Raw genomic sequence first — 72089 nt, forward strand, 5'->3', positions numbered from 1 at the left:
GATTTCACCTTCAATCCTTTGCCCATCTTGCCCATTGAGACTGTCAGCTCTGAGACAGGGATTGTCTCTTACTGTGTGATTATACAGCACCTAGTAGCTAGTGTTCATCATGGCTCTTGTCTATACTGTGCTAAAATTATAAATAAAACTTAGAATATTTTTCATGCTATGGGATAAATATGTAGTTCGCCACTCTCAAAACCCCTTCAAAATATATCAGAGGGGTAACCATGTTAGTACGTAGCTTCACAAAATCTGAAGTGGGTCTGACCCATGAAAGCTCATTGCCTAATAAATTTGTTAGTCTTTAAGGTTCTACAGAATTACTTTTTTTTTCCAGAATACATGACTCCCAAGTTGATCTGCATTACTTTTGTACTGTTTCTTTCTTCCTGCATTGTCCTCACATATAATGAGTTTAGTGTTAAACACTCAGATATTTTCATGCCAAAGAAACCCAAAGGAAGTCTTCTGAAAACAAAACAATCAGTCCATTAATGTGAAAAAAAAACCAAGCCACTAAACAAGAAAATGGCTACACTGTATTTTTCGCTAGCTAAGATGCAACTGAAGCACGTTTGTTACATCTGAGCTACCCGATGACACTGACTGGTGTTCCTGTGTTTAGTCACTTAACAATGAAATGCAGGATGAAGTGATGATGCTTATTTCCAGAACTAGGTTCATGTTAGAGAAAGAAGGGTCAGTGACAAGAAACAAAGCACGGTATCGCAATGTGGCCACTTTTCGTTACCACCATCCTCTCCTGTGTAAGCAATGCACTGGACTAACTATTATCTCTGGTCCTATTATATAGGCTACAGTGGGTGGTAGAACCAGGACATCAGGGAATCCCCCAGAAAAGCAGAGATCGACTATGCCATAGATGGAATCTCCTGACTCTTTAGCTACATTCCTGTCCCTCTCCTGCCACCCCTTTGCATGTAGCAAACTGTATTTGCTTCTCCCAGCTGTGACTGGCTGTTCTTTCTGTCATGGAATGGTTTCTGCATTTGATTTTTTTCCCCCAAACTTTTCTTTCATGAAATATTTCAGTATTTCAGCTCTTCAGTTCAGCTTGTGATCAAAACAGCCCCAGTTTCTGCAAAACACAAATGCCATTTTGATTAACTTTTCCCCCAAAATAAAAGCCAGGGTTTGCAAAGTGCCCAGCACTCACCAGCTCACATAGAGAACTAGGGGCAGCTGCTGGGGCCTGGCTCAGCCTTGCAGTTATTGCCCTAAAACTGCAGCCATGATCGCAGAATCAGAGAATCCTAGGGCTGGAAGAGACCTCAGGAAGTCTCGTCCAGAACCCTGCCTAAAGCAGGATCAACCCCAACTAAATCATCCCAGCCAGGGCTTTGTCAAGACAGGACTTAAAAACCTCTAGGGATGGAAAGTCCACCACCTCTCTAGTTAATGCATTCCAATACTTTACCACACTCCTGGTGAAATAGTTTTTCCTAATACCCATCCTATGCCTCTCCCTCTGTAATTTCAGACCATTGCTCCTTGTTTTTCCATCTCTCAATACTGCAATCTCTCTCCATCCTCTTTAAAGTTCCCCTTCAGGAAATTGAAGTCTGCTGTCAAATCACCCTTCACTCTTCTCCTCTGCAAACTAAATAAGCCCAAATCCCTCAGCCTCTCCTCATAGGTCATGTGCTCCAGCCCCTACTCATTTTTGTTGCCCTTCACTGGACACACTCCAATACCTCCACATCATTTCTGTACTGCAGGTGGGGTGTGTGTGCGCAGAACTGGACTTAATACTCCAGATGTGGCCTCATCAGAGCCGAACAGAGGGGAATAATAACTGCTGTAGATCTGCTGGAAATGCTTCTCCTAATGCACCCCAGTATGCTGTTCACCTTCTTGGCTACAATGGCACACTCTTGACTCATATTCAGCCTCTCATATGATGTAATCCCCAGATCCCTTTCTGAAGCACTGTTACTTATCCAGTTGTACCCCAGCCTATAGCAATGCTTGGGATTCTTCCATCCCAACTGCAGGACTCTTCATTTGTCCTTGTTGAACCTCAGCAATTACATTTGGGCCAATCCTCCAATTTATCTAGGTCACTCTGGACCCTATCCCTACCCCCCAATATATCCACCTCACCCCCTAACTTACCATCATCTGCAAATTTGCTGGGGGTGCAATCCATCTCCTTACCCAGGTCATTAATAGAGATGTCGAATAATACCAGCCCTAGAACTGCTGCTTGGGGCACTCTACTTGAAACTGACCACGAGCCAGACATTGAGCCATTGATCACTACCTGCCGGGGCTAACCTTCTACCCAGCTTTCTGTCCATCTGACAGTCCATTTATCCAATCCATACTTCATTAACTGATGGGCAAGAACGTTATGGGAGACTGTATCAAAAGCTTTGCTAAAGTCAAGGTCCACAGAGCCAGTTACCTCATCATAGAAGCTAATCAGATTAGTCAGGCATGATTTGCCCTTAGTGAATCCATTTTGACTACTCTTGATCTTAATCTTCCAAGTGCTTCAAAATGGATTCCTTAAGGACCCCCTCCATGATTTTTCTGAGAACTGAAATAAGGTTGATTAGTCAGTAGTTCCCTAAAATTGTCTTTTTTTTCCTTTTTAAAAGATGTGCACCATGTTTACCTTTTTCCAACCATCCAGGACCTCTCCCGATCTCCATGAGCTTTCAAGGATAATGGCCAAAGGCTCTGCCATGACATTTGCCAATTCCCTCAGTACCATTGAATGCATTAAATCTGAACCCATGGATTTGTGTATGTCTAGCTTCTCTAAATAATTCTTAACAATCTTATGCTACCATTTACATTGAATAGTTCCTTGGGTGCTTAAGTGGGAACTGAGGATTTTTGAAAATATGACCAGGGCATAATCCTTTCAGGATTAGGCACTTTCTGATAATAAATATATACCTATTGAGTAGGTGAAGCTCACCCTATGACTGTTTGCACCTCTCAGTCATTACATCAGGAAGGGAGCTGAGAGGATACGTTAGAAACTGTGAAGAGGACAGCGTTGGTGGCTTCCTCACTAAGGCTACGTCTACACGTGCACCCAACTTCGAAATAGCTTATTTCGATGTTGCGACATCGAAATAGGCTATTTCGATGAATAACGTCTACACGTCCTCCAGGGCTGGCAACGTCGATGTTCAACTTCGACGTTGCTCAGCCCAACATCGAAATAGGCACAGCGAGGGAACGTCTACACGGCAAAGTAGCACACATCGAAATAAGGGAGCCAGGCACAGCTGCAGACAGGGTCACGGGGCGGACTCAACAGCAAGTCGCTCCCTTAAAGGGCCCCTCCCAGACACACTTTCATTAAACAGTGCAAGATACACAGAGCCAACAACTAGTTGCAGACCCTGTATATGCAGCACGGACCCCCAGCTGCAGCAGCAGCAGCCAGAAGCCCTGGGCTAAGGGCTGCTGCCCACGGTGACCACAGAGCCCCGCAAGGGCTGGAGAGAGAGTATCTCTCAACCCCCCAGCTGATGGCCGCCATGGAGGACCCCGCTATTTCGATGTTGCGGGACGCGGATCGTCTACATGTCCCTACTTCGATGTTGAACGTCGAAGTAGGGCGCTATTCCCATCCCCTCATGGGGTTAGCGACTTCGACGTCTCGCCGCCTAACGTCGATTTCAACTTCGAAATAGCGCCCAACACGTGTAGACGTGACGGGCGCTATTTCGAAGTTACTGCCGCTACTTCGAAGCAGCGTGCACGTGTAGACGCAGCCTAAGTGTGTTGGTTTTTGTGAATCCCATTTTTTAGGACCCAACTCTCCCTTTGCATTGGATATCGAGTGTGGTCTCTTAACTTGGGATGGTGGATTCCTTTTGGTGACAGGGAGTTCAAAGTTAGGCATTTCTAGGATGAGCCTAAATGCCTTTTGCAAAGCTGCAGCAATCAATTTATTGTGTTTGCTTAGCTGCAATACATCAATCTCCAAGTGCTCTCCTGTCAATGCTGGTTCTCCACCAAGATGAGAAGAGTAGCCAACGTGGAGAGGAAAGCAGCTCCCACCAACATTATCACTCGCATGATGCTGTGGCAAGTGCATCCAATTTGCATAGTTGAGGTCACACAAATTAGATGGTGGGTGTTTGAGTAAACAAGGCCTAAATTATAATGGTTTGCTTAGACCTCAAGCGGGGGTATTGTTGTCTTTGTCACACTACCAGTTGTGCCTTTATTTAAAAGCTGAAAGATTACTTAGCAGAGTCTGTCACTGTTGGAAAAAAAATCATCACTTTATTGGACAAACCATTAAAGTCTACTCCAAATGCAGACCAGAAATACATGGAAAATTCACCTTTTTACATCACTGGGGCAATTTTATGATCAAAAGCACTTGAGCTGGTCACCAGTGGGCTGGAGTAGGAGACTGCAAGTTCCACAGCATTATTTGAAATGATTACTTTGTAATCTATGAGCAATTCAAGATAACAAAATTGAAGCAGTGATCAGGAACAAAGGTCAAGTCATTTGCCATTCAGAGGCCTCCCCACTACAATTAGAATTACAAAACTAAATGCATATTTACCAGTCCACCCCATTCACAGAGAGTGGTACATGTATGTATTGTCTATGAAAATGGTGTATCTTTACATGGTTCACACAAAATAACTCCTGGTGGACAATAGCCAGACAACACAAAATCCATGGAAGATGAAGCTATCTGCTAAAACATGCAGTGCCAAATGATCACCTTCCAGACTGGCAATGTATTTGGGGGAAAAATACAGCATTAAATTAATTATTATTATTATTATTATTATTATTATATGGCATAGTTTGAGTGTCATTTTCTGATGGCCTTCAGGGATAAAGCCAGCTCTGTCATGTATCACCACAACTAGAATCCCATGTGAAATTACTATTACAAAGATGTTGTTGATATTCCCTGGGCTAAAGTAGTGAAATTGCCTATAAAGCAAAATGAGCTGTTTAACTAGATCAGTTTGTTTCTTTGCGAAAGCTGTTTGCAGAGATACTGTTTCCAAGTCATGGTTCTATTTAAAGACCACACTAACTGCATTTTTTGTTGTTTTCATCAATTGTGAAGTGTTTTTATTATTATAAACAATATGCCAGCTGTATTTAGCGGCAATATTTTTATTAATTGTCCTTTAGGGAACTCATTTATTTGTGAAAGAACAGATGTTCTTCCACTAATGAAAACCACAGTCTCTCTTTTGAGGGAATAAATGATGTTTACTAACCCTGAGACATTATTTTTGTGAGAACATTTTGCCATTATGACTCCAACCAGTACCACAAGAAACTTCACTTAAATGCAGTTAAAGCAAGAAATATCACTGCATAGGTCAAAGGTTGGGAGCTTCCATTCTGCCGTCTTTCTTAATCACAATGACAGGCAAGAAAAGATTATCTTGTAGAATCAGTATGGTGATAGATAGTGTGGATCTTTCATGATGAGGAAGAGGAGCTGATTTTATTTTATTTGCATTGAAAAGAAGGACATTTGAATTAATTCAAAGAAGTAATTCCTGCATTTGTGTGCAGTTACATATTCAATTTAAAAATTCCCACAGGGAAATATTTGTTTAATTTCAAATGAATGGATGAGCGGTAGAATTGATACAGATGACTAGATTAAAGTATAGTAATCACAGTTTTGATTCTTTTGCCACCATTACCAGCAAGTAGAATCAGAGGCTGGACTGATGTAACCTGTGAACGTACAACATCTATATGCAACCATTTAAAGCTTCTGTGTGAATCATGTTCTAAGCTAAACCAGGGATTCTCTAACTTTGGAAGAGAAAGAGAGAGAATCTCATGGATCCCTTCGTGAGCCGTTCTCCATTACAGAGGCCAACTCCCCTTCCTGTTCACAAATCCCTGCATCTCTATAGCAACAACAATGATTTTAAACATAGGGGAAAATATCATTTTTAAGGCTGGTTATTTTTGTGATATTTCTTCCTTTAACTGCATTTCAGTGAAGTTTCTTTCGGTACTGGTAGATTCCCCAAGATAATGGAAAACTCTCATTTCATTTGAAGTTTTTCACATATTCTACTGATTTTAAAAGGTGAGCAGGGAAAAAGTGGAGAAAAATTAAACTTATAATTGAAAATAGATTCAAAAAGTATTTGTTTCTTTTGGTAGAAAGACTTAGGAAAGTTCAAAGGTGATGAAGTATTTTGAAAGAGTTTTTTTTGTTGGAATTTCTTTTAAAAAGTTGGCTGTCTAATATGTTGTATAAGCTGGAAAGAAGAGTAGGCTCAGAATCAGCAAGCTCAGTTCAAGTCCCTTGTAGTTAAAGGGGTCTCTGGAGTCCCCAGTGGCCCCAGACCTCACAGGGAGCACTGCAATTCTGGTTTGTTGCACTACAAACATAGTGGCATGATTTGCCTGTTCAGTGGTATCCATACACAGTTATTAGTTCCACTGCTGGTCTGAAAATGCAGCAGGAGATGGAATGTAAACCCTTCTACTTGGTTGGAGAGGGCTCGGTTGGACAGTGCTTCATCATGCAGGAAGCAATCATTTACTTCACAAGATGGGAATAGCCCTGATTCCTGCTCCATGATATGCTCCTTTCCTGGGTCTGTTTTGGGAAATACCAATTACAGCTGCTTGATGGAGCACTCTCAGACCAGACAAGGCCATTTTATTGTAAATACAATAAAAGCAATGTCCACAAAGCACCAGCATGAGAAGTTGCACTCACTGCTTGAATAACCTCATCATTTCCTCACAGGCCCTTGTCCCACTCCCTTCTGTGTGGGGTTTTCAGGCAGGGAGCTGAGCAGCTTTAGCCCTTGTTTGCTAGTTTGCCTAATAGCCAGCACCTGTTTTTCGCTTTCTGTGAGAGCTATTAACCGCGTATTGCCAGCAGGTGCAAGGCACCATCCAGCTTTTTCTCAGCCAACTTTATTCTCAAGGCAAAAGCAGTCCAGAGAAGTCATCATACAAAACCAAACAGATTTAAAACTGTACACTAAATACACTAGGGTTGTCATACCAGTCTTATGGGACCTGGTAGGCCAAATTCCTTCCAAACCTTCAGCAACAAGGAGGCTCCTTGGAAACTTGCTGAATCCAAGGATCTGGCATCAGTTTATAATTGACCTTTTTATACCAAAAGACTTTATCAGAAAACCTTCCCTGGAACCAGTATATGTAATCCTCTGTAGGGGGCAGTACCTCTCTGCAGTTAGAATTATAGGGGTAGAAAAGACCTAAAGGGGTCATTAAGTCAGACAGACTGTCAGGGGAATGTTGAGAAGAGCAAACGACATCCCTGAAATCATGGCTTTTGCATCCTCCCCTAACCCTCCCAAAATGGTACCCTTCTTCCCACCTCTTTCTGAACCTCAGGTGTCCAGGCAGTTAGCAACATGGGTCCAGCTGCTCATCCAGAGAAGCAGCTAATTAATTATGGAACAGGTGTAACACTTTTACCCTTTGGAAATCAGAGGTACCCAATGCCAACATTTTCAGAGTTGGGCTCCGAGAGCTAGTGCATGCCGTGGAAAGAACCGGAGCTGAAGCAAGAAGGCCTGGTAAGAAGGCAAGAACAGACTTGAGTACTTGGTGTATACAATGCTCTGATCACTGGGCTACCTGCACTCCAGAAAGCTGTGTCTGAGCAAGCAGAAAGTAGCCTATACCTGTCAGGAAAGGCTCCTTTAAATGAAACCCTAGTCACCTGTCTTTGTGGGTGACCTGCTGAAGCATAGAGTCTGGGCCATTACACAAAGGGTTTTAGGATGAATGAAGGCACAATTAAGAGACACTACTCAAATGCCAGATCTGTGGCTCGTAAACAAGTTGCTGTCCTGCTTGGGTGGTCTGACAAGGAAATATATTTCAGATGCATCACTGACAGATGTCCTGGAGGATGACATAGACCCTAGATTATAGGAACTGCTCCCCCCCTGCTCCCCCTTCACTTTTTTGGTAGTGACCATCTGTTTTAAATCTGATCTTGATGACAGAGTATTGCTCTGAGGTAAGCAACTTCCTCTGAGCAGCTGGCTCTCGTACCTGAGGCAGAACTAAGATTTAGATTTCTCTCTGGCTGGGGCTAGAAGAGTTATGCACAAAGCAGCAGTAGATCTTGGGACACCTGGAGAAACACTGGTCTCTTCAGTTTGAGCAACTCAGTCTTATTGTTGTTTGTCATTTGAGCTCACACAAGCTCCTACTTATGTCAGGGAACACTGAATCTGCAGCAAGGAGCTTTCCAAGCGCTAAGTGACACACACTGTAGTTAGCTGAAAGCTGGACAATTCAGGTTCCCTTTAGGTTTTTCATGAACCATTATGGCCTGCTCATCAGCAGTATCCCCTGCCTCTTAAAGGTAAAGGTTAGATCACCACTCTGTCCATCTCCTTCACGATTAAAGGTGAGGAGGGCATTTCCCCCCTCAAACAAGCCAAGTAATTCTGGCACTAATTGTGAGAAAGCCACAAATCACAAAGAAGACAGGAGACAAAGCTGAGTCAGAAATCTCAGGTTCCTGCTGTTCCCTGGCCCCAAAAGCTGTGTCTGTGGAAAGATAGCAAGCAGGCTATTTACAGAAGAATCTCCTTCCAGGGGCAGGGTTATGAGACTATCACAGATTGGGCTTTATAGCTCGAGTTGAGAGCAAGGGAAGTGAGCGGTTCCTTGAACTGTGTAGTTGCTGATCACCTTGAAGCTCCAACTGAGCTCCAGGCCCATTGAGCTAGGTGTGGTACAAATGCATAGGCAGGCATGGTCCCGAACTCAAGATAGATCAGGCCTGATAAGAACAGTGGTCCTTTTTGATGTTAAAATCCTACAATTAATGCCCTTCACTTGAGGTTTTTATTTTGTCTAAAATGTCCTGTTATTTAACCATATATTCCAAAATGTGAAAATGAATGCGAAAATTATATTAAAAATTTCTGGGTAAATATTTGGCTTAATAATGGAAGTTGGGAGAAGAGAAAAATAGCAAAGCCTGGAGAAAAGAAAGTCTTGTAAGTAAAACCTATTTATTGATGTGGTTTATTTTATGAACTATAAATGTAGGCTTACATATACACATGCATTTGTGTGATCACAAGTATATTTTCTACCACTCTACCGCACTCTGACAGTCTCACATTCACACTTTGACTTATTAACATGAACGTCTAATATCATACCTTATCATTTCTTAACATCATATTTTCATGCATTGGAGAGGTCTAAAAGTGAAGTGGGAAAATATCACCAAACAAATAAAAGCTTTTGTAACTCAGGAAATTCAGTTTAAAAAGCCCAGCAAAACCTGAAAATGAAGGAACTTATTTATAAATAGAGGGAAAGGAAACTGAAGTCCACAGGAATTATAGTATGCACCCAAGGCCTATAGCATAGCATCTAAGAGCCAAGGGAAGAACTTAAGATAGAAGCAATCAGTGGGAACGCAGCCATTATTGGACCCATACTGCCAGCTGTCAGGTGTGTTGCACACATTTTTCCTTGTTGGCATTGGCTGAGTGGATTTGTTGCTACCTCAACAACCTTCCCTTTCATCAAATGTAGTTAATTTCTGAGAAGGAAAGCTTAAATGAGATGAAGTGCAAACAGATCCAGATTAGAAGGTTAGCGTCAAGTTATTTTTGTATTATTCACGGTTCAAAGAAAGATTTAAAATGACAAGTTAATGAGAAGCTGGACTGGTAGATAATGGAATGGTAAATAAGAGATCTCCAGTGGGGAGGAAACTTCATTGGTTGTATAGCATGGGAAGAGCTCTGAGATTATTACCTGTGCTCTTGCATGTATTATGCCTTTGGAAGCAATATTTGAAGGGGTTTATTTTTAAACATCGTGAACTTGAGCTGAAACCTCACCTGGTCTGCTTTTACTTTGTTGCAGCCACTGAGTTTGCTTAATAATAATGTATCCTTCTTTACGATACAGAAGGCAGTGGGGCATTAGGCTGCATGTCATAGTGCTTAGAACTTCTGGGATTATTTGGTAACTTAACTAGCCTGTGCAGAATGGCTGTCGAACAGCTTTCTGGCGGGTCTGTGTTTCAATGGGACCCGAGGTCAGATGGAATCAATCATACGAGACACTGCTCATGACTCATGCCAACTCTGGAAGCTGGTGGGAGACTCAGAAGTCCCAGCTGATGGTGACTTTGCAGAATCTTTGACTATGTCTACACTATGGCACAGAGTAGATTTTAAGGCAGTTAGTTCCATTTTAAAATGTGACTGTCTTCACTGCGAATACACTTAGCTTGATTTTAACAGGCACCTAGGCTGACATTCTTCATTGTCCCTCTGATGTGGTGTAATGCCAAGTTTGAATTTATAAGGTCAAATTAATGTTAGTGTGGAAACAGCATTTTTTAAATTGACTTTATTGCCCTCCAAAGGTATCCCATAATACCCAGAACGTGTACGGTCTGTTTGCTTCCACCTCCCTGGCTCTCCAGGGCTACGTCTACACGTGCAGCCAACATCGAAATAGCTTATTTCGATGTTGCGACATCGAAATAGTTTATTTCGATGAATAACGTCTACACGTCCTCCAGGGCCGGCAACGTCGATGTTCAACTTCGACGTTGCTCAGCCTAACATCGAAATAGGCGCAGCGAGGGAACGTCTACACGTCAAAGTAGCACACATCGAAATAGGGATGCCAGGCACAGCTGCAGACAGGGTCACAGGGCGGACTCAACAGCAAGCCGCTCCCTTAAAGGGCCCCTCCCAGACACAGTTGCACTAAACAACACAAGATCCACAGAGCTGACAACTGGTTGCAGACCCTGTGCCTGCAGCATAGATCCCCAGCTGCCGCAGAAGCATCCAGAAGCCCTGGGCTAAGGGCTGCTGCCCACGGTGACCATAGAGCCCCGCAGGGGCTGGAGAGAGAGCATCTCTCAACCCTCCAGCTGATGGCTGCCATGGAGGACCCAGCAATTTCGACGTTGCGGGACGCGGATCGTCTACACGGTCCCTACTTCGACGTTAAACGTCGAAGTAGGGCGCTATTCCTATCTCCTCATGAGGTTAGCGACTTCGACGTCTCGCCGCCTAACGTCGAAGTTAACTTGGAAATAGCGCCCGACGCGTGTAGACGTGACGGGCGCTATTTCGAAGTTGGTGCCGCTACTTCGAAGTAGCGTGCACGTGTAGACGCAGCTCAGGTGTGCAGGAAGCAGGAAGCCCGCCAATGGCTGCGTCTACACGTGCACGCTACTTCGAAGTAGCGGCACCAACTTCGAAATACCGCCCGTCACGTCTACATGTGTCGGGCGCTATTTCGAAGTTAACTTCGACGTTAGGCGGCGAGACGTCGAAGCCGCTAACCTCATGAGGAGATAGGAATAGCGCCCTACTTCGACGTTCAACGTCGAAGTAGGGACAGTGTAGACGATCCGCGTCCCGCAACGTCGAAATTGCTGGGTCCTCCATGGCGGCCATCAGCTGGGGGGTTGAGAGATGCTCTCTCTCCAGCCCCTGCGGGGCTCTATGGTCACCGTGGGCAGCAGCCCTTAGCCCAGGGCTTCTGGCTGCTTCTGCGGCAGCTGGGGATCTATGCTGCAGGCACAGGGTCTGCAACCAGTTGTCAGCTCTGTGTATCTTGTGTTGTTTAGTGCAACTGTGTCTGGGAGGGGCCCTTTAAGGGAGCGGCTTGCTGTTGAGTCCGCCCTGTGACCCTGTCTGCAGCTGTGCCTGGCATCCCTATTTCGATGTGTGCTACTTTGACGTGTAGACGTTCCCTCACTGTGCCTATTTCGATGTTGGGCTGAGCAACGTCGAAGTTGAACATCGACGTTGCCGGCCCTGGAGGACGTGTAGACGTTATTCATCGAAATAACCTATTTCGATGTTGGCTGCACGTGTAGACGTAGCCAATTTGAACTCATTTGTTTATGATCAGTGTGGCGATCACATCCAGCCATGAAAGACAGCCCCAGAACAGAGCCATCAGGAGAGCCAGGATCTCATTTCAGCTGTTGGGCTAGCCGCCACCCCATCACAACACGTGGCGGCTTGGCTGTGGGAACCAGGCAGCGACACAGCAGACAGAAGAATGTCCTGTCCTGTGAGGAATGAAGGCTTCTTCCCTGCCCAGGACTTAGCAGGAGAGGCCAAGAAACTTCTTTTCTGCACTTCACATGTGTATGGGGCAGTCCCTCCCCCCACATGTGCCAGGCAGCTGGCAGGCTAGCCCTGGCTCAACCATACCACATGGCTAGCCTCTGCCCCACTGCCCAACGTGCTGGCTGCGCAGTGTATGCCACACTTCCAGACAGCAGCACGTATCGGCTTGCGCAGGATAAAGGCTTCTGTGCTTCACATTTTCTGGGGGCTCACCGAGCACTGGGGGATGGCTCACCAGATGACAAATATTTTCAGGGTCTGGCTGGCCCCTGACAGGCAAACAAACATGCCTGGGGGATGGCTCCCCCACCTGCAAGCATTTTGGGGCCTACCCCCCCGCCCAGCTAAGAAACCCACTGACTGCACCATGTCAGCTGTTCCCTCAGCTTGCCCCTGCCAGCTGAGGTTTGTTGGGTGGGGGCAGCAGTGTGAGAGTTCCACTTCCACAGCTGTTGCTACTTGATCCACCCCAGATCTCATCAATTGCTTGTCCCAGGTTTTGACCAAGATAAAAAGCAACACACCCAGAAAGCTATATAGGCAGGTACTATTGGCTGTTGCCAGAGCAATGGCCTAGGAGCCGGGAGAAATCAGCTGTAATTTGTCTTTACCGCTTACCTACTCCATTACTGAACCAATACTGAAGTCACCAGAGCATGCTGTGCTTCAGTGTATAATACCAGCTGAGTCACAGCTGAGCCCTGCCAAGTACCTACCATTTGCAGCTGGGTCTGCACTGTTCTGGTGTCTCCCTGCTACTGGCTGCTGTCCACTCTCCCCCAGTTATACTGCTGTTCATATGCACGCTAACTGATCAGTGAGACCTAGCAGGATACATATGCACAAGCAGCAGAATCTCACCCTAAGCTCTTAGTGTAGACCCTCATTGGGTGTCTTAAGCTACAATGCATTCTGGCTGTAGTCCCAAGGTGGAGCAGATTACTTCTTGTTCAGAGTGATGCCAGAAGACATGAGGGACCCCCTACTCCTTTTAGAAAGGAGAGTCAAATGTGGTAATGGCAGGCTATGCAGGAAACCCCAACCCAGAAACCCGCAAAAGTCTCCCATTGCTGTTATACTGGAATCCTCACTCTCTGCAAGGCATTGAACTAGTAGGGCACAAGGTATCCGACTTAGGCAGTGCTCTGGTATGACAACAGGAAATTCTATCACACTGAGCTACTAAGGAAGGGTGCCAGGGAGAGCTCTGTTCAGTGTCAAAGGACTTTATGTTTGGCATTTGATTACGAGAGGTAAAATATGGGCAGCAAGAGAGTGCTCTCTTTTTGTGCGTTTCCAGAACAGGTTTTGCTTCCCTATGGGCTTGTCTACACTACCACCCTCCTTCATAGGAAGGGTGGTAATTAGGGTGCTGGGAGTTTACTAATGAAGTGCTGCTGTGCATACACAGCAGTTCGTTAAGCAAATTCTGCCCCCTGTGGCAACTTTGAAGTTTAAAACTTTGAAGTACTGGCTTGCGTCTAGCCGCGGCTCACCCGCCAGTACTGCCAAGTGCCCGGGCTACTTCCAAGTCCCTTTTACTCGACAAAATTTTGAGGAGTAAAGTTTTAAACTTAGAAGTTGCTGCGAGGAGGGGGGGTTGCTTAATGAAGTGCTGCGTACACAGCACAGCACTTCATTAGTAAACTCTCAACACCCTATTTTCCCTCCTTCCTTCGAAGGAGGGTAGTAGTGTAGACACAGCCTGTGTGGATTTGCCTCTCTTTATCCTTTTTATTCTCCTTGTAACATCACCATGCCATGAACTACATCATAGTGTTGATATAGACTTTAGGCACAACTATTATTGCCCACATCTAGTTTTATTGTCATTTACAAGCAGGTAGGGTCCCAGTACCTTTGTACGCAATCTCACAATAAAGACACTAGGGCATTATTTCAATGCTCACCTCTGCCCTACAGTTTACCTCTAGTGCAAAAATGGAGCCCTCATTCACAGCTATACTTTCAAAGGTGATTTTCTGAAAAGGTTTCTTGCTTTCCCTCAAGCATTGCTCAGCACAGAGCCATTCCACCTATTAAATCCCTTACTCAAGGATATAAAGAGCCCCGCCTGAGTCAGCAAAACATCTCTGCCATTCATTCTCCTTATCTGAGACCAGATGAGCATTTGTAATGGCCCAAAGCAGTATAAATATACTGCTGATCCTTCACAGGTGGACAAACTAGCACAGAAACCATGTGGGGACATTCCATAACCCCTTGAGTGCCATGAGTGTTGACACCTTTGTTAGGAATTCTCGAAAGATTACAGAGAACTATAACTCCCTGTGCTCAAGCTGATTAGGACTAGGAAAGTAATTGTGCTCCGTGTCCCCTGACATTATTGCATCTCTAATCTACATTTTTAGGACCTATGTCACTCCACACTTCTACCACTATTCTTCATTTCCATAGTTCCTAGAGGACCCAGCCAAGATTAGGGCCCCATTGTGCTGGCAGCTGTACATTCACAGAGGAGGAGACAGTCTTTGACTCAAAGTGGTTATCATCTAAAGCAGGGAAAAGTGGTGGTCTTATCTTTATTTTGCAGATGGGGAACCTAAAACAAAGTTCCTGATCCTCAAGGACTCTGTAGACACCTAACTCCTATTGAAATCAAGGAGAGTTTTACATCTAAATTGGTTTACGGATCTGGTCATAAGCGACTTGTCCTAGATCATGTCCAAACTCTCAGCTTCCAAGTAATATCTTTGTGCCTTAACCACAAGACCATCCTTTCCTTGTTTAATGTAGGATAATGTGATGGTAGCTTGCAAAGGGCCCTTCTTATGAAAGTAGCATCTGATGAAGTGAGTCTGTGCTCGCGAAAGCTCATGCTCAAAACTTTTCTGTTAGTCTATAAGGTGCCACAGGACCCTTTGTTGCTGTTGCTTCTTATGAAAGAATATCATAGTAACAGGTGAGGGATTGGACAGAGACCACTGGGTCATTTCACAGAGGCCAAACAGCCATCGGTTTGCACTGACTTTTCAAACTATTAACTTAGATGACTCTAGTATCAGTTTCCCAAGGGATCACATCTTGATATCCCCTTAATAGTCTCTTAAACATCCAGTTCCGATATGCTTTAATTTGGAAGATCATGGGGGTTTTAAACAAACTCCAAATCTGATCAATATCCTATCAAGTTACACCTCCAATAGTTCAACTTGAAATGTCTCAACAATTCTAAATTGCTTCACACATGCCTCGAACCTACTCCTATGCAAATTCAGGACTTGTAAAAATATAGACTGGTCCAATAATTTTAAATCACTTTGCACCATGCACAGTAATTAAATCCATTATCGAGCTTCAAGTTATTTGAGAAATACTTAATTCCATTCATTCCATAGTCCAACCTCTCAGCTTTCTGAAGACAAAGTTCCACTCACCTTAAATTGGTCATAATGACTAACAAAAAAGCAGAAATTCACACACAGAAGAGGTTTTGTTTTTCTTGTATGTACAATAATAAACCAAAGATCTGTGAAGTACCAGTTACTTGAATTCATGCAATGGGAAAATATCTCTTCTTTTTATTCACTTCTGCAGAGTTTTGGCAATAGTAATTCTTCTAGGAGTGGATATATGTCAATAGATGAAAATGAGGACGGGGAAGTTGAAGCAACACACACGTGTACACAGGCCATATGTCCACACCCAAGACAATATATGCATTTCTGTGTGACCTGTGTATGTGATAAGAATCTAAATTCATGGTGAAAAATTCCAAATGTGAATGCTGATCTGAGAAGTCTCCATTTTTCATTCTCTTTCTTGAGCTCTCTTTAAAATGTTTAATTTCTGAGGGCAGCTCTTTCTGAAAATCAGAGCCTTTTAAGGTGTCTCAGGTTAGGGACACAAACTAATACGACTTTAGAAAATTGTTCTCTGATATTTTACACAGACGAGTGTTGATCATAAGCAAGGGGGGGGAATGAAATAATTTAATTGGAGAATTCCTTGTGTTAATAATCACACACACAGAACACGAGAGGACAATAATGCAATACCCAGGAGCAAGTCCAAAACCCTATCTCAGAGTATGATTGGGAGACAAGTTACTATGCTGACCACGAAGTGGTTGTCTTTGAGAACGCTGTTCTTACATGGTGTTTAAAATTTACTTATGGTTTCTCCTATTTTAGGAGTTTGAATCTGCAAACAGTTTTTGCAGTGGTTATGCAGACCTGTTAGCTTTGAATTTCTTGATGCTGCCAAGATAGTGATAGTTTTTGTAAAAAACTCCCAAAACAACAGAAGGCAAATACTGACTGTTTTCAGACATTAAGTCCTGTCTACCTACATTCAGTTCAAAAAGGCAATAATGCTAGTGATTGCCTGCACTCATCTGCAATCAGTTTATTCTCTCCAGTTTGTTAACAGTCTTCAATTATTTTATCTATACAGTATTAGCATAGATTTATATGCACCAATGAGCAGACATTGAGAAGTTCTACACAATTAGATATTTAGAATCTATCAGTGCCATACACTATATTCTAGCCTACTCAGCTGGCTTCTTTAAAAGGTATTTCTTTTAAAAGCTGACTGAATGAAGGAGTTCACACTCTGAACTAATTTGATAGTCTAACACTTTTACAAAGGATTTCATATTCAAAGAAAACTTTGCATATGTAATTATAAGGGAAAGAATCCAAGGCAGAGAGTATTTTGAAGATTGACTCGATGTCCTAGCTTGACTTAATAAATGGAAGTAGATCCAGAATCTACGTAAGTGGAAAAAAAAATCACATTATTCCATTACCTTGGACCAGCTGTACTGTTATGAAGAATAAAAAAAGGAGAGAAACAAACTGCTTTGGTGGAAAGAAAATCCTGTTGCTATGAGACAAAGCACAACATGCTAATGGAGAGTCAAACGACAATTCCACGGGACAATTTTGACAAATATTTTAAAAGCTGCCTAGATTGTTGTTAGAGAAATAGTAATTTCCACGACTAAATACAACGGTTTCTCACGTCAAGGGCTATAGAATTGGGTTCTTGCCAGTATGATGCAGAAAAATCTCGAGTAAACTTAAAGAAACAAATACTAATCCAGATTGACATGAGTTTTAGACTAGAAGTGCCCTGAGTTTCAGCTGCAAGTGAAGCTGTTTCTATTACTTGTTGATTGTCTGAGGCCATAAGTATTCCCCCAGAGGTGCACTCCTCTTTTTACTTTATTTTCTTCTTCAGCTTCCAAAAGGCCTAGGACATTGGTCTCTATTGGCTGCTGAGGCCTCCTGACTTTGTTTGGACTGTATTAGCGTTCCTTGGCAAGTGGGCAGAACAGCTGGAGGACTGAGTTCTTGCCTCTCAGACAGCAGAAATGACTCCAGCTCCCATGGGAGCACTAGAACCTCACTTCCCTGACTCATTGTTTCTGATGTCCATATAGGCACAATTTCCAACCAGCACGTGTCCCAGTCATTTAACGTTGTCTCCACCCATCAAACATCAGCTCCAGGGCACTTACCCTATATGAAATGTACGGGGAGAGGGTGGGATGGCAGCTGTCCATTGACAGGAGAGATATTCGTAACCTGGGATGAGAAAATAGGATTGGATTACAATGGTCAACATGGACCTAATTATGCCCATTGGGAGCAGAGGTTTGGGGTGACTTGCCACTGAGAAAAGAGGCATCAGAGAAGGGAAGGGCATCTCTCCACATGGCCCTGATTTCCTGATGTATCCTGGGCCAGAGAAGTCCTGGGGCAAAGTGAGTCCCCTGGGATACCCGGGCCAGAGAAATACTGTGCCCCTGGGGGATAAATAAAAGAGAGCTGTACCTGAGTTCCTCCACCTTTCTGCCTTCATCTTCCATCACAGAAAATGGTAACCAGGCCGTGTATTTTCTTGAAAATTGACCCTTTTTTTCCAGTCTGAGCCTGAAGGTATGGCAGTCACGTTCGGCCAAATTAATATCTGGTGTCCCCTCACTGTAATTAGTAGGATGTTGAATTTAGTGAATGGAGGTGTTAGCCAAGGAAAGAAATAATGCTGACTCAGAGCTGATATCTTAAACCCACAAATATCCTTTCATAATGAATACTAACACAGGCTTCTTTGCCCAGAGAATGAAAGGAGGATTCATGGAATTAGGCAGTTTTATTAGAGAAATTTTGAAAAATGTCATGTATGTGTTCACTGATTACATCATTGAACAACAAACAATTCCCTCAATCTTCTCTCAACTATATTTAGGGTCTCACTCTATGCTAGTGCAATTACATCCTCTGGAAAATTCAGGCATACGCAAATTCCACAACTCAAACCATTTAATGGTCAATGTCAAACTCTAGTTCCACTATAATCCTTCAATTCCTGCTCTGCTTATCACACATAAGCTGCGTCTACATGTGCCAGCTACTTTGAAGTACATAAGAACATAAGAATGGCCATACTGGGTCAAACCAAAGGTCCATCCAGCCCAGCATCCCATCTGCTGACGGTGGCCAATGCCAGGTGCCCCAGAGAAGGAGAACAGAAGACAATGATCAAGTGATTTATCTCCTGCCATCCATCTCCTGCCCTTGTTCTGAAGGCTAGGGCACCATACTTTATCCCTGGCTAATAGCCATTTATGGACCTAACCTGCAAAAATTTATCAAGCTCTTTTTTAAACCCTAATAGAGTCCTGGCCTTCACAGCCTCCTCGGGCAAGGAGTTCCACAGGTTGACTGTGCGCTGTGTGAAGAAAAATTTCCTTTTATTAGTTCTGAACCTACTACCCATCAATTTCATTTGGTGTCCCCTAGTTCTTGTATTATGGGAAAAGGTAAATAATTTTTCTATATTCACTTTCTCCACACCATTCATGATTTTATATACCTCTATCATATCGCCCCTCAATCGCCTCTTTTCCAAACTGAAAAGTCCCAGTCTCTCTAGCCTCTCCTCATATGGGACCTGTTCCAAGCCCCTAATAATCTTAGTCGCCCTTTTCTGAACCTTTTCTAATGCTAATATATATCTTTTCTGAGGTGAGGAGACCACATCTGCACACAGTACTCAAGATGTGGGCGTACCATAGTTTTATATAGGGGAAGTATGATATCTTTTGTCTTATTATCGATCCCTTTTTTAATAATTCCTAACATCCTATTTGCCTTACTAACTGCCGCTGCACACTGCATGGATGTCTTCAGAGAACTATCCACTATAACTCCAAGATCCCTTTCCTGATCTGTCGTAGCTAAATTTGACCCCATCATGTAGTACGTGTAATTTGGGTTATTTTTTCCAACATGCATTGCCTTACACTTACCCACATTAAATTTCATTTGCCATTTTGCTGCCCAATCACTCAGTTTGCTGAGATCTTTTTGTAGTTCTTCACAATCCCTTTTGGTTTTGACTGTCCTGAACAACTTGGTGTCATCTGCAAACTTTGCCACCTCACTGCTTACCTCATTTTCTAGATCATTGATGAACAAGTTGAACAGGATCGGCCCCAGGACTGACCCCTTGGGAACACCACTAGTTACCCTCCTCCATTGTGAAAATTTACCATTTATTCCCACCCTTTGTTTTCTGTCTTTTAACCAATTCCCGATCCATGAAAGGATCTTTCCTCCTATCCCATGAAGTAGCCACGCCAACTTCGAAATAGATGTAAGGCGGCGAGAAGTCGAAGTCGCTATCCCCATCAGGAGATGGGAATAGCGCCCTACTTCGACGTTGAATGTCAAAGTAGGGCACGTGTAGCCGATCCGCGTCCTGCAACATCGAAATAGTGGGGTCCGCCATGGCGGCCATCAGCTGAGGGGTTGAGAGACGCTCTCTCCAGCCCCTGAGGGGCTCTATGGTCACCGTGTGCAGCAGCCCTCAGCCCAGGGCTTCTGGCTGCTGCCGCTGCAGCTGGAAATCCATGCTGCATGCATAGGGTCTTCAACCAGTTGTTGGCTCTGTGGATCTTGCGCTGTTTAGTGCAAGTGTGTCTGGGAGGGGCCCTTTAAGGGAGCAGCTTGCTGTTGCCCAGGAAGTGCTAGTCTGCCCTGTGACCCTGTCTGCAGCTGTTCCTGGCACCCTTATTTCTATGTGGGCCGCTTTGGTGTGTAGACGCTCCCCTGAAGCGTCTACTTCGATGTGGTGCTGCCCAACGTCGAATTTGAACATCGAGGGCACCAGCCCTGGAGGACGTGTAGACGCTATTCATCGAAATAGCTTATTTCAATTTCACTAAGGTATTTCGATGTAGCATACACATGTAGACGTAGCTATAGCATGTGTCTACACTAGCCAGCTACTTCGAAGTAGCTGGCACAATGTTGAAATAGCATGTGTTGCGTCTACACGCTCCCTGTGCTATTTCGATTTTGAAATCAACATTAGGCAGTGAGACATCGAAATTGCTATTCCCATCCGAAGATGAGAATAGCGCCCTATTTCGATGTTCAACGTTGAAGTAGGGTGTGTGTAGACAATCCACATCCCGCTACTTAGAAATAGCGGGGTCTTCCATGGTGGCCATCAGCTGAGGGGTTGAGATGCTCTGTCCAGCCCCTGCAGGGTTTTATGGTCCCTGCGTGCAGCAGCCTTTAAAACACCATGGACATGGATTTCCTGTAGCAAGAAGCTGAGAGCGTGCAGGCAGCAGCACACGCACGTGCTAGCCCTGCACGCTTTCCAGAGGCCCCGATCTGCACTGCCACCAGCCATGGCATCGAGCCAGCCCCCAGAGCACCCCCAGGGCTCCCTTTCTGAGGGAACCCAGGCACCCCCAGCAGCCAAGTGGGGGGCCAAAAAGAGGCAGGGTCCCTCATGGTCGGAGGCCGAGCTCTGAGACCTTCTGGGGCTCTGGGGTGAAGAGGAGGTGCTCCACGTGATGGAGAGCAAGTGGCGGAACACAGAAGCATTCGCCTGACTGTCTGAGGGCTTGGCCACCCAGGGCCACCCTGCCTGCACTCTGGATCACATCTGGAGCAAGGTGAAGGAGTTGTGGCAGGGGTACGCCCGGGCCTGGGATTCAGCCAGCAGAACTGGTGCCGCCCCTGCTGCTTGCCCCTATTACAGGGAGCTCAGGGCCATCCTGGACCCCCAGGACACCTCCTCCCCCTGGCCATCCTTGACACCATGACCAACGAGCCCCAGCAAGCCTTGGAGCTGGATTGTGGCCTGGAGGCCAGCCCCACACCCCGGGGCCTGCCCAAGGAGCCCCCACTTGGGATGGCAAAGGAGGGGTCCAGCATCGAGGAGGGGGAGCTCCTCATAGACCTCCCCTCCCAGATCACCAGGTGGGCGTCCACCCACTGGGGTTCCCTCGACCGCGGGAATGGATGGTCAGGTACTTACCCCACAGGGCACACACCCCTGGGCCATGGGGCAGGGGCACCAGACATAACCGGGAGCCTCACACAACGCCAGCAGACCCCAACCCACAACTGCCCTGCCACAGCATGGTCCCTGGATGGCGGCATGGCCATCAGCAAACTTCAGCACCCACACACATGGACAGCACTGTGCCCTAACCCTGGGGATGCGGGGACAATGCAATGGGAGCTGTGTCTACAAGTGCATGCTACTTCGAAGTAGCGGCACTAACTTCGAAATAGCGCCCGTCGTGGCTACACGCGTCGGGCGCTATTTCGAAGTTAACTTCGACGTTAGGCGGCGAGACGTCGAAGTCGCTAACCTCATGAGGGGATTGGAATAGCGCCCTACTTCGACGTTCAACGTCGAAGTAGGGACCGTGTAGACGATCCGTGTCCCGCAACGTCGAAATTGTGGGGTCCTCCATGGCAGCCATCAGCTGGGGGGTTGAGAGACGCTGTCTTTCCAGCCCGTGCGGGGCTCTATGGTCACCGTGTGCAGCAGCCCTTAGCCCAGGGCTTCTGGCTGCTGCTGCTGCAGCAGGGGATTCATGCTGCATGCACAGGGTCTGCAACTCGTTGTCGGCTCTGTGGATCTTGTGCTGTTTAGTGCAAGTGTTTCTGGGAGGGGCCCTTTAAGGGAGTAGCTGGCTGTTGAGTCCGCCGTGTGACTCTGTCTGCAGCTGTGCCTGGCACCCTTATTTCGATGTGTGCTACTTTGGCGTGTAGACATTCCCTCGCTGCGCCTATTTCGATGTGGTGCTGCGCAACGTCGAAGTTGAACGTCGACGTTGCCAGCCCTGGAGGACGTGTAGACGTTATTCATCGAAATAGCCTATTTTGATGTCGCCACATCGAAATAGGCTACTTCGATGTAGGCTTCACGTGTAGAGGTAGCCGGGGACACACATCAGGGACATCACACCCACTGATAGGGAAGGAGACCCAGCACCCAAGGCGGGGGGCAGGACGGAATGGGGCATGGGTCAGGGCACAGTCTTCCCCTCTGTCTCTGCAGCTGCACCATCCGAAGCCCCAGACAGCCAGACACCCTCTGTCATCCCCAACAGCACACAGGAGGTCAGCCACTGCCAGCACCCAGAGATACCCCCAAGGCCAGCAGGATGGTCCCGCCACTGCCGGACCCTGGGGATGGCTCCAGGGGACCCCCAGCTCCTGGCGGCTCTCTGGCGGCAGACAGAGGTCATCAAGCAGAGACTCCAGTTCGACCAGAAGGAGTCCACCCAGCACTGGGAAGCATGGGAGGATTTTATGGGGGTCTTCCAGGACATAGCTGGGTCGACCTGAGAGGCTGTCACCCAGATCCCACCCCCCAGGCCACCCTCCCCACCATTTCACCCAATGCTGTCCCTGCTGCAGCACCTGCCACCCCACCTGTCTCACTGCCTGCCGTCCCAATTGCGGCGCCACTTACCACCCCCCCTGCTGCACTGCCTGCCAGCCCCCAGGACTGGAGCCCACTGGGGCGAAGACCAGCTGGTGGAGGCATCCTGGCCGTACCTGTCGGTCCTCCCAGCCTCCAAATGGCCACTCTGAGGACCGTGGACAAGGCGGGGGGTCATGAACCATACCCACTGGGAGTTGGCCCCTCTACTCCCACACCAGACTGATGGGATGACAGCCAAGCCAGCAGCCGGGCCCCTATTTGTATATAGTTGCCCCCTTGTATATAGTTGTCCTCCTTTGTATAGTGGTTGCAGTTTTTGTTGTGCACATAAGACAGTTAGCAGTTTTCCAAAAACACAGTTTTATTTTCCAAAGAACTGGAGACGTGCTTGTTGGGGGGATGGTGTGCGGGTGTTGGGGGCAGTGTGCGGGGAGTGCAGGCGGTGTAGGGGGGGTCCTCTGGGGAAGGCCAAGGAGGTGCTCAGAGGTCTCTCTGGTTGAAATGGGCCCACACGGCCTTGCAGACCTGTACCCCCTCATGGTGGGCCTGGCAACTGGGTGTGGCGGCTGGCTGGGGGAAGCACATGCTGGTGTCAACCACCAACCCAGGATGAAGACCTTCCCCTTGCTCTCAACGATGTTGTGAAGCATGAAGTGCACACCAACAACCTGGGGGACATCCTGGAGGCTGACTTCCAGACGGACAAGGAGGCACCACCAGCGGCCCTTCAGGCGGCCGAAGGTCCTCTCCACCACCTGGCGGGTGTGGTTCAGGTGGGCATTGAACCGCTCATGGCTGGTGTTGAGGTGGCCGGTGTATGGGTGCATGAGCCAGGGCTGGAGGGGGTAGGCCACATCTGCCACAAGGCAGAGGGGCACGGTGGTGTCCCCTTAGAGGGATCTCCCTCTAGGGGATGGAGGTCCCTGCCTCCAGACGGTGGCACAGGCCCGAGTTCCAGAAGATGCAGGCGTTGTGTGTGCAGCTGGGCCAGCCCACGTACACATCTTGGAAGCGGCTTTGGCTGTCTACCATGGCCTGCAGGACGACAGAGTGGTAGCCCCTGCAGCTGATGTATCTTCCTCGCTGTGGTCTGGGGCACAGATGGGGATGTGGGTCCCATCCAGGGCCCTGAAGCAGTTCAGGAACCCCATGGTGGTGAATCTGGCGATGGCTGCATCCAGGTCCCCAAGTCGGATGACCCTCTGGAGCAGCATGACATTGAACGCATGGACCACCTGTGGGGAGGGAACACAGGCGCCCATGAGGATGTACAAGGTCCCCTCATGGGCACCCCCCTGCCCAGCCCCTCCATCCCCAGCCCCATCCCCAGCCCCCTGCCTCCCGTGGGTGCATGGCCAGGCTTCCTTACCTCCATGATGATGGCCCCAACCGTGGCCTTTCCTACTCCAAACTGGTGTCGCATGCGGCGGTAGCTATCTGGAGTGGCCAGCTTCCAGATGGCTATTGCGACCCTCCTCTCAACAGGGAGGGCACGTCGCATCCGTGTGTCCTAGTGCCTCAGTGAGGGGACGAGCCACTGGTAGAGCTCCAGGAAGGTCTGCCAGCGCATGCAGAAGTTCTGCAGCCACTGGTCATCGTCCCACTCCCCCACAACCAGCTGCTCCCACCCCTCGGAGCCGGTGGAGGAGCTCCAGAAGTGGGGGAGCACCCGGCAGGGGAGGAAGAGGGGAGCCCAGTGGTCAGGGCATCCCCGTCTGCCCCCTAGGAGGGCTCCTCTGGCAGAAACCGCTGGGCGGTCTCCCAGGCTGCACCTAGCAGGGCTTTTGCTCCCTGGATGACTACCTGGAGGGCCTGCTGCTGCTGCTGCTGCTGCTGCTGCTGCTGCTGCTGCTGCTTCTCCTGCTTCTGCTGCTGCTGTGAGTCCATAGATGCTGCACGTCAGTCTGTGAGAGTGTGGCTAGGGCTCTGCAGACCTCATGCTGTGCAGGCTGGGTGTGTCTGGGAGGGGCCCTTTAAAGGAGTGGCTTGCTGTTGCCCTAGAAGAGCAGGTCCAGACTATGACCCCGTCTGCGGGCTTTCCTGGCCCCTTATTTCAATGGGGAGCGCTTGTGTGTGTGGATGCGCCGCGTTTCCTTCCAGTGCAGCTCCTTTCAATGTTCCCTGTTGCTAATTCAACGTTGAATGTCAACGGCAGCAGCCCCGGAGGACGTGTAGATGATACACGTTGAAGTAGCCTATTTCGATGTTCTTACTTCGAAATAGGCTACTGCGACATAGGCCGCGTCTACACATGCACGCTACTTCGAAGTAGCGGCGCCAACTTCGAAATAGCGCCCGTCACGGCTACACATGTTGGGCGCTACTTTGAAGTTGAAATCGACGTTAAGCGGCGAGACGTCGAAGTCGCTAACCCCATGAGGGGATGGGAATAGCGCCCTACTTCGAAGTTGAACGTCGAAGTAGGGCACGTGTGCACGATCCGCGTCCCGCAACATCGAAATAGCAGGGTCCACCATGGCGGCCATCAGCTGAGGGGTTGAGAGGCGCTCTCTCTCCAGCCCGTGCGGGGCTCTATGGTCACCGTGTGCAGCAGCCCTTAGCCCAGGGCTTCTGGCTGCTGCTGCGGCAGCTGGGGATCCATGCTGCATGCACAGGGTCTGCAACCAGTTGTCGGCTCTGTGGATCTTGTGTTCTTTAGTGCAACTGTGTCTGGGAGGGGCCCTTTAAGGGAGCGGCTTGCTGTTGAGTCCGCCCTGTGACCCTGTCTGCAGCTGTTCCTGGCACCCTTATTTAGATGCTTGCTACTTTGGCATGTAGATGTTCCCTTGCAGCGCCTATTTCGATGTGGTGCTGCCCAACGTCGAAGTTGAACGTCGACGTTGCCAGCCCTGGAGGACGTGTAGATGTTATTCATGTTGCTACATCGAAATAAGCTATTTTGATGTAGCGTTCACGTGTAGACGTAGCCATAGTGTGCTAGTGCAGACATAGCCATATTGTGTTAAAAAGCTCACAATGGAAAGAAAATGGGCATCAGCCAATGGGATTCGTGTTCTGTCAGTTCTCTATGTCATTATCCAGGCCACAATCCCAAGCCTAAAGGATTAGATTGAAAAAGCATGAAAGACACTTCCATTTGAAATGCCTCCTCTTTGAGACAGCCTGCTCAGCATACATGGCATGCACCACTATCAACTCTCCACAGGACAGAAACAGAAGAAAAACCTGGCTTTACGAACTTGGAGCAGCCAAACTACACACATGTGGAGAGATGAGCAAGGGCACTCAGTGCAATCTGAGTCAGTAGGAAACACCTAATTGGATGGCAAGACTTCAACTGAGAACCTCTTGTTCTATGATTGGGGCTCTGAAACAGCCCCTTCCAGAGAGGATTGTTGCAATATCAGACATCAACTTTCAAAAGAAGAAAAGGCCCATCAAGTTCAGGGTGACTTCCACACATACCCCAAACCTCCATTATCAGCAACACATCAGTGTGTTAAAATTGATGACATTAGAACGTGGACTGAATTGCCCATATTCAAGAGAGGGGCAACAGATTATCACTACCTTTTTGTATCACAAGTCTTTCACCTTCTCCAAGCTACACTGTGATGCCTATGGAATTAGAGAGGGCCTATTTTTGTGAGACTCAATACGGAATACTGTCAGAGAGACCTTCAGACAGGGAAACAGAAGTGGGCTACCATAGATAATGCTGGTAGACAGCCCTTAGCTGTTGTTTTTGTGTCCCACCACACTTCAATAGTCTTCTCTTAATGCTTCTGTGGGACTTTCAAAAGAGGAATGCAAAGGAGGGAAATTGAAAATGCAAATAAGGCACTGATTTACGTATCTCATGTTTTATTCGCACACTCTCTTTTTAGAAGAGATTCTTTTGAAGGAAAAAAATAGTGTAGATTGAGCTCTTTTGAAAATAAACCTCATCTTTTAAAGAACCCTTGTTTCTATTTTGTTTCAGAAAGAACAGTTCTTTCAAAGATGGGGTTTATTTTTGGAAGATCCCCATCTACACTGCTTTTTTTCTTTCAAAAGAATCTTTTCCAAAAAGAGATTATGCAAATTAAGCATGAGACATATAATTCAGTGCTACATTTGCATTTTTTATTTCCGTCATTTGCATTCCTCTTTCAAAAGAGGAATGCAAGTGTAGACACAGCCTTTACATTCTGAATTATATTGGACTGCACAGAAAAACAGAGAAAGGTCTTGGCTTAACTTTCCACTACACATTTGTCTCTTGCTTAAAGTTATGCAGAGTAGCCTAAGACCTTCTGTTGTGGGAATACATCTATAACATATCTCCGAGATTAAAGATTCAGAAACTTTTGTCTTTTTAAGTGTAGCTTGAAGAGATGTCCGAGTGTGAGCCATGAAGTGCAATCACATGCTCTGCAGACAGTCTGGGAGTTGTGCATCATGTGAAGCCTAAAGTGTTTTAAAATGAACATTTTCAGGATTTTCTGTTTGTGGGAAATAAAAAAAAAAAAAGATTTTTTTTCCTAAAAGATGGCAGAACCAAATTTTGATATGGTGAGGATGTCTACACACACAAAAACCTTCACATTTCACCTGTGGAACTGGAAAATGTTTCTTCCACTGGTTTTAGGCAACCTGAATTTTAGATGGTGGTACCAGGTCAACCTATCACTACTTTGGATCACTTAAATATGCTCAGGTTAAATCCACTATTAAAAACTTTCTTCCTCTCCCTTCTCCCCATATCTGTGATAGTCATTGAGCCATGGCAAGTTTCTGTCAGAATGTTCTCAAAACATTTCCACTTTGTGAGAAGAGCCAATTACCAAAACATTACGATACGTTTTTGATTAATACCAGAATATTTCCAACAATTAAAATTAATGGACTAAACAAAGGAACTACTGCTATTTTAGTGCTTAATTTTCAAAATCATTCAGCGTTCAGTGAGGCACTTAATGCACATAGCCAGGTTCTCAGCTGAGACTCTTGAGAACAATGAGGGTTGCTGTGCATTCCACTCCTGTAAAAATTGATCCACTCCAATGAAAGTTGTAAAGTGAGTGTGGGAGGGTTGATGAGACCATTCAAAACTCTGAGCTTTCATTCACTATTTCAAGTTCAGGCACAGAAAAACAGAGCTACAATCAAGGTTTAACAGACGATGTCAAATCTGGCCAATCATGCTGTTTATAAGCATGAAAATGAGCAGCTTCTAGATGCAATGCCAGTGAACTATCGAATTAACAGGGGCTGCCCGCACCTGTGAGCAGTTTGCATCGCTCGCACATTCACATAATGGATCAAATGTTTTAAAATTGGGCATTATCCTGTAGTGGGAGCAGTTAGTGACAACTGGTTAGTTTAATTGAGGGCTTTTGGAAGGAGGAGTTAACAGGAGACACATTGTAAGCTATTCATCCAAAAAGGCAGATGTTAACGATGTCATGAGTTGAGAAGCTTTTTTTGTGTTTTTTTTTTTGCCAAGGTTTTTCAGTCCAGTCAGCAGAGTGGATGACACCAATCAAAAGAAATACACATTTCAGAAATAGGGAAACGATTTACTGTGCTTATCGTCACATCAGTATTCAGCAAAGTAGAGATCTAGTCTGCGATATCCAAATGGGCATGAAGCAGTGAGCTGATTGTGCTTGTAACCTTCTGAGAAAAGCTTGATTTGCCTGTGTAACTAAGCCATGTCTTAAACAAGAGTGCACCAATTTCTCACTAAACTCCGAAGCTAAAAGCATTCGGCAAACTCTGCTGCCTGGGAAACCAACACCAATTTTGATGAAATTTTCAGTTATCAAATTTTGAGAAGAAAAGGAATTGTAAAGATTTTTCCCATCTGTTTTATTTCCAGCCACTGGTACTGACTTACATTACAGGGTTTGTTTTGAAAGACTCAAATGTTGAGATCCTCTATGCATCAAGAATTCTATTCAAGAATCCAGAGGGCAAATGTTAACAAGCGTGTGAGATGCAATGAACTTTTCTTTAAAAAAGACTCTGATGGTTTCAAATGTGATTCAACCACCAGCCTCTTTTGGGACATGAGTGCAATTAGCGCTTCAAGGAATGGTGCTAGACAGTGTCAGCTACAATAAACCAATTTTGCGCTCTGGACCTTACTTCACTGAGAAATAGACAGAGTATGCAAACAATCCAACCACCAAATGCACTCATGGTTACTGCTCATCAGGCCATGGGTGATAACATTCCTCCTAGGATTCTTAATGATGACATTTAAGCAACTAGCTGAATAGTGCTGGAGCAGCTACTTATTTGAAACCCCATGGAGGACAGGTCAGGTCCCATAAGGCTGGACAAAGGTAAGCATAGCACATATTTTTGAACACAGGACAAAGAGGATATACAGAATCATAGCCCACTCAGCCTAATCTGAATGTCTGGAAAGATCCTGGAGCAAATTATTAAACAATCTGTTTGCAAGCAACTAGAAGTTAATAAGGTTGCAAGTAATAGCCAACACGGAATTATCAAGAACAAATCATGCCAAAACAACCCAATTTCTTTCTTTGATGCAGTCCATGTCACTAAGTAAAAATAGGTAGGGCAATGTGGTCTAGATGAAACCCATTTTCAAAAACCGCATTCAGGATAGTTACCAATGATTCTTGCAAATTGAGAGGGCATATATAATATGGAACCACCGGCCTCATTTCTGGATCCATTACTAGTAAATATATTTGTCAAAGAATTTGTCCGTGGAGTCATGCGTATGACCACATAGAAGCTATGTATATACATGCTTCTCCCTTTTGGAAGGGGCATGTAAATGAAATGGGTCAAAAATGGTAATGAGGTGCTGATGTGAATACTCAGCACTTCATTTGCATTATGAGAACCACCCCGAGCATTGAAAGTGCTGCGTTTGAATTGCAAGCTAGCCATGTACATGGGGTTCATTCGAAAGGAAACCCTGATTTCAAAATCACCCTTCTTCCCAATTTTTTCTTGGGGTGGGGAAGAAGGGTGATTTTGAAATCAGGGTTTCCTTTTGAATGAACCCCATGTACATGGCTATTTCGCAATTCGAAAGCAGCACTTTCTCCTCTCTGGGTGGTCGTTGTTATGCAAATGAGGTGCTGAATATTCATCAGTGCCTCACTAGCATTTTCAACCTGCTTCATTTACATGTCCCTTCCAAAAGGGAGAGGCATGTGTCTACATAACCAGATAGCTTTGTTTTACAATAAGCCTGCAAGAAGTGATGTGGAATCTCTGTCACAGGTGGTTTTAAAGAACAGGTTAGACAAATACTTGTTGGGCCAGTTTAGATTTATTTGGTCTTGCCTCCGTACAGAGGGCTAGAACAGATGGCCCCCCAACCTCTGTCAGTCCCACATTTCAATGATTCTTTGTAAAAATCATTGGATTTAGTGATTTTTGGATGTACTGGTTACAGATAAATTCATTGGGTATTCATTGATCTACTCTCCAATATTTGCAACTCTATTTTACAACCAATTTCTCCAATTCTTGTTAAAAATATGGGCCTTCCACATGTGTTCCCTTCATAAAGCAGTTCCTTTGCTTGAAAATTTACTGCTAATGAGGCATCTCTGTCTAAGGGGCTCATAAACAAAACATGAGGATTTTAAGTTTAAAGTCTTTGATGTATTTTCAAGCATTAGAACACACTCTATTCTTCAGAATTATCCCTTTGATGTTCCAACAGGACATTTCCATGCTGAAAAACCAGAAGCAAGTGTTTTCTGTCCTTTTGAAGAGTAACTTTCTTAACATGTTGCGGTTTTATGTTTGCATAAAAAAGTGAGTTACTAGACTATGGAGTGAGAAGATAACACAAATTGTCTGGTGTGAAGAGTAATGGCATAGGATGACCGTGCATTTGTATGGTCATAAATGAATACTGCAAGGACCTGATTCACTTCTGAAGCATTCCTGACTGATGCCCTTGTTGCTCCATATCCGTCACTGCAGCAATACTTGTTTTGAACTGGAGCAAGCCAATGGGGAGGAGAATCAGTCCATGGTATTCAAACAGGTGAAACTCAGAGCAGCAGCACGAGCCCTGTGCACAATTTAGAGGGGGAGATTAGTCATGAGGGATTTCAGTGGGGGGAGCATAAATAACGTGTGGGTCTTTGATTCAGCTCTCAATACAGGGGGGAGTTGCACACTCTAATTCAGAATCTTTAATGCTTTATTCTTGATGATTAATCTCTTGGGGCTCATTTATAATGAAAACTTATAGCGCAGTGATGTGTCTCAGGAGCATAAACAGAGATACACCGAAGCCAATCTAACCCCTGCTGCAAACATCAAACTAGGGTGATGAATTAAGTACAGTCAGTATCTCTCCTGCAGTGTAGACCCTCAGCTACAGGAGGAGCATTACTGCTGCATCACTGGAGAGTTTTATAGACCTAGCCTTGAATGTGGCACATGGACCAAAGGAGAGACATTTGTTTAGACGTTGCACTGCATAAGCAACTCAACCATTGTGATCACTGTAGATGTGCCAACATCCTTACAGGACACACAGCAGGGAAAGTACCTTCAAACTGGGAAAATACTGAAAAAAAGACATTCCAAAGGGAGGAGGGGAAAAACGTTGTGGCAGTATTCATAACATAAGAACGGCTATACTGGGTCAGACCAAAGGTCCATCTAGCCCAGTATCCTGTCTGCCGACAGTAGCCAATGCCAGGTGCCCCAGAGGAGGTGAACCGAAGACAATGATCAAGCGATTTGTCTCCTGCCATCCATCTCCCGCCTTCGACAAAAGGCTAGTCACCATACCTTACCCCTTGCTAATAGCCATCTATGGACCTAACCTCCAAATATTTATCAAGCTCTTTTTTAAAACTCTGTTAGAGTCCTGGCCTTCACAGCGTCCTCTGGTAAGGAGTTCCACAGGTTGACTGTGCGCTGTGTGAAGAAAAACATTCTTTTATTAGTTTTGAACCTGCTACCCATTAATTTCATTTGGTGTCCCCTAGTTCTTATATTATGGGAACAAGTAAATAACTTTTCTGTACTCACTTTCTCCACACCATTCATGATTTTATATACCTCTATCATATCGCCCCTCAGTCTCCTTTTTTCTAGACTGAAAAGTCCCAGTCTCTCTAGCCTCTCCTCATATGGGACCTGTTCCAAACCCTTAACCATTTTAGCTGCCCTTTTCTGAACCTTTTCTAATGCCAATATATCTTTTTTGAGGTGAGGAGACCACATCTGCATGCAGTACTCAAGATGTGGGCGTACCATAGTTTTATATAGGGGAAATAAGATATTCTTCGTCTTATTCTCTATCACTTTTTTTAATAACTCCTAACATCCTATTTGCTTTACTGACTGCCACTGCACACTGTGTGGATGTTTTCAGAGAACTATCCACTATAATTCCAAGATCCCTTTCCTGATCTGTTGTAGCTAATTCACACCATTTTGTAGTCACCCCTTCCATGTAAGTAGATTACCGAAGGCATCGTGAAGGCCGGCAGGTTTAGCGAAGAGCAGCAGTTACTGTAGTGGAAAAATTCTCACTTATGGGGTGAGCTCTACAAGACAGTTTTGGAGAGCCTGGAGAAAACATGATGAGTAAATTTACGTTGCTGCTTCCTTATGTTCTGTAGACCCGTGCACCATTTCAGTCTCTGTTGTCGTCAATCCAGAACTTTACATATGCAGCATTAGCTAATTGTACAAAATGTTAATGATTAAAAAGGTTTTTAGAATTAAATACATTTGGAATTAAGAATATAACCAGAGATTTACTTAAATATTCTTCTATAGAAAGATAAAATACAAAGTGCATCCTAGAAGATCTGATAGAGCTGCTTCTGTTTTAAAGGACTTTTGAAATATGCCAGTAATTTAGTGTGGTGAGCTGGTGGGTGAATGTCTGTCTGCAGCTATGTTACTTTGCAGAGAAGGGCAGTTTGATCAGCTGCCTGTGTGCCTGAGCAGTTTGCAAGGTGTGAATTGGTGGAGTTCCCTGCCAGGTGAGCCTTCAAGGGCTGATTAGACTGGAGGCAAGGCTTTGAGCCAGGCCTAACCAGCTAGCAGCTCTCTCTATAAGAAGGGAGCTTTCAGCGAACAGGGGCAGCAGCTAACAGGGAAGGGAGTTTGCCTGTGGGAGTTCACTGAGGGAGGACCCCCGTGTTTGTTGTCCTTTTCAGGTACGGTGTTCCACCTGTGCCCTGCAAGGCAGCACTATCAGGAAAAGGAGTCTCTGGAGAGAAGAGCCTGAAGAGCGATGGGGGAAGTTGGACCTGGGGGGAGAGGGGCCAGTGCAGTGAGGAGGGTGGACATGGGAGCAGATGGGGGTAGTGGGTTGGGGAGGGTCCTATGGTGATGATAGCTGGGCGGGGGGGCGAAAGGTGGGGAGAAGGGTCCCGGGGATATGAGGTCATTACTCCACAGGGAGCTATGGTGACTCGTGGTGACAGGGAGGTATGAAGTAGTGGGATCCTTAACCACAATCTCCACACCCCACTGCCTTGTGGGTTATCCTGGGAAGGAGCAAGTCTAAGGGAGTAAACCCTGACAGAAAATCCAGGAGTGGAGTCTGAAGGCGGTTCGGTGTCAATTTCTGGCACTGTCCCGGCAACTCCTGCAGCTGAGCTGGTACCAGACGTGGAGGTTATCCTCTCCTTTGAACTATATCAGTAAAGCCGAGAGGGGGACACTGGTGTCTGGGCAGCCCAGAGTCTCCATAATAAGTGCCCAGGCTCGCGCCCGGAAAGGTACTCTGGCATCGCTGAACAGCATTGCATCAACACGGGAGGCAACAGATACAGGTTATAAGCTCTTGCTCGATTGGCATAGAGAACGAGCGCCAGGCGTTGCCTTCGACGGTGGGAGGGATCCTCGCATCTCACTGGACAGTCACCGACCACCTCAAACTGGGCAGCCCCCAGCCAATAGGGTACTGTCCCACCACAGTTCACCTGCCTCGCTGGGTGCATGAGGCTTAAGGTTCCTGAACCTGACAAGTGACTGAAATTTGGGCACCAGGCAAACCAATAAGAAAATCAACAAGAAATGAGAAATATCAGCAATTTAAGCTCACTTGCTGGAATGTACGGACCATGCTGACCGGCTTGACTGAAGATCTTCAGGCCATCAGTGACACCCGAAAGACCGCTGTCATCAACAAGGAACTGAAGAGGCTCCGAGTTGATATTGCTGCACTGCAAGAGACGCGACTCGCAGATTCGGGATCTCTAAAGGAAAAGGACTACACCTTTTTCTGGCAGCGTAAAGCCCAAGAAGAACCCAGCGAGCATGGTGTTGCCTTTGCTGTCAGAAACACCCTTCTACAAATGGTGGAATTAGTCATGGGCGGATCAGAAAGACTTCTTCGGATCACGCTTCAAACGTGCACCGGTCCTGTCCACCTGATCAGCGCTTATGCTCCAACACTGTACGCCACACCAGAAGTAAAAGACAAATTCTATGACATACTTAGTGCTGCTGTAGTGCAAATACCTGCTCGTGAACAACTGTACATCTTGGGTGACTTCAATGCAAGAGTTGGAGCTGATTGGGCCTCATGGCCTTCCTGCTTAGGACACTTTGGTGTGGGAAAAATGAATGACAATGGACAGCGTCTCCTTGACCTGTGCGCGTACCACAATCTGTGCATCACAAACACATTCTTCCAAACGAAGCCACAGCACAGAGTGTCGTGGAGACACCCACGCTTGAAGCACTGGCATCAACTAGATGTGGTCATCATTAGGTGTAATAACCTCAAAAAAGTCCTTCTGACACGCAGCTATCGTAGTGCTGACTGTGATACAGATCACTTGCTAGTTTGCTCCAAGCTCAAGCTGAGACCCAAGAAGCTGTACTTCGCTAAACCTGCTGGATGGCCTCGCATTGACGCCAGAAAGACGACAAACTCGGAGAAAGCTGAATAGTTCAGAGAGACCCTCCAGGAAAATCTGCGCAGCGGCCCTGGGGGTGCCGATGTGACATCCAAATGGAAACATCTGAGGGATACAGTTTACAACACGGCCTTGTTGGTGTTTGGAAGAAGAGCTAGAAACACGAACGACTGGTTCGAAGCTAACTCCGATGAGATGATTCCAGTCATTGAAAAGAAGCACGCTGCACTCCCGGAGTACAAACACTCACCGAGCCAGAGTACCCAGCAAGCACTTACAGCGGCCAGAAGAACAGTACAGCAGACAGCCAGGCGCTGTGCCAACAACCACTGGCTCCAGCTATGCAGCAGCATCCAGACCTGTGCTGACTTTGGTAATCTCAGAGGAATGTATGAGGGTATGAAGAAGGCATTAGGACCCACCCAGAACAAGATGGCACCTCTGAAATCCAAATCTGGTGAAGTCATCGCTGACAAAGCCAAACAGATGGAGAGCTGGGTTGAGCACTACTCCAAGCTGTATTCACGCGAGAACGTTGTGGTTGATGCAGCCCTAAATGCCGTCGAGCTCCTACCAGTAAGGGATGAACTGGATCAGGAACCGACTGTGGATGAACTGAAGAGAGCCATCGACAGCATTGCAGCAGGAAAGGACCCTGGCCAGGATAGTATACCACCAGAGGTAATCAAGTGTGCCACGGACACACTCCTGGAACCCCTACATGAGCTACTGTGCCTGTGCTGGAAAGAGGGTGAGGTTCCACAGGATATGCACGATGCTAACATTGTAACATTGTATAAGAACAAAGGAGATAGAAGCGACTGCAACAACTACCGTGGAATCTCCCTCCTAAGCATCACTGGTAAATTGTTCGTTTGCGTCATCCTTGGCAGACTCCCAGAAGATTGCTGAGAGGGTGTTCCCCGAATCGCAGTGCGGATTCCGCGCAGAGAGGTCCACCGTTGACATGGTCTTCTCCCTAAGGCAGCTGCAGGAGAAGTGCAGGGAGCAGAGGAAGCCACTCTACATAGCCTTCATCGACCTGACCAAGGCCTTTGACTTGATCAGCAGGAATGGTCTGTTCAAACTGCTCCACAAGATAGGCTGTCCTCCACGGTTACTCAAGGTGATCCAGTCGTTCCACGAAGATATGAGAGGAACCATCCAATATGATGGTGCATTATCAGATGCTTTCAGAATCAGGAGCGGCGTCAAACAAGGATGCGTGCTTGCTCCGACATTGTTCAGGATCTTCTTCACACTCCTCCTGAAGCATGCCTTTGGATCTTCAACAGAGGGCATATTGCTGCACTTAAGATCTTATGGGAAACTGTTTAATCTTGCAAGGCTGAAAGCTAAGTCTAAGGTGCGGGAAGTCCTCATCAGAGACATGCTGTTCGCAGACGATGCTGCTGTAGTGTCTCACACAGAAGACCAGCTTCAAAAACTGCTGGATCTGTTCTCCAAAGCATGCAAGGACTTTGGGCTTACCATCAGCCTAAAGAACACAAACGTACTTGTTCAGGATGTTGCTGAATCCCCATCAATCAGCATTGACAACTATACGTTAGAGGTCGTCCGCGAGTTCGTTTACCTCGGGTCCACCATCACTGACACCCTGTCGTTGGACACTGAGCTAAATAGAAGGATCGGAAAAGCGGCCACAACTCTTTCCAGACTCAGCAAGAGAGTGTGGAATAACAACAAGCTGTACATTCACACCAAAATGCAAGTCTACAGAGCCTGCATCCTCAGCACCCTCCTTTATGGCAGCAAGACTTGGACCCTGCATGCCCGCCAGGAAAAGAGGCTGAACGTTTTCCACTTGCGCTGCCTCAGGCGCATCCTTGGAATATCATGGAAGGACAGAGTGACCAACACCGCCGTCCTCGAGCAAGCTGGAATCCCAACCATGCACACCCTCCTCGGGCAACGTCGAATCCACTGTCTTGGCCACGTCCACAGGATGAACGATGGAAGGATTCCAAAAGACATCCTGTATGGTGAGCTAGCCTCTGGCAAAAGACCTCCCGGACACCCCCAGTTGCATTACAAAGATGTCTGCAAGAGAGACCTCAGAGAGGTAGACATCGAGCTGGACAACTGGGAAGAACTAGCAGACAACCGCAGCAGATGGAGGGAGGGGTTACACAAGGGCCTTCAGAAGGGCGAGATGAGGATCAGACAGCTAGCAGAGGAGAAGCGAGCGCACAGAAAGCACACTAAGGACTTGCCAGACACCCACCACATCTGCAAGAGATGCAGCAAGGATTGTCACTCTCGTGTGGGTCTTCATAGTCACAATAGACCCTGTAAATGAAGTCCTCAGTTGAAACTATAAAGGGCACGATCCATAGTCTTTGCAGACTGAAGGATTCCTACCTTCCATGGCAGCAAAAATTTCTTCACAAAATCCTCCCTAGTAAAAGAAAGTAATGAAAAGTATCCATAAGTGGCTATATCAAGTGTACATTTCAACCTGTATCGCAAAATATGATTTAGCTGCTTGACTTCTAAGCCTGTTAGACTAAGGGCTACTTTTTTGTGTTACACTATCCCTTTTTCTCCTAATACTTTGTTTCAGCTGCGAAATAAGGGTGCCATGTGTCAAGGAGGCAGCTGGGCATTGTATCAGTGGTTCCAGGTCCCCAAGCAGAGGAAAAGCGGATGCCTATATTCTAGTCCAGCCTGTGGAGCAAAATGTGGGAGGTGTACATGGGAGTGCATACCCCATTTCTGCTCTAAGCATGGTAGAATTGTGGATGCCATCTCTCTGCCAGCTCTGAGTGCTCGTACAAGAGTGTGTTTGCCTCCAAAGAGTTTGTGAAGGCTTTAGCGTGCTTGAACTGTATCCAGTCTAAGGACAGAAAAAAACATCATGTGACTTAGGTGAGCTGTTACACTATTAATTACTCCTAGTGTCTACCTGAAGTAATGCTCCCTGGGGAAACAGGTTTGAGTAAGCCCCTTAGGAAAGTGTTCTGAAAAGTGATACATTAAAACAAAAATAAGATTGTTTATGAATGATTGACAATCAGATATACAAAAGGCTAAATTCAGAGAACAAATTGCTGTTGGTAGGTGACCCAAATATAAGGATATAATCATTCTGCACCAGAACTGCCAAACTATTTATTAAGTCAAATTAGTTTGTGTAGACAGTATGAGAAATACTAAAAGATTACAACTAAATCTTGTGTCCGAAACTGCACCTTTTATTTCAGTCTGCCAGCACGAAGCTGCTATTATCCTGGCACATCCAGGCAGTGGGTGATTTTTTCCAAGTCGGAATCTTTCACTTCCCAGCTAAGGCTGCTATAGGCCGTGTCTACACGTGCCCCAAACTTCGAAATGGCCACGCAAATGGCCATTTCAAAGTTTACTAATGAAGCGCTGAAATGCGTATTCAGCGCTTCATTAGCATGCGGGCGGCAGCGGCGCTTCGAAATTGACGCGCCTTGCCGCCGCGCGTCGCGTCCAGACGGGGCTCCTTTTCGAAAGGACCCCGCCTACTTCGAAGTCCCCTTATTCCCATGATCTCATGGGAATAAGGGGACTTCGAAGTAGGCGGGGTCCTTTCGAAAAGGAGCCCCATTGGGATGAGACGCGAGGCGGCAAGGCACGTCAATTTCGAAGTGCAGCGGCCGCCCGCATGCTAATGAAGCGCTGAATATGCATTTCAGCGCTTCATTAGTAAACTTCGAAATGGCCATTTGAGTGGCCATTTCAAAGTTTGGAGCTCATGTAGACGTAGCCAGGGATGTTCAAAATATAGATCAGCTGTCTGCTCAGATATGTATGGCCTGGAGAAGCAACAGACCCCAAGGCATCTCCTCCCTTCCCTTGTTCACCAAAATCTCAAGGATAGCCAACCCCATCCATCTCCGGAGAAGAGGTATTGTCAGAGTTCCATGTAGTGGGCCCCTGATGTTCTCTGCTGGCAGAATTCACCACCCTCTTTCACTTCCCAGATCCTTTCCATTTCAGCCTCCTCTGAGTAAGGCACTGGAAAAGCTAACCTGGCCCCATAGCATTTACATATACTGGTTCTTCTTTAAGTAAATTAAAAGAGCCTAGATCTTGTCCTGATCTTTACAAAAGGCAATTTTCCTCTTCTCTTTGATTCAGTGGAAATCTGAACTGAAACAAGCCTTTTAGGCCAAAGTGTTGGGAAAAAACAACCTATATATATTATGACTTATATATTAAGAATGTACATACTTGGAGTGAGGTGGAGATGGACATAGGAAACGGATGTGTTGAGAGTCTCTGGGTTAAGCTAAAAGGGGTAAAAAACAAGGGTGATGTCCTGCTAGGAGTCTACTACAGGCCACCTACCCAGTTGGAAAATGTGGATGAGGCTTTTTTTAAACAACTAACAAAATCATCCAGGGCCCAGGATTTGGTGGTGATGGGGGAGTTCAACTATCCAGATATATGTTGGGAAACTAATACAGCGACACACAAGCTATCCAATAAGTTCTTGGACTGCATTGGAGACAACTTTTTATTCCAGAAGGTTGAAAAAACTACTGGGGGGAAGCTGCCCTAGATTTGATTTTAACAAATAGGGAGGAACTGATTGAGAATCTGAAAGTGGAAGGCAGCTGGGGTGAAAGTGATCATGAAATCACAGAGTTCACAATTTTAAGGAAGGGTAGAAGGGAAAACACCAAAATAGAGACAATAGATTTCAGGAAGGTGGATTTTGGTACACTCAGAGAGCTGGTAGATAGGGTCCCATGGGAAGCAAGACTGAGGAGAAAAACAACTGAGGAGAGCTGGCAGTTTTTCAAAGGGACATTATTAAGGGCCCAAAAGCAAGCTATTCCTGTGCATAGGAAAGATAGAAAATATGGCAAAAGATCTCAACCAAGGCTTAACCAGGAGATCTTGCGTGATCTCAAAATAAAAGAAGAATCATAAAAAATGGAAACTAGGACAAATTACAAAGGGTGAATATAGGCAAACAACACAGGAATGCAGGGGTAAGATTAGAAAGGTAAAGGCACAAAATGAGCTCAAATTAGCCACAGGGATAAAGGGAAACAAGAAGACTTTTTATAAATGCATTAAAAGCAAGAGGAAGACCAAGGGTAGGGTAGGCCCATTGCTCAGTGAGAAGGGAGAAATAGTAATGGGAAACTTGGAAATGGCAGAGATGCTTAATGACTTCTTCGTTTCAGTCTTCACTGAGAAGTCTAAGAAGGAATTCCTAACATAGTGAATGCCAGTGGGAAAGGGGTAGGTTTAGAAGATAAAATAAGAAAAAAAAAAGAACCAGTTAAAAATCACTTAGGAAAGTTAGATGTCTGCAAGTCACCAGGGCCTGATGAAATGAATCCTAGAATACTTAAGGAGCTGATGGAGGAGGTATCTGAGCCATAAGCTATCATCTTTGGAAAAATCATGGGAGACAGGATTGATTACAGAAGTCTGGAAAAAGGCAAATTCAGTGCCCATCTATAAATTCTGCTGGAAAGGTATAACAAGTGGGGTTCCGCAGGAGTCTGTTTTGGAACCGGTTCTGTTCAATATCTTCATCAACGATTTAGATATTGGCGTAGAAAGTACACTTATTAAGCTTGCAGATGATACCAAGCTAGGAGGGGTTGCAACTGCTTTCGAGGATGGGGTCAAAATTCAAAATGGAGAAATGGTCTGGGGTAAACAGGATTAAGTTTAATAATGACAAATGCAAAGTGCTCCACTTAGGAAGGAACAATCAGTTTCACACATACAGAATGGGAAGCGACTGTCTAGGAATGACTACATCAGAAATGGATCTGGGGGTTACAGTGGACCACAAGCTAAATATGAGTCAACAGTGTGATGCTGTTGCAAAAAAAGCAAACATGATTCTGGGATGTATTAACAGGTGTGTTGTGAACAAGACACAAGAAGTCATTCTTCCACTCTACTCTGCACTGGTTTGGCCTCAGCTGGAGTATTGCATCCAGTTCTGGGAACCACATTTCAAGAAAGATGAGGAGAAATTGCAAAGGGTCCAGAAAAGAGCGACAAGAATGATCAAAGGTCTAGAGAACATGACCTATGAAGAAAGGCCGAAAGAACTGGGCTTATTTAGTTGGAAAAAATAAGATTGAGGGGGGACGATAGCAGTTTTCAGGTATCTAAAAGGTTGTCATAAGGAGGAGGGAGAAAACTTATTCTTCTTGGCCACTGAGAATAGAACAAGAAGAGTGGGTTTAAACTGCAGCAAGGGAGGTTTAGGCTGGACAGAAGAAGAAAGTTCCTAACTGTCAGGGTGGTGAAACACTGGAATAAATTGCCTAGGGAGGTTGTGGAATCTGCATCTCTGGAGATATCAAAGAACAGGTTAGATAGATGTCTGTCAGGGATGGTCTAGACAGTACTTGGTCCTGCCATGATGATAGGGGGCTGGACTCGATGGCCTCTCGAGGTCCCTTCCAGTCCTAGTATTTTATGATTCTAGAAGTTCAGCCTCCTACCCACCTCTACCATCAGGTTTTGTGCATCCCTTTGGAGAAATGAACCATTTGAAAGGTTGGCACTAACAGATAAGGTTTCTATTTAACAGTTTAGAACAACAAAGTAAAGTAACTACAACTAGGACCCCATTACAGAAAGGTAAGTGGCTTAAGAAGGCACATGACTGCAACTATAGGGGACCCACTTCCCAGGGTAGAACTCAGGTAGAAAAGAGAGAACAAGATATCCAATACCATTTCCTGAAGCCTCTGATTCTCCCAGCAGAGTGACTCCAGATCCAGGTCAGGTTGTCAACTCTCTCGTGGCAATGGTTGGTCCTTCCCCACCCTGTGGTGTACTGTGTGCATGTGTCTGTCCACCCTCCCTAACCCAGAAGCTAATGTGTAGTACAGGCATACCCCAAGCAGCTCTCCCCTCTGTCACTCAGACAGACATCAAAACAGGCTTATGGCAACAGTCCTTAAAAAGACTGCTGTCACCGAGCATGTCTAACTAGTTTTCCCACCAAAACCAAAAAGGGTGGGAAAATGCCCTGAGGGGAGGAGGAAGAGCGGTCAAGATGGAGTCCTTCCAAAATGGCATACATGTGCTGTTGACTATTAAAGCTTTCCTCCCTACAAAAGGGGAAAATAACAGTTTCTTTATTATCAGTGTTTTCCTTCCCAGCAAGAGACAATTTTACCTAGCTGTTAAAGGCATTTGCACCATTTGTAAAAGGAAGTAGCTAGGGAAATCTTAGGTGAGCTCATCAGCTTTGCGGTGAATTAACATCTTCCAACAAAGAGTTGGATGAGAATTCAGGATCAGATGTTCGTGATTTAGTTTCCTGTCCTCTGTGCCAGAATTATTCTGTGCAAATAATGAAGGTATAATTTATTCTTTTACACATGACTGAGGTGAGTCTTATAAATTACTTAGCAAGAGAGATGCTTAACAGCTTCTTTCACTTATTACTAGTTAAAAATGAATGAATGTTTTGAAGTAGTTGCTCTGGACAAAAAAAATATACTGCACAGAACTAAAAGACTGTTTTCAACTCATTTTTGCCAGGGAAGCTGTACAGATAGGTTAATAATAAGCATTTTAAAATGATTTTCTTAGCTCCAAAACTCAATTTAAGGGATTTTGTAAAATTCTCTCCTGGCATAACTGCATTTAAAGTAGTGATAATAGCTTTTACAAATTGTGCTTGTTTTACATGCACTTAGCAGAAAATGGTATCCAAACATGGTTGGCTGAATCCCAAAAAGCATTAGGATTCTGGTTGCCATGGCAACACATCATTCTTGCTTTGCCTGCCTCTGGAATTGGTACTCCTAAACTACTGAATGTTTTACATATATTTAAAGTTCAGCATTGGTATTGCTCCAGTGTGCCTCAGTTGCAAAGTAAGGAGGATGCTTTATTTCCACTCAGAGGAGCCTTCTTGCTGTAAACCTGTTTGCTACATTTTTTTTTTTATTTTATTCTTGAGTGTGGAAGCAAATAATTTTCCTGGTTCTGGGGAAATGGAATGCCTCCAGCCCAAGAGCTACAATCACTTACAGAGAAAGTAACCAGTAAAGTTTGGCTTTTCCAATCACTGGCATATTCAAAACACAGGCAGTCCTGTAGCAGCTTAATGACTAACAAATTTATTAGGTCATGAGCTTTCATCGGAAGGACCCACTTTTTCAGCATACACTTGGAATCCAGGGTTTATATAGTGGAGTAGGAGGAAAAGAGGGGAGGGGGTATAAGAAGGGGGAAAAAAGGTTACCTGTCACTAGTAGGACCACTAGATGGTACTTGCCTAGTACTCTTCTGGGGGCTGAGCTATGTGACTTTGACCTTATTCATAACTAAATGCAATTTGGGGACAATTTATACCTTCTAGTCAGCAGTCCTGCAATGGGCACCCATATGGCCTCACAATATGCCACCATTTTTATGGCTGACCTAGAACAACATTTCTTCACCTGCCATCCCCTTTCACCCATCCTCTGCTTACCTTACATTGATGACAGCCTCATCTTATGAACTCACGGACCCATTCAAGACGCATCACACACAATCCATTGTCCACAGCCCAGGTCTAAGATGCAACCCTATCTGCTCCAATCCCACAGACAGAAACAAAAAATCATTCTTAAAACTTATTCACTCACCTGGAGAAGTAAAGAAAGACTGATAGAGCCATATGAATACTCAGAAGTCACCTACTTCAAACAGGCTCAACAAGGAAAATAACAGAACACCATTTATCACCTACAGCCCCCAGCTTAAACCCCTCCAGCACATCATTTACAACCTACAACCTATACTGGAACATGAGCCTTCATTCTTACAGGCCCTGGGTGACAGGCCTGTCTTCCCCTACAGCTACCCAACCTGAAGAAGACACTCACTATATCACAGAAACATGAACACATGGACCTATTCTTGCAAGAAACCCTATTGCCAGTTCTGTCTACGTACATTGGCCACACCACAAGGGACTCATCCATCTGCACATCCACTAATACGATATGAGACATCATGTGCTAGAAATGCCCCTCTCTCATATAAAACCAAACCGTCTCTGCGCCAAAGATAAATAGACATAAATCGGACGAATGGGAACACACAAACTCACAGGGGAACACTTTAACCTCCCTGAACATTCAATAATCGATTTATAAAGTAGCCATTCTTCTGCAAAATAATTTTACCACAAGATTACAGAGGAAGACATCTGAACTGGAATTCATTTGCAAGTTTGACACATTTGAAATTAGGCCTTAACAGAGACCTCTCCATCTTATGCATTACAAGGGCAGCTTTCCCACCTTTGATATTTGCAGGAATGAGACACATCCTACTTAACTTGCTTCATCTATAGGTCCTACTAGTGACAGGACTGCACCCCACATTCCATCATCCCCTTCACTCTTGTCCTGATATATAAACCTTGAATTCTAAGTGTCTATTCCAATTATCTGAAGTGGGTCTTACCTATGAAAGCTCATAACCTAATGCATTTGTTAGGCTACGTCTACACGTGCACACTACATCGAAATAGCTTATTTCGATGTAGCGATATCGAAATAGTCTATTTCGATGAATAACATCTACACATCCTCCAGGGCTGGCAATGTCGCTGTTCAACTTCGACGTTGGGCAGCACCGCATCGAAATAGGCACTGCGAGGGAACGTCTACACGCCACAGTAGCACACATCGAAATAAGGGTGCCAGGCACAGCTGCAGACAGGGTCACAGGGCAGACTCAACAGCAAGCCGCTCCCTTAAAGGGCCCCTCCCAGACACAGTTGCACTAAACCACACAAGATCCACAGAGCCGACAACTGGTTGCAGACCCTGTGCATGCAGCATGGATCCCCAGCTGCTGCAGCAGCAGCCAGAAGCCCTGGGCTAAGGGCTGCTGCACACGATGACTATAGAGCCCCGCAGGGGCTGGAGAGAGAGCGTCTCTCAACCCCTCAGCTGATGGCCGCCATGGCGGACCCCGCTATTTCGATGGTGAGGGACGCAGATCGTCTATACGTGCCCTACTTCGACGTTCAACTTCGAAGTAGGGCGCTATTCCCATCCCCTCATGGGGTTAGCGACTTCGACGTCTCACCACCTAACGTCGATTTCAACTTCGAAATAGTGCTCAACATGTGTAGCCGTGACGGGTGCCATTTTGTAGTTGGCGCCGCTACTTCAAAGTAGCGTGCACGTGTAGACACGGCCTTAGTCTTTAAAGCTGTGTCTACAGTAGCCTCTTCCTTTCAGAAGGGGCACAGTAATGAGCAAGGTCAGAATATGCTAATGAGGTACTGACATGAATATGCAGCACCTCATTAGCATAAAGGCAGCTGCAGTGATTCAAAAGTGCTGCTTTCAAATTGCATGCTGCCCGTGTAGACTATTTGACATGCTCTAAGTGTAGGAGTCAAGCCGTGCTGCAGTATCAGATGCCAAAGTTGTTCTGCTTGCAGAAAGGGTTTGATTTTCCTTTCCACTTACACTGAATTAATAGCTTTGACTTCAATTTAAACTCAAGTGAGTGAGAAGCAAATCAGACCCCTTGTGTTCTTTGCTGGCAGAATTCCTCTGGCTACTGATATTCTTGCAAGCACATCTGACTTCTTTCACCATTCAAAGCTGCTGGACGGGAACACAAACACGGCACGAGCTACTTGTTTTACTTGAGTGCAGCGTGCATTCACTCCCTGCAGCCCAGTCGGGGACTACCAGCCAGAGGAAGGCAATGGGGGAAGGACAAAGAATCACAGTGCTGCTCCCTCACCACCCAGCCATATCCATTTAGCACACTTAGATCTTCCAGTACTGCTACAGCTCCCAAGCTCCTTGTGCTATGCTACTGACTTCCAAGTGCTTCCTGCAGAAGTGAATCAGGAGAAGTAGCTCCTGTCACCTCTCATAACATCACAAACCAGCGGTTGGTCTCTAACCCTAACTAACTAATCTGCAAAGGGTTTTAGAGGACATAATAATTGATTCTTCATAAGATTTTACAGAAAGTACTTAAAAGTCCAGTCTGCAAATATCTTTAACTAGACTTTTCCATACTCCCATTTGTGCTTCCCCTCCCCCATGATTACCTTGTAAAACATTTTATCCAGAAAACTGAAGAGAAATATGGTTTTATGTATATTTTTCTGTGGCATGATTATATAAAGTAGCATTAGCAGACATTAGTAAAATAAGTGAGTTGAGACCTGCCATTCATTAAAGAGTTACATTCAGGAGAAAATTTTCCTGAATTTATTTGGAAGCTGCGGAGAGAGCAATAGGTGTTGTATTAGTTTAAAAATTAAACAGATTCTAGGACAAATGACAGGACTGTGTTGCTATCTCTGCAAGATCTAGTGCAGAGGAGGTACGGTGCTTGAATGCGTAAGATTTTGGGCACTGGCCAGGAAAAAAAAAAGTGACTTTCTAGAATGTGCAGATCTGCATATGTTATACGTGCCACAGACAAGAGGTTTTTAGCATAAAGGTTGGGCTACTGCTCCAGGTCCTAAGGGATCCCTGTAACTCAGCAATTTGAAGAGATGTTTAAGGGGAGAAAAGCCTATAATAATATAGCCAACTGGCACAAGTAATTTCCCTTGCTCTGTAACTGTCTCCTCTTTGCTCACCACAAAGCCTTCAGAAACTACCACAGACTCTAGGGTTGAAATATTGCCTCTATTATATTGGGGTGATAACTTACTGGAAGCTGATTTCTGTGTTTTGAAATCCATGTACTTAGTTTAATTCTCTTAAAAATTGCCAGGCTTCCTGGGAATTCAGGATTTGTGTAGGAGTCCAAATTTGAGGTCTGTTAACCACAGGGTTTTCAAGATGAAGCACCCAGAAGAAAAAAAAATGCTATGGTTTGCTCAACTTCTTTCTGGAGCTAAAACTATGATCCGGACCTGTCCCTAAACTGGTATTATTCTCTCAGGATTTTTCTAAGCTTGAGTACCCATCACCATCTCAGAAAAGCAACTTTTAAAAATAAAAAAAATTCTGAAGAAAAGTAAACTCTCCAGTGTAGCTTGATCTGAATTGGTGACACAACCTACAAATCTAATTGGAGTCTGAGGTCAGCTCCCCACCCACCTACCTTGGGCTCTTGGTTTTGAAGAAGAAAAGGCTGGGAATATTTGTCCCCCACCCCCTTTTGTTCCTCCTTGACTAACAAGTCAAGAGATGCTCCATTAAGGTGGCTTTCTCCAGAGTCATCTTTAAAATTCTATCCTGGCTGATTGACAGTCAAGCATGAACCAAGCCATAACTTTTTCCAGTGCTAGGACATAGCTGTGTTGTTAACAGTACTGTAATTTCCCCAAGCCTGATTGCTGTCTGTGACTGTAACTGGGAAACAGGCAGTCTCTAAGCAACCTTATATGGTTAAATTGGCATCACAAGCTAGGTTAGCCACGGTTTATTTCTGATTTGGATGAAGCCATTTATTTAAAAATGGGAATTTATTGTCCAGGAAGGAGTACTGTGGAAGGGTATCTAAGAGTCAACGTGGACCACAAGCTAAATATGAGTTAACATTTCAAGAAATAGGTGGAGTAATTTGGGAAGGTCCAGAGAAGAGCAACAAAAATGATTATAGGTCTAGAAAACATGATCTAGGAGAGAAGACTGAAAGAACTGGGTATGTTTAGTTTGGAAAACAGAAGACTAAAGAGGGGGCATGATAATAGCTTTCAAGTACCTAACAAGGTGTTAAAAGGAAGAGGAGAAAAATATATTCTCCTGAACCTTTAAAGGTTGGGCAAGAAGCAATGGTTTTAAATGGCAGCAAAGGTGGTTTAGATTGGACAAGAAAACAAAAAAGCTTCCTAACTATCAGGGTGGTTAAGCACTGGAATAAATTGCTTAGTTTGGTTGTAGAACCTCCATCATTGGATATATTTAAGATCAGGTTGAACAAACAGTCAGACATAATCTAGATGGGTGATTGGTCCCACCATGAGGGCAGGAGACTCGACTAGATGACCTCTTGAGGTTTCTTCCAGTTCTAGTATTCTGTAAACTGGTTGGGGTAATTATAACTTGGAATAATTTTCGTGTAATGGAATGGTGCAGAAAACTCTAGAAAATCAACTCAGAGAGCAGCCTTGTTCTGCCCTTTTCAAAGATATTTGAATTCTTATTGCCAGTTGCAGTGCTCCAGCGTAGCCAGTCAGTGAGGTATTCTGAGCTCAGAGCCGGACTCCCATCATCATCACATGTGCAAGAACTTTTTCTAATTCTCCATTCCCCCCACCCCATGGATTGTTCCTTATTCATCATGCGTAACACAAACTGTATCCATTTTCTCTCCCATTATATTGAGGGCAGTTGTGCTGAGACACTGTGCCACTCCTCAAAATGCTAACACTTTCTGTTTTCTTTCATTTTCACTTTACGTTTCCAGCAATTCTATGTTGTCAGTTGACTATCAATCAGGTGCTCGTTTTTATGGAGGTGATGGACAAATTTGCTTCTGTCCCTGCAGAACTGAGTTGTGGATTAAATCTCTGGGATCCACATTGCAATGCTTGCAAGAATAGGTTCTCAAATGGGGCTGCTGGTAATTTCCAACTTTCCAGAAAATTGAAATAGTCTCAGAGGTCTCACTCTTGTGTAAAATTCATGGTAATAATGTCTGCTTTAGTTGCTAGGCAACTTGTTAATCTTTATGAAAAGGCCTCCATTTCTTTTTGACTCCCACCTCAATTAGGTGACAAAAGGCTTTCCTTTGCCCCCTAAATCTTGCCCTTGTCTTGCAAACTCCAGTTCACAACACTGTATTGTCAATTCACAGACTGACTATTATAAATCCATACTGGCAGTTCTCCCAGAGAGCACTTTCTGAAAATGTCACTTGGCCCAAAATGTTTCAGCGCAGTCACCAGTCCAAAACTGTCACAATCATATTTCCTTCTTTCTTCAGCTGCTGGATTTTCTTCTTGTAATGTTTTGAGTTAACTTTGGAGCCAAAGAGAGACATTGTTCATACCACTGGACTCTGAAATATCGAGGAACTGTGTAATTTATAATGGAGATGTGTCAGAGCATAATGAAAGTAACTGAGGAGCGAATAGCATTCTAATTTGTTTACTTGATTTTACTGTGCCCATACTTGCAGCGTCTGGGTGCAAGGGAACAGCTCCTGTTGTCCAAATTAGGATACTGAATAGCAAGTACTAACAAAGGTACAAACACCAAAACTTTGAAAAACATTCTGTCTTTGCTTGTGCTTCCTGTGACTAACAAGTGGAGCCCTTCCACTCATCTCGCCCAAGTAACGTGAGAGTAAACACTTCTTCATCCACCTTCTCCACACAATTCATGACTGTAAACCTCTATCCCTTCTCCCTGTATTCATCTCATTTTTCCAAACTCAACAGTCCAGTCTTTCTAATTGCCCTTCACAAGAAAGCGTAGTGGAGGCTAGTGGAATTGGATGTCCTACACTTTTTGAAAATCAATTGGAGTTGAGCACTAAAGTCTCTCAGACCTAAAAAAATCTGACCTACAGGGATTATTAAAGATTCATGAGGTTGCAGCCATGTAAACTGTATGGCTGTACTGCAAGTCTAGGGGAAAGTATCTTGTGCAAAATACATATACCGTTGACCTTTCACTCTGAAGGCATATGTATAGTACAGATATATTCCAGAATAGTTGACACCAGAGTTATTATTCCAAAATAAAGTGTCCACACAGGGAAGCCCCAAAATAAGCAAAACTTATTCTGAAATAAAAAAAAGCAGTAAAGTAGCACTTTAAACACTAACAAAATAATTTATTAGGTGAGCTTTCATGGGACAGACCCATTTCTTCAGACTATAGCCATACCAGAACAGACTCAATATTTAAGGCACAGACAACCAAAAATAGTAATCAAGGTTGAGAAATCAGACAAAAAAATTATCAAGGTGAGCAAATCAGAGAGTAGAGGGGTGGGGGGGGGAGTTAAGAATTAGATTAAGCCAAGTTTGCAAAACAGCCCCTATAATGACCCACAAAATTCTCATCCTGGTTCAAACCACATGTTAATGTGTTGACTTTGAATATAAAAGAGAGTTCAGCAGCCTTATTTTGTTAGTCTTTAAAGTGCTACTTTACTGCTTTTTTGTTTTGATAGTATATAGACTAGAATGGCTTTCTCTCTGTTATTCTGAAATAGTGTGTCCACACACAACAGAACCCATTTTGGATTAGAGCCCCTGGAATCACAAAAAAAATAGGCAGTGTTATTTTGGAATAAGCTATTCTGGAATAGCTTATTTTGAAATAGCCAACAATTCTTGTCTATACATCCCCTATTTTGAAATATTTTGAAATAGGTGCTATTCCTTATAGAATGAGGTTTACAGAATAAGCCATACACTATTTCAAAATTATTTCAGAATTATGGTTTTGCTGTGTAGGGCCGTGTCTACACTAGCCAAAAACTTCAAAATGTCCATATTCAAAGTTTACTAATGAAGCGCTGAAATACATATTCAGCACCTCATTAGCATACGGGCGGCCGCGGCACTTCACAATTATTCCCATGAGTAGATAAGAATAAGGGGACTTTGAAGTATCCGGGGACCTTTCGAAAAGGTGAACTGCATCAATTTCGAAGTGCCGCGGACGCCCACATGCTAATGAGGTGCTGAATATATATTTCAGCACTTCATTAGTAAACTTCAAAATGGCCATTTTCATGGCCATTTCGAAGTTTTTGGCTAGTGTAGACGTAGCCTAGGTGATAAAGTTATTTCGGGATAGTGGCCATTATTTGAAATAACTTTGCTGCGTAGCTACACCATGAGAGACTAGCAAATAAGGGCATTGCAGATGCTGCGACTAAAGAGATTGCTGGATACTGTGCCAATGTCAGCTTTGTTTTATGGTTGAACTTCATATGCATTTTATTCTGTTCAGCATCCTGAGTACATCGAGGCCTGTGAGCCAGAATCCATGCACTTCACTGGGTGTTGGAAAAGGACCCAGTTTATTAGCTAACATTTATTATAAAAACTGATCTTAGAAAATCATATTAAAATAATTTAAAAATAACTTTGGAGTTTAAGGGGAAATATTAGCACCATTTATAAAAAGAGTAAAGCTGCCTTCTAATTTAGGGTCTGTTTGCTACCCATGACCTCTGAAATGTTAGAAGTAGTCATAACTACAAGATATCTTCTCCTGTGAAAAATACAGCTAATCCAAGTTCAGTCCAAGAAAACCTTGAGTAAATATAAACCATGGTGGTTTAATGTAGTATACAACTGGTTGAAAAATGGGGGCAAAAGCACAACCCAAACCAAAAATCCCTATTTCATAACATATATATGGAAATATATGTATGGCCACTTTTCATCTCAAGAGACAGTGGTTAGCAGCAGCAGTGAGGATCTATGGGCAGTGTTTGAGTCTCCAGCTTCTCTCGTGGCTTATCCACACAATATTGGATTTGCACGGCCGATTGCAATAAACGCATGTCAGTCTATTTCCAAATTCTGGAGTCGGAGTTTTTCCTTCTAAGACAAAGTTCTTTTGTATGCCTTGCACAAATACTATCAAAGGATGATGTGCCCTGTCATAACAATCGTTGCCAGGTATTTCAATCCGGTGATGTAGATTCCCAGGATTTTGGATCGATGTTGAACTTTTTCATGGCATTTTTGCATGTATCTTTGAATCTTAGCTTTTGTCTTCCTCTTGTTCTCAACACACGATAGTTTGCTGAAGAGGATTTCTTTGGGTAGACAGTCATCCCCCATTCTTATCACATAGAATCACAGTGCTGGAAGGGACCTCAGGAGGTCATCCAGTCCAGCCCCCTGTGTCAAGTAGGATCAACCCCCACTAAGTCATCCCAGCCAGGACCTTGTCAAGCCAGGACATAAAAACCTCAAGGGATGGTTAAAAACATGCCCAAGCCATTGTAGTCTTCGGCTGTTGAGGATTGCTATGAGGCTGGGCATGCCAGATCTTGACAGGACATCTGCATTTGAAACTTTATCTTGTCAGTTGATATTCATAATTCTGCAGACACAGTAAAGATGGAAGCTGTTCAGTTGTTTCCCCTGGTTTGAGTAGGTGGTCCATGCCTCAGAACCACACAGCAGGATACTCAATACACTTGCCTGGTAGATTAGTATCTTTATTTTCACTGTCAGCTTAGGATTGTTCCATGCTCCTTTCACAAGGCTGCCAAAAATCAAAGCTGCCTGTTCGATTCTGATGTTCAGTTCCTTGTCCATGGATAGGTTTGTGGCAATAGTAGATCTGAGGTAACAGAATTGTTGAAACAGATCTAATGGGCTGATATCCACAATGACATTGGGTCACTGATGTGTACCTTGAGTGAATGCAACAGTTTTCTTCATGCTTATGTCAAGGGAAAACATCTTGCAGGCTTTGGGTAGAGAATCCATTAGTGACTGTAGCATGTTTTCATTATAAGCAACGAGAGCTGCATCATCTGTGAAGAGGAATTCCCTGATCAGGATTTTCTTGACCTTAGTTTTGGCCTTGAGTCTTTCCAGGTTGTAGAAAGAGCCTTCTAGTCTTGTGTGGAGAAATACATCGCTGCGTGAGTTTTGAGATGCACAATTTAGCAGAACTGAGAAGAATATGCCGAAGAGGGTAGGGACAAGAACATAACCTGTTTGACTCCACTGTTCATTGCAAATGGTTCCAATGTAGATCCATCATATTGCTCTGTTGCTTTCTTGTTTTCATGAAAAGGATGTTATGACTTCGAGTAGGATTGGTGGACAGGCAATCTTGGTTAATACTCTGCATAGTACTGATCCACTATCTGTGTCAAATGCCTTTGTTAAGTCCACAAATGCTATGAATAACAGCTTTCCTTCATCTCTGCATTTTTCCTGTAGTTGTCAAAGTGAGAAAAGCATGCCCATTGTTGGCATGCCAGCCCTGAAACCACTTTGTGTTTCTGGATAGACTCAATCTTCAAGTTTTTGCAGGCATTTGAGAATGACACAGGCAAAAGCTTCGCTCAGTAACAAGATGCCTCTGTAGTTGTTGCAGTCACCCTTGTTACCTTTGTTTTTCTAGGAAGTGATGATGTTTGCATCCTTCATGTCATGTGGGACATCACCTGCTCTCCAACATTTTAGGAGTAAATCATAGAGGAAGGGGAAGAGCACACCCTGGTTTGCCTTCAGGACTTCAGCTGGAATTCTGTCATTTCCTGGTGCTTTTCCATTGGAGAGAGCATCAAGAGCTTGAGAAATTTCTTCCTTCGCAGGATCTGCATCCAGCTCAGACATTTCTGGAAGAGCTGGGGTGAGGTTGTCAAGTTCGAGTTGTATTGTACTCTCGTGGGAATAAAGACTTTTAACATACCACCCATCTAGACATCTGCAGATGGTTGGTACTGAACACATGCAGAGAAGGCACAAAAATTGACTGTATAAAATAGCTCTAGATTAAGCAACCTTATTACCTGAAAAAAGTCTGCGTATATAACCCAAGGGTTAGGAGTTGCCTGTTTAATTCTGACTTAAATTTGGCATGTATATTTAAATGTAGCAGGCTGTGGCATCTTGACTTGTACTGGAGAGTTTACTATATTGGGGAAAGGATGAGACTGGGTATTATCTGACCACTAATAAAATAACAAACTGCCTCCATTGGTGTCAAACATCTAACGAAGTTCAGGTGCTTACTTTGTCCACTACTTGCATAATTGCCTGGGAAAGCCACCTGTCCTGATGGGGCTTTGGCACCAGGGTGGTCTGGCAGGAGCCCCATCAGCTCCCCAAAAAGTAAGCAGCTGGGCAGCTGCAGTTCATCCGCCCCCTCCCTGCTGATTCTGCCCTCTGCCTTGGAGCTGCTCCTGGGAGCCTCCTGCTTGCTGTTGGGAGGGACAGAGGGAGTGGGGTGCTGACTGCAGGATGTCCTCCCTCACTGCCCCGGTCGACTTCCCCCGCTCCATACCCCACTTTTGCAGGAATTGTTTGCAGCCACTCCCATGTCTACTGTTTCCTCCCACCTCCCTTCCTCCATGCTGCCAAGAGTGTGAGGCTACATTAACAAGGAGTTAACCCTGGAGGACTCAGCCCAATGCTGGTTCATCACTTAGTAGCAAGACCTTCCCTGGGAAATACCCCACCCTCTGACTCCACCATCTCAACTACCCTTCAACACTCATCATTGCTGTGTGCAGCATTATACTGTTTAAAACTTATTCCATGTCTGTATACACAGCCTCCTTTTGTCTGCTGAGAAAGGTTTCCCTGGGGGAAACTGCATTCTCTTGACATCCTTTTGCTTACAGTAAACTTTTTCAGGAACATAAGCATAACATTAAGTCAGGAGGATTTTTTGTTGGGTTTTGTTTTGTTTTTCTTCCTAACAAATTACAGCTTGGGGCAGGAGTCCATTGAGTAGACAGCAGCCCTTCCATTGACAGCAGTGAGCACTGAAGTGGCTCCGAACCCTGCCCTTAAGCCTGAATGTGGCTCCGTTTTGAAGGCACTGGCACCAGCCCGCTTTGCAAATTTCAACATTTTCAAGAGTGTCTAATAATAAACCCTCAACATCCCTGCTGCAGGCTTCATACAACCCTTCTGTGCGACCTGCCTTGTACTTGTACCAGTTTCTGAATTAATCCACATATGAAGATTAGCTTTAGCTTCAGCTCATTACATCACAGCCATTCTCTCTAGCCAATATTGACTGGTATGTTCTTTATATAACTTTATGCATTTGGTTCCTCTTTCTGTTGAAAGTTACTAGCTATATCAGAAAAATATTAATTTACCAATTTACTATATATTGGACTACTACTTAGTATAATAGGATAACACAGCAAGCACCAGTATTTCAATTAAATGCTAGTTTTTCAGCCTTTTATTAATGACTTCTCTATTTTTGGGATATGTGTTCATTAATTATTCAATTTCTAGTCTATTGAATAAATTGGCTTTCCTTCCCCAGTACACTCTAATTTTATTTATTTATTTTTTTAAAGAAACCCTTTGATTACCTTTTTTAATTCTCCATTACCGTTGAATTGAACCTGCCTTTGATTTGTCATAGAACATAGATGTGAATAAGGGCCAAATAAATTGAAAACAAAGTTTAAACGTTTTTAGATTCTTGGATAAAAAGTGCTATATAATTCTGATGTTTTAACATCAATCGTTCTCTCTGAATTGTTAGCATGAAACATGTTTCATCTTTTGCATAAAACTTAAAGCTGATCTCTGAACCACTTGTAGTAATTGAAGTGCTAACGGCACTTCTCACAAGAGGAGGGCCATCCAGCACTGACATCTGAATGATTTACAAATGGGGTTGCTTAGTATATTTAATTTGCCATTATCTGCTGCCTGAAATGCACTTGTGAGTACGTGAATAAGGCATTGTCCCTCCTGTGTTTTAAGCATTATTGTTGGTATCAGCTGCTAAAAATCACACCAAAGCCTGCCTGCAGCAAGAAATGGCCCCTGTATTTTGCTCAGTTTGTAATTTCTGATGTGGAATGCTGAACGTTTTACCAGAATCAGATATTTTATTATTATTAAATATTAAAATATCCCATCCAGTATCTTTTTCTAATGCTTTCTGTGCAGCATTTAGCTGAAGCTTCTGCACTGAATCTTGAAATAGTTAAAGTGTTTTAAATGCCATCATTTGAGATGTCTCTCTTGGTTTAAAACACACTGGCAATGTAGAACTTTGAAAAGGCCCATTAGCTTCAGGAGGCAGTAGATGTGTTTATAAGGCAGCCAAGAAGTGATGAATTTTGTGTTGCAAAATGCACACTAAGTAATCTTTATATCAGTGGGATGTTGTAATTACATTTCCAATAGACATGTTTTCTTATGCTGTATCTTATCTGCTGTCTTTCCGTCATCCATAGGCTCAAACTTGATCCCACAGAGGTCAATGGAAGCTTTCATATTGGCTTCACTGCATAAAGGTTTATGTCCCAGGTTTGATATTTTCAAATAGAAAATGACAACTACTAAGGGCACTACAGGTTGGACCTCCCTCGTCTGGCTCTTTCAGGACCTGACTGGTCCTGAATGAGGGAGCTGTTGGATTATGGATGTTCATTCCAGCCCCTCTGCTGCCAGCCTCCAGGTCCTCCCTGAGTCCTCCTGTCTCCCATCGAGGCTCACCAGGCCAGGCTCATGGCCTCCGAACACATTGTCGGCCCTGGCAACGAGGCTGCTTTTCAGTCATTGGCTGGGCTCCAGCCATGGGACCAGCTCCTCTGCCAGACCCGGCTGGGCTCCCTACCCCAGCCACAGCAAAGTCTCCAGGCCACTACCCCCTCTGCCGCCAGACTCTCCATCATCCCCCTGCAACTCTGGTCCAGCATCACCACAGACTTTGCCAGACCAGAGAAGTTCAACCTGTATTTAGGCCTTTCCAGGGCTGCCAATAATTTGGAGGGAAAGAAACAGGGCAGCTTCCCTGGGGTCCAGGGATTTTAAAGGGCCCAGAGCTCCTGGCCACTGCCCCAGACAATTTACATCACCACTGGAGTCTTAAGAGAGGTTTATCTCCAGCCTCGCACCTTCCACCCCAGGCCATGTCCCTTCATGGAGGCCTGGGAACCTGGAGCAACCTTCTCCACACCCCTATACTCCTTGCCTAGGACTGGGAAAAGTCCATCAGCAGCCTGGGCCTTGCCAACTGTGACCTTCATTCAGGAAGGCCACTTAAACAGATGCTTCACACTAAGCACCTGCTGAGTCTCAGCAAAGACAACGGGACTGAAGCAGCAAAACTAAAGCTTTTCTGAATTGGAGCCTGTAAGAGTTTATAGTCGTAATTCACATTGAAGCTCTTATAAAGGGTTGACAAATCTTTTATCAAGTAGTTAATTCATTGAAATTGATGATCTCTTGGATTCAAACAGATTGATAATTATGGCTTATAGCAATTCGTAGCAACATCTACGGATTTTTTTTTGCTGAGGATAGTAACTATACTTATAATTACAGATTCTATTTCATGATTTACCATTTATAAACCAAATACTAATTAAATGGTTATCGTAAACTTGGTCACATTTTATCATTTCAAATAGCACGTTAAAGCCTCGAGGTACGCAGGGACTGCATTCTTACAACCCCCAAGTAACTCAAATTCTCGCGCAAGTTGGGGATGAGACAGGAACCCAGCTGCTTCTCCCTGCCTGCCCTCAGCTGTATGGCTGGGGGAAGGCAGGGAGAAGGGGCTCTTAGCTTGCCTAGATCCCCGCAGCTGTGGTCAGCTAGGCAGGCTGACAGTCGCAGAGCAGCTTATAGTTGTGCTTACCTTGCATTAAAGCAAGCTACACGCAACTTGAAGCCGCTTGTTTTGAGGGTTTACTGTATGCTATTTATGGCACTTTCTAGGCACCAAAAACAAGTACATTCCTGCCAGAGCCAGTCAGAATCTCTCTTCCTTTCCCCAATTTTAACCATTTGCAGCATTTTTTTTAAATTACCTGATCAGAGCTAGTGACTCAAGTAAAAGGTATGTAATGGGAATTTCAACTTAGCACTTAAACATTTTCATGGAACAATCACCACAGTCAGATCACCTGAAGTACACCAAGCATGTCGAGGAGTTCAACCTTGGTAAATATTCTTAGATTTGCTGTGTGCAATTTATCTCAGTGTCAGGTAGCCCACAGTCATGGACAATTCATCTCAGGATTCCCCTCCACCATGTCAATAAGCTTTCAAATTTGTGAAATAAACAAGCAATAAATCCACCAGGTTTATTTATTGAAATTGTCTGCAATTCCATCTCTCCTTATCAAGCAGTATCTTTAAAAGAGCGGTTTGCAGGTTTGTTGTGAGCATTACAAAGTGTGTGAATAGGACAATTTTATATGCAAGTGGTCCACAGATCATCCATAATAGATAAGGTTGCTTAAATGTTTCCATTCTTTGCACCTCATTTTAGATGTTTCTGGGAAAGATTTTCAAAAAAAACCACCTAAATGATTTGGGAGCCTTAGTCCTGTTGACTTTCAACAAAGCTTGTGGTCTTTCATACCGGAGTTACTACTTAAAGTATCCCCCTATATCTTTTAAGTTTTAGAATTTTTTTCTAGGTGTTTCAGGTCTCTGTACCATGGTTTTTGGACTCAGTGTTTCCAAGCCTGTTCTTCACCATCCACATTAAACTTGGGTTAACAGTTGCTGGATACAGGGCTTTCAGCTATGCTAATACATCTATACTAAATCACACAAGCCTTCTGACTTGAGTCCCTGGCTAGAACCACAAAATTACAGATTTTGGACAAAAGTCAGAAGAAGATTCAGGCTTTAATGAACCTCACAACAGGGCCCTAGGACTTGGGTCTTGAGTGCTGGCTGACTTGCAGTGCAGTCTTTGAATTGCAGATTGACAGTGTAGATGGGAGAACAACGAGACGACTTGTGGCATCTTGTAGTCTAAAAGATATTTTGGAGCATAAGCTTTTGTGGGCAAAGACCCGCTCATCAGATGCATGAGTTGCGGGGGGGGGTGGTTCAGAGGAGTATTTAAAGAGTGGGGTCCCAGTAAGAGGGAGGGCCAGAGCTGACAAGGTCTATTCAGCAAGATGGAAATGGCCCAGTATCAATAGTACTTATCAAAAGAGGAAAAAACAAGTCAGATCAGACGGGGGATGTGAGCCTTTGTCAGAGTGTAAATGGAGGCAGCTTCAAAATAAGCCTCCCGCTTTGACATTGCCTTATTCCCACAGAACTAGATCAGAGTAAGGGAATCTCAAAGTGGAGCTCTTAGTTCTAAGCTTCCCCCATCTACACTGTGAATCTGCAATTTGAAATCTGCACTTTGAAATTTGTGTGCCCGACATTATTCTGAGGAGGTACTGAATATGCATGTTAGCATCTCATTAGCCTGCTTCGAATTGTCCCATTACAGTGCCACCTCCAACAGGAGATGGCATGCACAGAAGCAGCCTGAGTGGACAGAAATGGGTCATGGTCTACAAATAGAAGTCAGAGCCCAGGTTTACAGTGTGGTATACAAATACTGAGAGAGTTGCAAAACCTGTGAATGACTTACATGCATAAAGTGTAATTGCCTTTCATTCACAAGTGCAATTCTAGATTCCCATCAATGGGCTTGTCTACACTTGCCCCCACCTTCGAAGGGGGCATGGTAATCAGGGTGAGGCGAGATTACTAATGAAGTGCTGCGGTGAATACTTAGCACTTCTTTAGCTAATTCTCCCTTGTGGCAACTTCGAAGCTTCAAACTTCGAAGTCCTGGCATGTGTGTTGCTGTGGGCACTTTGAAGCACCTGTGTTACTTCTAAATCCCTTTACTCCTCGAAATGTTGCGTATTTCCAAAGGGACTTCAAAGTAGCTCAGGCACTTCCAAGTGCCACGGCTTCAAAGTTACCATGGGGGAGAGAGTTCACCTAATGAAGTGCTGCATACTCACTGCAGCACTTCATTAGTAACCTCCCAGCGCCATTAACATGCGCCCTTCAAAGTTGGGGGCAAGTGTAGACCCAGTCAATATGTTTTAAGTCCATAAGGGACAGATTTTCAGAACATTTAGTTCCCAAGTGAGAAAAAACACTTACGGCTCACTTTACTGATGGCTGATCAATGTTTAACAAATGATGAACAGGTATTTTAGATGTAAAAAGCCCATATCACGGCTGGATATAAGCCATGGTTTTAGCAACTTATTGACTATTGGGTTTATAAAATAATGTTTAACAAGGTATTATTATTAAAGCATCTATCACCAATTAACTCTTCATAAATTGATTAAAATGGAACCCAAATATTAATCATAACAAATTTTTGAACTGAATTGAGATCTCATTTTAAAATTGCTTCATATCGCTAAAGGCATTATTTGTAGCTGAATGGTGAAAGGCAGTCAAATAAATTTGACTGGAATAAAGTTTAATTGTTACACGGATAAGCCATGAAATAAGAATCTATATTTTTATAGTGGTTCCAAAATCATCTCCTCACTGCAGTACAAATTGAAGTAAGTTTCTCACAATATGATAAAACAGTTTTAACATTGTATGCGAACTTCTCCTGTTTCAGAGCTGTCAGCCGTCTGTTGACAGATCACGGCCAGACAGCAAAGAATATAGCTCTTTCAATCCACTCTGTCGACAGAGAGCGGTCAGACTGCCCAGCTGCTCTCTTGACAGAGCAGTCACCTTGAACACTGTCAGGCAGGGTCGCCTGGCTGGCAATCCCTTCCAGAAGACCCAGCAAGAAGCCCACTTTAAGGGCCACCTCCCCACCCCTCAGAGGCCTGTTCCCAGCTCATGGCAAGGTGTGCCTGCCTCCAAGAGGGACAGTACTGCTCTAGCATCTGTGCTTCGATGCTTGCTGAGAGACTGTGTTTTCCAGTTAGCCATGGTGCCAGAGCAGCCCTGGGCTTGCACTGGCACGCCCAGAGTTGCTTCAGCACCTGCTGCTCCTCCTCCACAGGGCCGTCGTCCTCTTCTTCTGCAGGGTGAGCCAGACATCAGCTTTGAGGGACTTGCTGTTGCTGCTGCATTGTCCCAGCTGTGACTGCCCCCTCTCCGCCACCCCAGGTGCATAGGCATATCTGGAGGCATGCACCATTTCTTACTGGTGGGACTGGCTGGTCATGGGGCATTGTAATGACCAGCAGTGGCTCCAGAACTTCCACATGTGGAACGACACCTTTCTGGAGCTCTGTGCCTGGCTCGCCCCCGCCCTCCAGAGACAGGATGCCTGGCTGCCGCCCACCATCCCCATGGAGAAGTGGGTCACAGTGGCCTTCTAGAAGCTCACCAGCTCCAACAACTACTGCTCCATCAGAAACAAATTTGGTATGGGGACATCCACCTTCAGGCCCTGCACAGAGAGGAGGAATGTCCCTCCAAAGGGGGACTGTCAGGAAGCAGGGTTTAAAGTGTGATGGTTGCTCCCAGCACACAGGCATGCCCACAGGTGAGAGGCAGCACCCACTCCTATGGACAGCTCTATGAGCCACAAGGATGTGTGCGGGCTCTGGGAAGGGCGGGGCTTCTCCCAGCTCACCCGCCACCCATGCAGGGATTGGCCACTAAGGGTAACTGTGGTCAGCACAGTCCCAGAGGCCTCCCCGTGCCACAGGGCACATTGTTCAGGCCAGGCATGGCTTTGATCCCCGGTCATTCTCATCCCTTGGCCTGGTGGGTGTTGGTCACTGCAGACAGTGGGAGCAGGGCCTCAGGGGCTGCATTACATGAATGACTCCCCATCTTTCTTCCTTGTCTTCCTTGCAGCTGAAGCTGGACCGTCAGAGGGCTGGGCTAGCTCCACCTCCTCTGTGTGTCTGGGGTCAGGTCATCACCCTTGCAGCTAGCCAGTTTCCAGCAGCCCTCCGCCTTCCAGGATCTGCAGCCCCTCTGGCTTCCCATGAGGCTGGTAGCAGGTTGGATGCCCTGAAGGTGGCCTTGCTGGTAGGGACTGTTTCCAGCATGATGACCAGCGTGCAGCTGCTCACCTCCTAGGCCATGTCTACCTCCAGCTGTGGGCTCAGAGTGCTGCTCCTCCCCCTCCTCCTGGCTGCAGGGAAGAAAGGCTTCCAGTGCCATGTCGATGGGTCATGTGGGTGGAGACGTGTCCCCCACTCCACAGGATGTCATCCAGCTCCTTGTAGGAGGAGCGGGTGCCATGTGTTGCCCTGCAGCATCAAGTGGAATTCTGGCCCTGGACACAGCCCTGGAGATGCTCCTTAACCTTCACCTGGACCTGCTCCATGCTGCAGGTGGGGAGGCTCTGTTCTGCAAGGGCAGTGGCCATCCGGTGTAGGCAGGGGCATTGTGGTCCTTGGCCTGAGGGTCGACGAGAGTATCCTCCTGGCCCCACAGTTGCAGGAGGGCCTGCACGTTAGGCATGCACGCCCGCCATGCACACACCCACACACAAATGCTGTTTCCCTGAAGGCAGATCATCAGCAGGCAGCTTCCTTGCTCAGAAATTCCAAAATCTGACACTCCAGCAACTTCTGTGGCCACAGAGAGCTGGATCTTTGCTCCTATGCAAATTCCTTCTTTCCTTCTCCTGGCTTCCTCAGCCACACACATGCTGATGCTGATTTCCTTAGCCTCTGCTTTGAAACTTGGCAACTGCTGATTTCCTTAGCCCCTGCATCTGGCAACCTGGCTGGGGTCGGATCTTCAGCTGAGGCTGGCCATGTCTGGGAATGCATCTTGCAGCCCAGCCATGGAAGGAAGCAGTGTCCTCAGGGTCAGGGCCAGCAAGGTAGGCCAGGGGTCAAGCTATAGGCAGGGGGCTGCCAGGAGTGGAAGTGGACCAGGGAGAGGGCAGCTAGTGGGGAAGAAGCAGAGCCATCAGCAGGGCAGGACAGCAGTCTGGGGGGTGGGTGATTCAGGGGACCTCCCGCTGTCCAGTTAACTCTCTCATTCAGGACTGGTCAGGTCCTGAGGGTGCAGGATGAGGGAGGTACAACCTGCATATGTCTTATATTTTATGCTAGTATTCTCCCAAAGGCATTGAGCAACATCTGGACAATGTAAGAATATCCAGCCAGCTAGAAAATGTGTGTCACGCTGCACTGGTTACAACAGGACTCTACATTGATGGTATGTTTCAAAGGCCCTGGCTTCTGTTTGCCAAACTGCACAGTGTTCAGATGAAAGAGCAGAGGCAGCCACAACTATTTCCCCAGCCCCAAAAACATACCTTCACGCTTTGTACCATGGGTTTCCTGTAGCTGCAGCAAAGAACACCCGTAGGCCACTTACATTCTCCTCATCCCAGGCATTGTGCACAGATGGTGCAGTACAGGAAAGAGAGTGATAAAACTTTGCCAACCAAACAGAGGAGCCACAGAGTTATTTACTTGTGCTGCTGCTAAGTGGGAAAGTCAAACACCTGGTACCTTTCCTGATTAGCCTTTCTTGGCCTAGAGGATGAAGCTGATGATCTTTATCATCCTTTTGTGCTAGCTGTTCTCTCCCAGTTAAAAAGGCTGTGAGGAAGTGGTGAGTTCCCCAGAGGATCTGCATCAGTCCACTCCCTCTTTTTCAAGCAAAGGGGTGGAGTCTAAGAAATATGATAGGATGGCAGTTAAGAGGCAAATCAGTAATTTTTCACTACCTCTGCATTCTTCCAGTAGACAGAACGGAATTCCCAATTGTACAGCTCCCTGGGGTGATGTCTTAAAATGATCCTCTCTGACATAGATACAACTAATCAGATTCAGTTCTATCCTGTTGCTGTGCTTGATTAAGAAGGCATTCAGGTTTCCAGTGGACCTTCTTTGCATTTCATAACCATTTGATATTCTCTTTCTAAAATAACACCATCAACAAGAACAGGATCAGAAATCTATAACTCAAAAAAAAGAAAAAAGAAAAACAAACAAAAAAAGACAAATACAAAGTCTACACAAATTAACCAAAGCAAGAAAAGAAACTGACTTCTGGCCATTAGCATCAGGCAACAATTCAGTAGCCTCCCAATATGGCTTTGAATGCCTAAGGTATTAGGCGCTGAAGGACGAAGTGTTTTGACTTCTTTGTAGTTGATACAAACATTTCAGATACAAAGTATGTAAAGGAACGCTTCCAAAGACCCGTATAATTTGTTATACCCAAATTCTCTCTTCACATTAAATGCTCTTTTGCTATGAACAGCTCATGATTGAAAAAAACATTTTTTTCAAGCTCTGATTTCAAGACAAGAACAAACTAAGCTCAGTTTTAAATCATTTTGAAAGGTTCTATTTGGTGGTATACCTAAATGGGAGGTGGTGAGGTAACTGAAACAATTGAAATATTGAAAAGCAAAAGCAAATTGGGAGGCAAAAAAAAAAAAAATCACACAAACATTAAAAATAAAATCAGTTTTCCCACTGTTTTTCACTGAATTTTTCAGACTTTTGTCCAAAATTTAAAATGCATTTTTCCCCTCTAGTTTCTGACAACTAAAAGCCAATATTATTTCAGTTTGCTGCTGTCAAAAACTGAAAGAGAAAAAAAAAGTTCGGCAATCTTTAGTCCCAATCCCACTGACACTTGTGTAACTGAGAGCAGATTTTCTTCCTTACCAGTTGAAGTCCGGAACAGATTGTTTAGGGGATTAAAAATGCATCCCTGAAAATAATTCCAAAAGGTGAATGTGATAAAAATACTCTCCCTTTGGCCCTGGAGAATTCAGCGTCTCCAATCTAACTAGCTTCACGCTCAGAGTGAGTTTGATGGTTTTTATCTAGCTCCTAGGGGTGATTTTTATCTCTTGTCACAAAGTGTTCTGTGTTTGTCACAAATTATATTGCTGCCTGAGATTAGAAAAAGGTTTAGGACTGAGACCTAGATCTATACAGGGGATTTCCAAACACTCTGAATTAGCTGAAAAGGGATTCAGCAGGATTAGGGTTTTACAGTTATTATGGATGTTGAATCTGAGCTTCTTAAGTGTCTGTTTACTGGCAATACGAGAGTCTGCTCAGTGCTACTGTCTCCTCAAGCATTGGTGTCCTAAACAGGGGGAAATGATCAATGAACACAGCTGGTAAACTTCCAGATGCAGCAAACCTGAGCAACCCAATCCTAAAAGCTCTGGGGTTCAGGCGCAAAATGCCAGTGGCTCCTTTGCACCTGAAAGGCCAATTGCTTCCAATTTCCTGAACACAAACTAGAGCAACCCAGGGGTTACACTATCTTATGCTTGGAGCAAAGAACACTGGATTACACAGAAGAGCTGAAGCCTGCCGAAAGCTAGCTGTGCCCCACCCCCACTAAACTCTAGGCCTGCACTTGTACCAGGGGTTTGTGAGGTGAGCCAAGTTAAGGCCATTGCCCTGCCCTTACTCTGCCACCAGGGATTACAGCAGAGGACAGATACATTTTGCTTCTACATAAGACAATCAGAATATTCATAGTGGGTCAGACCAATGGTCCATCTAGGCCAGTAACCTGTCTTCTGACAGTGGCCAATGCCAGGTGTTTTAGAAGAAATGGACAGAAGAGGGATCATCAAATGAACCATCCCCTCACCCCAATTCGATTTCTGTCAAACAAATGCTAGGAACGCCCTCCCCGCCCATCCTTCTTGAACTTATGTAGTTCTTACTAGAATCCTGTTAGAGTTTGGGCCCTTCACCATCACCTGACAAGGAGTTGTACCAGCTCCCTGTGAAGAAAGAATTTGTTTGTTCTAAAACTGCTGCCTACAAATTGTATTGAGTTACTTTGTGTTAAGTTAGTAAAGGAGTAAATATTTCCTTATTAAATTTTTCCACACAAGTCATAATTTTCTAGACCTCTAACATGTCTCCCTCATCCTTAGGTCATTCTTTTTCCAGGCTGAAAATTCCTACTCTCTGTAATCTCTCCTAATGTGGAAGATGTTGCTTACTCCTTATTTCTGTTGCCATCTCCGTATATTTTGAAAATCCAACATATCTTTATGTAGTTGGGGTGACCAGATCTGCACACAATATTTAAAGCACGGGAATACTATGCCTTTTTAAAGAAGCAATATATTTTCTGTCTTATCTTTGCCTTTCCTAACGATTCCCAATATTCGGTTAACTTTGCAGATTGCCACTGCGCATGGAGCAAGTGTTTTCAGGGAACTATCCACAGTGATTCCAAAATCTCAGTTATTTTTCACCCCCATCATTTTATATATATAGATGTGATAATATTTTTCCATGCACATTACTTTGCATTTATCAACGACACATTTCAACTTTCCTTGTGTTGCCCGATCACCCAGTTTTGTGACATCACCTTGTAGCTCTTTGCAGTCAGCTTTGTGCTTTACTATTTTCTATAATTTTGCACCATCTGCAAATTTTGCCATCTCCCTGTTTACCCTTTTTCAAAATCATTTAAGAATAAGTTGAACAGAAGTGATCTTAATATCCTACCTTTTCCCTACCTTTTAAGTGGAGCATCAGCAATATTGTCATGACCAGCTAGTGATCCTTTCACTGCTTGAATGACAAAGCTTTTTCTATCTTAATCACCATATGCCTGTTTACAAAGGCAAAGCTGGGAGCAGACCAAGATCTGGTGTAATTAAGAGCTGCCTCTGGGGTTATGGCATGTGCTTTAAGCAGACAAGTATGACATTCAGTGCTTCAGACTTTGGGGGAGGGGGTTAACACTCCCTTAAATGGTACCCCTCTCTAGCTGGAGAGCTAAATAAGTGTTAGGTCATCAAGTTCCATACTGGTGTGAATGATGTGATCTACCCTTCCAAATCATTTAAGTTCCTCCTACTTGCACTGTCCTGCTGTGTTCTCTAAGTGGTCACTGTGCTGGCTTCCAAATGGCTCATTTCATAGTCCCTAACTATAGCCTGTCAAAGTGGCTTTCAAGATCGCTCAGCATCCATTCAGCAGCTTCCAGTCTGTCTTAACAGGAGTGGAGCTCTCAAAACTCTGATCCTGTATTTATGAGCCTCTGGGGGAGCTGGTGAGAGTTGAGACATTAGTACAGGAAAATCTCTGTCCTCCTGGTCTGGGGCACAGAGGAAATTGTTGGAACACCAGCCCCAGTTATTTCCCTTCTGTTGAACCCCAGAGCTAGTGACTCCACAGGAAATGAATCAGATGAAAGGTCAATAAGAAATGAGTCCCCTGTGGCTGACAATTTCAGGTGGAGAAAAGGAGGGAAGAGACAGTGCTGTCTGAACCTACAGATGTTTCTAGACTTCCCCATCTTAGAATCATGGAATTCTGAGGATGGAAGTGACCTCAGGAGGTCATCTAGTCCAGCCCCGTGCCTAAAGTAGGATCAACCTCAATTGAATCATCCCAGCAATGACAATGCCAAGCCAAGACTCAAAAACCTCTAGGGTTGGAGATTCCACCATCTCACTTGGTAATGCATTCCAGTTCTTCACCGCACTCCTGGTGAAATAGTTTTCTTAATATCCAACCTACACCTCTCCCTCTATAACTTCAGATCATTGCTCCTTGTTCTGCCATCTATCACCATTGAGAACAGTCTCTAACCATCCTCCACAGAGCCCCCTTTCAGGAAATTGAAGACTGCTATCAAATCACCCCTCAGTCCTCTCTTCTGTAAATTAAATAAGCCCAGATCTCTCACCTTTCCTTACAGGTCATGTGCTCCAGCCCCTTAATAATTTTCATTGCCCTCCGCTGAACCCTCTCCAATGTGTCCACATCCATTTTTATACTGGAGGGCCCCACACAGGATGCAATACTCCAGATGTGGCCTCACCAGTTCCGAGTAGAGGGGAATAATAACTTCTCTAGATCTGCTGGAAATGCTTCTTCCAATGCACCCTAATATGTCCTTAGTCTTCTTGGCTACAAAGGCACACTGCTGACTCATATCTAGCCTTTCATCCACTGTAATCCCCAGGTCCTTTTCTGCTGCACTGCCACTTAGCCAGTCAGTCCCCAGCCTGTAACAGTACTTGGGATTCTTTTGTCCCAAGTGCAGGACTCTGCACTTGTACTTGTTGAACCTCATGAGAATTCTTTTGGCCCAATCCTCCAATTTGTCTAGGTCACTCTGGACCCTATCCCTACCCTTCCATGCATCTACCTGACCCCCTAGCTTAGTGTCTTCTGCAAATTTGCTGAGGGTGCAATCCATCCCCTCATCCAGGTCATTAATAAAGAAGTTGAACAACACCGGCCCAAGAACTGATCTTTGCAACATTCCACTTGAAACTGACCACCAACCAGACACTCAGCCATTGACCACTACCCATTGTGCATGTCCATCAAGCCAGTTTTCTATCCAGCTTACAGTCCTTATATCCAATTCATACTTCCTTAATTTATGGGCAAGAGTGTTTTGGGAGACTGTATCAAAAGCTTTGCTAAAGTCAAAGTATATCACATCCATTGATTTCCCCATGTCCACAGAGCCAGTTCCCTCATCATAGAAGCAAATCAGATTGGTCAGGCATAACGTGCCCTTGGTGAATCCATTTTGACTACTCTTGATCACTTTCCCCTTTTCCAAGTACTCCAAAAAGGATTCCTTGAGGATTCCCTCCATGATTTTTCTGGGGACTGAGGTGAGGCTGACTAGTCTATAGTCCTTTCCTTTTTTTAAAGATGGTTGATACATTTGACTTTTTCCAATCATCTGGGACCTTTCCCAATCTCCACAAGTTTTCAAAGATAATAGCCAAAGGCTCTGCAATGACATCTGCCAATTCCCTCAGTACCCTTGGATGCATTAAATTTAGATGCATGGATTTGTGTGGATCTAGCTTTTCTAAATATCCCTTAACCCATTCTTTCCCCACCAAAGGCTTCCCACCTCCTTTCCATACAGCATTGCCTAGTGGTGTAGTCTGGGAGCTGACCTTGTCTGTGAAGACTGGGAGGTGGGGGAAAAAAAAAGCATTGAATACTTCAGCCTTTCCCTCATCACCTATGACCAGATAACCCCCCTCATCCAGTAACAGCCCCACACCCTCCCAGATAATCCTCTTATTGTTAATGTATCTGAAAATTTCTTCTTGTTGCCCTTCCCATACCTTGCCAGCTGCAGTTCCACTTGTGCTTTTGCTTTCCTGATTACCCCCCCAGCATTCTCCAGCCACGTATTTATACTCCTCCTTACTCATCTGTCCAAGTTTTCACTTCTTATACACATCCTTTTTGAGTTTCAGATCACCAAGAATTTCCAGTGTAAGCTAAGCTGGTTACCTACCATATCTGCTTTTCTTACTGCACATCAGGATTGTTTGTTCCTGTGCCTTCCATAAGGCCTCTTTAAATTACTGCCAGTTCTCCTGAACTACTTTCCCCTTCACATTAGCTTCCCAGGGGATCCTGCCCATCAGTTCTCTCAGGGAGTCAAAGTCTGTTTTTCTGAAATCAAGGGTCTGTATTTTACTGCTCACCTTGCTTCCTTTCCTCAGAATCCTGAAAGCTACCCTCTCATGATTGCTTCAGCCCAGGTTGCCACCCACTTCTATTTCTCCTACCATTTCTTCCCTGTTTGTGAGCAGGAGGTTAATCTGCACACATCCCCTGGTCAGTTCCTTCAGCACTTGTACCAGGAAGTTATCACCCCAAAAGATCTATTTGCCCCAGACTGCTAAATGGCCCCCTCAAGGATTGAGCTTGCAACCCTGCCCTTAGCAGGCCAATACTCAAACCATTGAACTATCCCTCTCTCCCCGTTATTGTTTGTTTGTTGCGCTCTCCTAGTTTTCCCCTTCCAAAGCCCATTTGCTCTGGAGATATCATTTCATCTACAGGTCTTTGAGTTTGAATGAACTCCTGAACTTGGATAGGCTTGTATTGGCCTAGGGAGCAATCACCTTTTTCTCCTATGCTTGTTACTCCAGCTAGTCATCATAATTACACCTGCTTAGTGCCCTTTTCCCTACAATTCTTTCACCCAGAGTGCTCACCATATCTCTTTGGGCATCTAAAATATAGATGATTCATGTTCTGAACCATTTGATGACGTTACAGTGGTGCCAACTGATGTCTGCAGTGGTGTAGACAGTAGAAGGTTTGCATGAGCATTATATGATTCTGTTAGGACCTAAGAGCCACGTCTACATGTGCCGGCTACTTCGAAGTAGCTGTGCCAACTTCGAAATAGCGCCCGTCATGGCTACACGTGGTGAGCGCTATTTCAAAGTTGACATTGACGTAAGGAGGCGAGACGTCGAAGTCTCTATCCCCATCAGGAGATGGGAATAGCGCCCTACTTCAACGTTCAACATTGAAGTAGGGAACGTGTAGCTGTTGCGTGTCTCGCAACATCAAAATAGTGGGGTCTGCCATGGCGGCCATCAGCTGAGGGGTTGAGAAACGCTCTCTCTAGCCCCTGAGCTCGATGGTCACCGAGTGCAGCGGCCCCTTAAAGGTCCCTGCCCCCGCCTTCCTGTGCAGGAAGCTGAGAGAGCATGCAGGCGGCAGCCCAGCCACGCGGCCAGCCTGCACGCTCCTCTGCAGCCAGAACAACCCCCCACCACTGCGATGGCCACCCCCCAGCCCCCTAAGCACCCCCAGGGCACCCCCCCCCGAAGGGCAGCCAGGGCTCCCAGACCAGCAGCCAGGCTGGGAAGCGGCAGTGGGGCCCCTCCTGGACGGAGGCCAAGCTTCAGGACCTGCTGGGGCTCTGGAGTGAGGAGGAGATGCTCCACGTAATGGGGAGCAAGAGGTGGAACGCGGATGCATTCGCTCAGCTGGCCGAGGGCCTGGCCACCCAGGGTCACCCTGCCCACACTCCTGACCACGTCAGGAGTAAGGTGAAGGAGCTGCGGCAGGGTTACGCCTGGGCCAGGGATGCGGCCGGCCGATCTGGGGCTGCCCCCTTCACTTGCCCCTTTTACAGGGAGCTCAGGGACATCCTGGGCCCCCAGCACACCTCCTCCCCTCCGGCCACTCTTGATACCTCGGCCGAGGAGCCCCAGCAGGCCGCGGAGGCGGAGTCTGCCCCGGAGGTAAGCTCTGCACCCCAGGGGCCCCCCCAGGAGCCCACCCCTGGGGCACCAGAGGAGGAGGAGGAGGGGGAGTCCTCCTCCAGCAACGCAGGGCTCCGGATCCACATCCCGTCCCAGAGCTCCAGCAGGGCGTCCACCCGCCGGGTGTCCCCCAACCGTGGGAGTGGACCATCAGGTATGTACCCCCCCAAGTGCACACCCCCGGGGTTGAGGGGTGGGGATAACAGATATGACCAGGGCCCTCCCCATGCCCAGATGACCATGGCCCCAAGGACAGCAGTGGCATGACCCTCAGAAGAGTGCATCAGCCCCTGCCCCCCGCAACATGACAGTGCCATGCCCCATCCCTGGAGATGGGGGGAGCAGAACCTAGGCTCCCCCGGGGGGAGGGGGTGGGACACCCATCAGCAGCAGCAGCAGCAGCATCTCCTGGGGATGGGGATGGGGAACCAGCAGCAGAGGGGTGGGGAAACAAGGGCCACAGCTCAGGGCCCACACTAACAGCTGTCTCCACACTTCTTCCCCCCGTGTTCTGCAGCTGCACCATCGGAAGGACCGGAGAGCACCAGCGAGGTGTCAGTGAACCCGGAGAGCCCACCAGGGACATCAGTCCAGGCCATCCGCTCGGCGGAGCACCGACCGGCCCCAGGGCAGGGATGACGGCGGATCCAGCACCACCCACGGATGCTGACAGACCCCCCAGCTGCTGGCCATCCTTCGTCGGCAGCTGGAGGTCTCCAAGCAGCATCTGCGAGTGGAGGAGCGGCGCCTCCAGCTCCAACAGTGGGTGCTGGCCTGGTGCCAGGAGGCATGGGGGGCCTTTATGCGCACTTTTGAGTGCATAGCAGACTACCTGGCCCCCCCATGCCGCACCGGACGCCACTCTGCCTGCCGTGCCTGCTCCACCCACCGCTCCACCCGCTGCTCCACCCGCCATCGCACCGCCGTCCGCCACCGAGGGCCCATCCGCCGTGGGGGACCTAGGCCCACCTAACACCCGCTGGCCTTATCTCCCGGTCTGCCCGGCCCCCAGCCAGCCCCGGCGTGGGCTGCGGCCAAGGCGCGAGTCGCGGCCGCCCACCCCCAGCGCTGGACATTAGGGGGTGTGGGGCCCAGGACATGGGCCCCCCTCTCCCTTTGTATATATCCCCCTCACCTATGTTTTGTAAATAGTTTGTATTAGACCCCTGTTCTGTTACGTTATGATGATACCTGCCCCCCACGTACGTAGTTCTCCCCTTCCTTGTCTTCCCCTTTTTTTTTCCTTTCATCTTATAATACGTATATATATAATATTTATTTTGGCTGTACATAGTTATAATATAAGAAGAAGAGTTCAACATATATATTCTGGTTTGACGAAAAACATGTCTGTTTTTATTTACAAGAAAAGTGGGGGGGTGCTCTCGGGTGCTCTGTGGTGTGGGTGTAGGGGCAGGGAGTATTGTGGAGGATGTGGGGGTGCAGTGGGGGGCCTGCCAGCATTCACCCCACAGCCTTGTCAAACTGGGCCCACAGGGCCTCCCGGACCCAGGTCCCTTCGGGATCCACCTGGCGACTGGGGGCAGCGGGTGGCTGCACATCGGCCCTGCCGACCTCCACAGCCCAGCCCTGAAAGAAGGCCTCCCCCTTGCTCTCCACCAGGTTGTGGAGGGCGCTGCACGTGCCCACAATCTGGGGGATGTTGGTGGGACCCGCATCAAGGCGGGTGAGGAGACACCTCCAGGGACCCTTGAGGTGGCCAAATGTGCACTCCACCACCTGGCGCGTGTGGTTCAGGTGCATGTTGAAGCACTCCTGGCTGGCTGACAGATGGCCCGTGTAAGGGCGCATGAGCCAGGGCCGGAGGGGGTATGCCGCGTCTGCAATGACACAGAGGGGGATGGTGGTGTCCCCCACAGGGATCTCCCACTGGGGGATGTAGGTCCCCGCCTCCAGCCAGTGGCACAGGCCCGAGTTCAGGAATACCCGGGCATCGTGGGTGCAGCCAGGCCAGCCCACGTATA

The sequence above is a fragment of the Carettochelys insculpta genome, chromosome 4 (assembly GCF_033958435.1).
Source record: "Carettochelys insculpta isolate YL-2023 chromosome 4, ASM3395843v1, whole genome shotgun sequence".
NCBI classification, from domain to species: Eukaryota; Metazoa; Chordata; order Testudines; family Carettochelyidae; genus Carettochelys; species Carettochelys insculpta.